This window comes from Lepus europaeus, unplaced genomic scaffold (genome assembly GCF_033115175.1).
Source record: "Lepus europaeus isolate LE1 unplaced genomic scaffold, mLepTim1.pri SCAFFOLD_180, whole genome shotgun sequence".
Lineage (NCBI taxonomy): Eukaryota > Metazoa > Chordata > Mammalia > Lagomorpha > Leporidae > Lepus > Lepus europaeus.
This window is the reverse complement of record NW_026909076.1, coordinates 83,170-154,964: the sequence shown is the minus strand read 5'-3', so window position 1 is coordinate 154,964 and position 71,795 is coordinate 83,170. Positions and strand designations below refer to the sequence as shown.

The 71,795-nt window shown below is 41.7% G+C and overlaps 5 protein-coding genes across 10 annotated transcripts; all 5 read right to left on the bottom strand.

Moving 5' to 3' along the window:
* Positions 1 to 35,931: 35,931 nt before the first annotated feature.
* On the bottom strand, positions 35,932 to 40,294 carry LOC133754552 (CCAAT/enhancer-binding protein epsilon-like). 2 transcript variants are annotated; one of them, XM_062184997.1, is made up of 2 exons: positions 40,269 to 40,294; positions 35,932 to 37,870 (listed from the first exon to the last, which is right to left on the bottom strand). In XM_062184997.1, the coding sequence occupies exon 2, from the start codon at positions 37,857 to 37,859 to the stop codon at positions 37,251 to 37,253; it is 609 nt and encodes a 202-aa protein (XP_062040981.1). In that variant the 5' UTR covers positions 37,860 to 37,870; positions 40,269 to 40,294; the 3' UTR covers positions 35,932 to 37,250. The 2 variants fall into 2 exon arrangements, with proteins under 2 accessions (XP_062040981.1, XP_062040980.1); XM_062184996.1 differs by lacking the exon at positions 40,269 to 40,294 and adding an exon at positions 38,434 to 38,517.
* Positions 40,295 to 41,602: 1,308 nt separating this feature from the next.
* Positions 41,603 to 44,659, bottom strand: LOC133754550 (CCAAT/enhancer-binding protein epsilon-like). 2 transcript variants are annotated; one of them, XM_062184995.1, is made up of 2 exons: positions 44,634 to 44,659; positions 41,603 to 42,234 (listed from the first exon to the last, which is right to left on the bottom strand). In XM_062184995.1, exon 2 carries the CDS (start codon positions 42,221 to 42,223, stop codon positions 41,615 to 41,617), a length of 609 nt encoding a protein of 202 aa, XP_062040979.1. In that variant the 5' UTR covers positions 42,224 to 42,234; positions 44,634 to 44,659; the 3' UTR covers positions 41,603 to 41,614. The 2 variants fall into 2 exon arrangements, with proteins under 2 accessions (XP_062040979.1, XP_062040978.1); XM_062184994.1 differs by lacking the exon at positions 44,634 to 44,659 and adding an exon at positions 42,800 to 42,883.
* Positions 44,660 to 45,966: 1,307 nt separating this feature from the next.
* LOC133754554 (CCAAT/enhancer-binding protein epsilon-like) lies at positions 45,967 to 49,023 on the bottom strand. 2 transcript variants are annotated; one of them, XM_062185002.1, is made up of 2 exons: positions 48,998 to 49,023; positions 45,967 to 46,598 (listed from the first exon to the last, which is right to left on the bottom strand). In XM_062185002.1, the coding sequence occupies exon 2, from the start codon at positions 46,585 to 46,587 to the stop codon at positions 45,979 to 45,981; it is 609 nt and encodes a 202-aa protein (XP_062040986.1). In that variant the 5' UTR covers positions 46,588 to 46,598; positions 48,998 to 49,023; the 3' UTR covers positions 45,967 to 45,978. The 2 variants fall into 2 exon arrangements, with proteins under 2 accessions (XP_062040986.1, XP_062040985.1); XM_062185001.1 differs by lacking the exon at positions 48,998 to 49,023 and adding an exon at positions 47,164 to 47,247.
* A 1,307-nt stretch (positions 49,024 to 50,330) lies between these two features.
* LOC133754553 (CCAAT/enhancer-binding protein epsilon-like) lies at positions 50,331 to 53,387 on the bottom strand. 2 transcript variants are annotated; one of them, XM_062185000.1, is made up of 2 exons: positions 53,362 to 53,387; positions 50,331 to 50,962 (listed from the first exon to the last, which is right to left on the bottom strand). In XM_062185000.1, the coding sequence occupies exon 2, from the start codon at positions 50,949 to 50,951 to the stop codon at positions 50,343 to 50,345; it is 609 nt and encodes a 202-aa protein (XP_062040984.1). In that variant the 5' UTR covers positions 50,952 to 50,962; positions 53,362 to 53,387; the 3' UTR covers positions 50,331 to 50,342. The 2 variants fall into 2 exon arrangements, with proteins under 2 accessions (XP_062040984.1, XP_062040982.1); XM_062184998.1 differs by lacking the exon at positions 53,362 to 53,387 and adding an exon at positions 51,528 to 51,611.
* A 1,307-nt stretch (positions 53,388 to 54,694) lies between these two features.
* LOC133754549 (CCAAT/enhancer-binding protein epsilon-like) lies at positions 54,695 to 58,312 on the bottom strand. 2 transcript variants are annotated; one of them, XM_062184993.1, is made up of 2 exons: positions 57,724 to 58,312; positions 54,695 to 55,326 (listed from the first exon to the last, which is right to left on the bottom strand). In XM_062184993.1, exon 2 carries the CDS (start codon positions 55,313 to 55,315, stop codon positions 54,707 to 54,709), a length of 609 nt encoding a protein of 202 aa, XP_062040977.1. In that variant the 5' UTR covers positions 55,316 to 55,326; positions 57,724 to 58,312; the 3' UTR covers positions 54,695 to 54,706. The 2 variants fall into 2 exon arrangements, with proteins under 2 accessions (XP_062040977.1, XP_062040976.1); XM_062184992.1 differs by lacking the exon at positions 57,724 to 58,312 and adding an exon at positions 55,890 to 55,973.
* Positions 58,313 to 71,795: the final 13,483 nt, after the last annotated feature.

The window sequence follows — 71,795 nt, the reverse complement described above, 5'->3', positions numbered from 1 at the left end:
TATTTCTGTTTGTGTAGATGACATTTTATGCACTTGCCTAACGAAAAGACTTTGCTTTTGTCCAAAACCATTTTTACTGTGATTTTCTCGGTCCATTGCATACGAATTCCACATCAGTTTGTCCGGATATGACTGGATGAAACCGGAAATATCCGGTTTTGTTTTGGCTAACTCAATCCCAGATATTGCTACAGACTCTGGGTATGTTCTTTCTGGATATTATCAACGGACTTTATTGATTTGGATATTTTTTATCGGGGAACATTGTATTTTCAGCTTGGATACAGTAATTGGTTCCACATGGGGACACCAGCTCTACGCATTCGTATTTTCTAAGGAGAAACCTAGAGGAACTGCGGCAAACAAACATGATATTTCTGTTTGTATAGATGACATTTTATGCACTTGCCTAACGAAAAGACTTTCCTTTTCTCCAAAACCATTTTATCTGTGATTTTCTTGGTCCATTGCATACGAATACCACACCAGTTTTCCGGATATGACAGGATGAAACTGGAAATATCTGGGTTTGTTCTGGCTAACTCAATCCCAGATATTGCTACAGCCTCTGTGTTTGTGTTTTCCAGACACTATCAACGGACTTTATTGTTTTGAATGTTTTTCATCAGGGAGCATTTCATTTTGTGCTTGGAAACACTAATTGGTTCCACATGGAGACACCAGCTCTACGCATTCGTATTTTCTAGGGAGAAAGCCAGAGGAACAGCTGCAAACACACATGATATTTCTGTTTGTATAGATGACATTTTATGCACTTGCTTAACGAAAAGACTATGTTTTTCTCCAAAACCATTTTTACTGTGATTTTCTCAGTCCATTGCATACGAATTCCACACCAGTTTGTCCGGATATGACTGGATGAAACCGGAAATATCCGGTTTTGTTTTGGCTAACTCAATCCCAGATATTGCTACAGACTCTGGGTTTGTTCTTTCTGGATATTATCAACTGACTTTATTGTTTTGGATGTTTTTTTATCGGGGAACATTGTATTTTCAGCTTGGATACAGTAATATGTTCCACATGGAGACACCAGCTCTACACAATCGTATTTTCTAGGGAGAAAGCCAGAGGAACTGCTGCAAACAAACATGATATTTCTGTTTGTGTAGATGACATTTTATGCACTTGCCTAACGAAAAGACTTTGCTTTTCCCCAAAACCATTTTTACTGTGATTTTCTCGGTCCATTGCATACGAATTCCACACCTCTTTGTCCGGATATGAGTGGATAAAACCGGAAATATCCGGTTTTGTTTTGGCTAACTCAATCCCAGATATTGCTACAGATTCTGGGTTTGTTCTTTCTGGATATTATCAACAGACTTTATGGTTTTGAAAGTCTTTTATCGGGGAACATTGTATTTTCAGCTTGGATACAGTAATTGGTTCCACATGGAGACACCAGCGCTACACATTCGTATTTTCTAGGGAGAAAGCCAGAGGAACTGCTGCAAACAAACATGATATTTCTGTTTGTGTAGATGACATTTTAAGCACTTGCCTAACGAAAAGACTTTGCTTTTCCCCAAAACCATTTTTACTGTGATTTTCTCGGTCCATTGCATACGAATTCCACACCTCTTTGTCCGGATATGACTGGATGAAACCGGAAATATCCGGTTTTGTTTTGGCTAACTCAATACCAGATATTGCTGCAGCCTCTGGGTTTGTTCTTTCTGGATATTAGCTACGGATTTTATTGTTTTGGATGTTTTTTTTATCGGGGAACATTGTATTTTCAGCTTGGATACAGTAATTGGTTCCACATGGAGACACAGATCTACACATTCGTATTTTCTAGGGTGAAAGCTAGAGGAACTGCGGCAAACAAACATGATATTTCTGTTTGTATAGATGACATTTTATGCACTTGCCTAACGAAAAGACTTTGCTTTTCTCCAAAACCATTTTTACTGTGATTTTCTCGGTCCATTGCATACGAATTCCACAACAGTTTTCCGGATATCACAGGATGAAACTAGAAATATCTGGGTTTGTTCTGGCTAACTCAATCCCAGATATTGCTACAGCCTCTGGGTTTGTGTTTCCAGACACTATCAACTGACCTTATTGTTTTGAATGTTTTTTATCAGGGAACATTTAATTTTGTGCTTGGAAACACTAATTGGTTCCACATGGAGACACCAGCTCTACGCATTCGTATTTTCTAGGGAGAAAGCAAGAGGAACTGCTGCAAACACACATGATATTTCTGTTTGTGTAGATGACATTTTATGCACTTGCCTAACGAAAAGACTTTGCTTTTCCCCAAAACCATTTTTACTGTGATTTTCTCGGTCCATTGCATACGAATTCCACACCTCTTTGTCTGGATATGAGTGGATAAAACCGGAAATATCCGGTTTTGTTTTGGCTAACTCAATCCCAGATATTGCTACAGCCTCTGGGTTGGTTTTTTCGGGATATTATCAACAGTCTTTATTGTTTTGAATGTTTTTATCAGGGAACATTTAATTTTGTACCATTGAAACACTAATTGGTTCATCATGGAGACACCAGCTCTATACATTCATATTTTCTAGGGAGAAAGCCAGAGGAACTGCTGCAAACAAACATGATATTTCTGTTTGTATAGATGACATTTTAAGCACTTTCCTAATGAAAAGACTTTCTTTTTCTCCAAAACCATTTTTACTGTGATTTTCTCGGTCCATTGCATACGAATTCCACATCAGTATGTCCGGATATGACTGGATGAAACCGGAAATATCCGGTTTTGTTTTGGCTAACTCAATACCAGATATTGCTACAGCCTCTGTGTTTGTGTTTTCCGGACACTATCAACGGACTTTATTGTTTTGAATGTTTTTTATCAGGGAACATTTAATTTTGTGCTTGGAAACACTAATTGGTTCCACATGGAGACACCAGCTCTACGCATTCATATTTTCTAGGGAGAAAGCCAGAGGAACAGCTGCAAACACACATGATATTTCTGTTTGTATAGATGACATTTTATGCACTTGGTTAAAGAAAAGACTTTGCTTTTCTCCAAAACCATTTTTACTGTGATTTTCTCGGTCCATTGCATACGAATTCCACACCTCTTTGTCCGGATATGAGTGGATAAAACCGGAAATATCCGGTTTTGTTTTGGCTAACTCAATCCCAGATATTGCTACAGATTCTGGGTTTGTTTTTTCTGGATATTATCAACAGACTTTATTGTTTTGAAAGTCTTTTATCGGGGAATATTGTATTTTCAGCTTGGATACAGTAATTGGTTCCACATGGAGAAACCAGCTCTACACATTCGTATTTTCTAGGGAGAAAGCCAGAGGAACTGCTGCAAACAAACATGATATTTCTGTTTGTGTAGATGACATTTTATGCACTTGCCTAACGAAAAGACTTTGCTTTTCCCCAAAACCATTTTTACTGTGATTTTCTCGGTCCATTGCATACGAATTCCACACCTCTTTGTCCGGATATGACTGGATGAAACCGGAAATATCCGGTTTTGTTTTGGCTAACTCAATACCAGATATTGCTGCAGCCTCTGGGTTTGTTCTTTCTGGATATTATCAACGGACTTTATTGTTTTGGATGTTTTTTTTTATCGGGGAACATTGTATTTTCAGCTTAGATACAGTAATTGGTTCCACATGGAGACACCAGCTCTACGCATTCGTATTTTCTAGGGAGAAAGCCAGAGGAACTGCTGCAAACACACATGATATTTCTGTTTGTATAGATGACATTTTATGCACTTGCTTAACGAAAAGACTTTGCTTTTCTCCAAAACCATTTTTACTGTGATTTTCTCGGTCCATTGCATACGAATTCCACACCTCTTTGTCCGGATATGAGTGGATAAAACCGGAAATATCCGGTTTTGTTTTGGCTAACTCAATCCCAGATATTGCTACAGACTCTGGGTTTGTTCTCTCTGGATATTATCAACGGACTTTATTGTTTTGGATGTTTTTTTATCGGGGAACATTGTATTTTCAGCTTGGATACAGTAATTGGTTCCACATGGAGACACCAGCTCTACACATTCGTATTTTCTAGGGAGAAAGCCAGAGGAACTGCTGCAAACAAACATGATATTTCTGTTTGTGTAGATGACATTTTATGCACTTGCCTAACGAAAAGACTTTGCTTTTCCCCAAAGCCATTTTTACTGTGATTTTCTCAGTCCATTGCATACGAATTCCACACCAGTTTCTTCGGATATGACTGGATGAAACTGGAAATATCTGGGTTTGTTCTGGCTAACTCAATCCCAGATATTGCTACAGCCTCTCTGTTTGTGTTTTCCGGACACTATCAACGGACTTTATTGTTTTGAAAGTTTTTTATCAGGGAACATTGTATTTTCAGCTTAGATACAGTAATTGGTTCCACATGGAGACAGCAGCTCTACACATTCGTATTTTCTAGGGAGAAAGCCAGAGGAACTGCTGCAAACACACATGATATTTCTGTTTGTGTAGATGACATTTTATGCACTTGCCTAATGAAAAGACTTTGCTTTTCCACAAAACCATTTTTACTGTGATTTTCTCGGTCCATTGCATACGAATTCCACACCTCTTTGTCCGGATATGACTGGATGAAACCGGAAATATCCGGTTTTGTTTTGGCTAACTCAATACCAGATATTGCTGCAGCCTCTGGGTTTGTTCTTTCTGGATATTAGCTACGGATTTTATTGTTTTGGATGTTTTTTTTATCGGGGAACATTGTATTTTCAGCTTGGATACAGTAATTGGTTCCACATGGAGACACAGATCTACACATTCGTATTTTCTAGGGTGAAAGCTAGAGGAACTGCGGCAAACAAACATGATATTTCTGTTTGTATAGATGACATTTTATGCACTTGCCTAACGAAAAGACTTTGCTTTTCTCCAAAACCATTTTTACTGTGATTTTCTCGGTCCATTGCATACGAATTCCACAACAGTTTTCCGGATATCACAGGATGAAACTAGAAATATCTGGGTTTGTTCTGGCTAACTCAATCCCAGATATTGCTACAGCCTCTGGGTTTGTGTTTCCAGACACTATCAACTGACCTTATTGTTTTGAATGTTTTTTATCAGGGAACATTTAATTTTGTGCTTGGAAACACTAATTGGTTCCACATGGAGACACCAGCTCTACGCATTCGTATTTTCTAGGGAGAAAGCAAGAGGAACTGCTGCAAACACACATGATATTTCTGTTTGTGTAGATGACATTTTATGCACTTGCCTAACGAAAAGACTTTGCTTTTCCCCAAAACCATTTTTACTGTGATTTTCTCGGTCCATTGCATACGAATTCCACACCTCTTTGTCTGGATATGAGTGGATAAAACCGGAAATATCCGGTTTTGTTTTGGCTAACTCAATCCCAGATATTGCTACAGCCTCTGGGTTGGTTTTTTCGGGATATTATCAACAGTCTTTATTGTTTTGAATGTTTTTATCAGGGAACATTTAATTTTGTACCATTGAAACACTAATTGGTTCATCATGGAGACACCAGCTCTATACATTCATATTTTCTAGGGAGAAAGCCAGAGGAACTGCTGCAAACAAACATGATATTTCTGTTTGTATAGATGACATTTTAAGCACTTTCCTAATGAAAAGACTTTCTTTTTCTCCAAAACCATTTTTACTGTGATTTTCTCGGTCCATTGCATACGAATTCCACATCAGTATGTCCGGATATGACTGGATGAAACCGGAAATATCCGGTTTTGTTTTGGCTAACTCAATACCAGATATTGCTACAGCCTCTGTGTTTGTGTTTTCCGGACACTATCAACGGACTTTATTGTTTTGAATGTTTTTTATCAGGGAACATTTAATTTTGTGCTTGGAAACACTAATTGGTTCCACATGGAGACACCAGCTCTACGCATTCATATTTTCTAGGGAGAAAGCCAGAGGAACAGCTGCAAACACACATGATATTTCTGTTTGTATAGATGACATTTTATGCACTTGGTTAAAGAAAAGACTTTGCTTTTCTCCAAAACCATTTTTACTGTGATTTTCTCGGTCCATTGCATACGAATTCCACACCTCTTTGTCCGGATATGAGTGGATAAAACCGGAAATATCCGGTTTTGTTTTGGCTAACTCAATCCCAGATATTGCTACAGATTCTGGGTTTGTTTTTTCTGGATATTATCAACAGACTTTATTGTTTTGAAAGTCTTTTATCGGGGAATATTGTATTTTCAGCTTGGATACAGTAATTGGTTCCACATGGAGAAACCAGCTCTACACATTCGTATTTTCTAGGGAGAAAGCCAGAGGAACTGCTGCAAACAAACATGATATTTCTGTTTGTGTAGATGACATTTTATGCACTTGCCTAACGAAAAGACTTTGCTTTTCCCCAAAACCATTTTTACTGTGATTTTCTCGGTCCATTGCATACGAATTCCACACCTCTTTGTCCGGATATGACTGGATGAAACCGGAAATATCCGGTTTTGTTTTGGCTAACTCAATACCAGATATTGCTGCAGCCTCTGGGTTTGTTCTTTCTGGATATTATCAACGGACTTTATTGTTTTGGATGTTTTTTTTTATCGGGGAACATTGTATTTTCAGCTTAGATACAGTAATTGGTTCCACATGGAGACACCAGCTCTACGCATTCGTATTTTCTAGGGAGAAAGCCAGAGGAACTGCTGCAAACACACATGATATTTCTGTTTGTATAGATGACATTTTATGCACTTGCTTAACGAAAAGACTTTGCTTTTCTCCAAAACCATTTTTACTGTGATTTTCTCGGTCCATTGCATACGAATTCCACACCTCTTTGTCCGGATATGAGTGGATAAAACCGGAAATATCCGGTTTTGTTTTGGCTAACTCAATCCCAGATATTGCTACAGACTCTGGGTTTGTTCTCTCTGGATATTATCAACGGACTTTATTGTTTTGGATGTTTTTTTATCGGGGAACATTGTATTTTCAGCTTGGATACAGTAATTGGTTCCACATGGAGACACCAGCTCTACACATTCGTATTTTCTAGGGAGAAAGCCAGAGGAACTGCTGCAAACAAACATGATATTTCTGTTTGTGTAGATGACATTTTATGCACTTGCCTAACGAAAAGACTTTGCTTTTCCCCAAAGCCATTTTTACTGTGATTTTCTCAGTCCATTGCATACGAATTCCACACCAGTTTCTTCGGATATGACTGGATGAAACTGGAAATATCTGGGTTTGTTCTGGCTAACTCAATCCCAGATATTGCTACAGCCTCTCTGTTTGTGTTTTCCGGACACTATCAACGGACTTTATTGTTTTGAAAGTTTTTTATCAGGGAACATTGTATTTTCAGCTTAGATACAGTAATTGGTTCCACATGGAGACAGCAGCTCTACACATTCGTATTTTCTAGGGAGAAAGCCAGAGGAACTGCTGCAAACACACATGATATTTCTGTTTGTGTAGATGACATTTTATGCACTTGCCTAATGAAAAGACTTTGCTTTTCCACAAAACCATTTTTACTGTGATTTTCTCGGTCCATTGCATACGAATTCCACACCTCTTTGTCCGGATATGACTGGATGAAACCGGAAATATCCGGTTTTGTTTTGGCTAACTCAATACCAGATATTGCTGCAGCCTCTGGGTTTGTTCTTTCTGGATATTAGCTACGGATTTTATTGTTTTGGATGTTTTTTTTATCGGGGAACATTGTATTTTCAGCTTGGATACAGTAATTGGTTCCACATGGAGACACAGATCTACACATTCGTATTTTCTAGGGTGAAAGCTAGAGGAACTGCGGCAAACAAACATGATATTTCTGTTTGTATAGATGACATTTTATGCACTTGCCTAACGAAAAGACTTTGCTTTTCTCCAAAACCATTTTTACTGTGATTTTCTCGGTCCATTGCATACGAATTCCACAACAGTTTTCCGGATATCACAGGATGAAACTAGAAATATCTGGGTTTGTTCTGGCTAACTCAATCCCAGATATTGCTACAGCCTCTGGGTTTGTGTTTCCAGACACTATCAACTGACCTTATTGTTTTGAATGTTTTTTATCAGGGAACATTTAATTTTGTGCTTGGAAACACTAATTGGTTCCACATGGAGACACCAGCTCTACGCATTCGTATTTTCTAGGGAGAAAGCAAGAGGAACTGCTGCAAACACACATGATATTTCTGTTTGTGTAGATGACATTTTATGCACTTGCCTAACGAAAAGACTTTGCTTTTCCCCAAAACCATTTTTACTGTGATTTTCTCGGTCCATTGCATACGAATTCCACACCTCTTTGTCTGGATATGAGTGGATAAAACCGGAAATATCCGGTTTTGTTTTGGCTAACTCAATCCCAGATATTGCTACAGCCTCTGGGTTGGTTTTTTCGGGATATTATCAACAGTCTTTATTGTTTTGAATGTTTTTATCAGGGAACATTTAATTTTGTACCATTGAAACACTAATTGGTTCATCATGGAGACACCAGCTCTATACATTCGTATTTTCTAGGGAGAAAGCCAGAGGAACTGCTGCAAACAAACATGATATTTCTGTTTGTATAGATGACATTTTAAGCACTTTCCTAATGAAAAGACTTTCTTTTTCTCCAAAACCATTTTTACTGTGATTTTCTCGGTCCATTGCATACGAATTCCACATCAGTATGTCCGGATATGACTGGATGAAACCGGAAATATCCGGTTTTGTTTTGGCTAACTCAATACCAGATATTGCTACAGCCTCTGTGTTTGTGTTTTCCGGACACTATCAACGGACTTTATTGTTTTGAATGTTTTTTATCAGGGAACATTTAATTTTGTGCTTGGAAACACTAATTGGTTCCACATGGAGACACCAGCTCTACGCATTCATATTTTCTAGGGAGAAAGCCAGAGGAACAGCTGCAAACACACATGATATTTCTGTTTGTATAGATGACATTTTATGCACTTGGTTAAAGAAAAGACTTTGCTTTTCTCCAAAACCATTTTTACTGTGATTTTCTCGGTCCATTGCATACGAATTCCACACCTCTTTGTCCGGATATGAGTGGATAAAACCGGAAATATCCGGTTTTGTTTTGGCTAACTCAATCCCAGATATTGCTACAGATTCTGGGTTTGTTTTTTCTGGATATTATCAACAGACTTTATTGTTTTGAAAGTCTTTTATCGGGGAATATTGTATTTTCAGCTTGGATACAGTAATTGGTTCCACATGGAGAAACCAGCTCTACACATTCGTATTTTCTAGGGAGAAAGCCAGAGGAACTGCTGCAAACAAACATGATATTTCTGTTTGTGTAGATGACATTTTATGCACTTGCCTAACGAAAAGACTTTGCTTTTCCCCAAAACCATTTTTACTGTGATTTTCTCGGTCCATTGCATACGAATTCCACACCTCTTTGTCCGGATATGACTGGATGAAACCGGAAATATCCGGTTTTGTTTTGGCTAACTCAATACCAGATATTGCTGCAGCCTCTGGGTTTGTTCTTTCTGGATATTATCAACGGAATTTATTGTTTTGGATGTTTTTTTTTATCGGGGAACATTGTATTTTCAGCTTGGATACAGTAATTGGTTCCACATGGAGACACCAGCTCTACGCATTCGTATTTTCTAGGGAGAAAGCCAGAGGAACTGCTGCAAACACACATGATATTTCTGTTTGTATAGATGACATTTTATGCACTTGCCTAACGAAAAGACTTTGCTTTTCTCCAAAACCATTTTTACTGTGATTTTCTCGGTCCATTGCATACGAATTCCACACCTCTTTGTCCGGATATGAGTGGATAAAACCGGAAATATCCGGTTTTGTTTTGGCTAACTCAATCCCAGATATTGCTACAGACTCTGGGTTTGTTCTCTCTGGATATTATCAACGGACTTTATTGTTTTGGATTTTTTTTTATCGGGGAACATTGTATTTTCAGCTTGGATACAGTAATTGGTTCCACATGGAGACACCAGCTCTACACATTCGTATTTTCTAGGGAGAAAGCCAGAGGAACTGCTGCAAACAAACATGATATTTCTGTTTGTGTAGATGACATTTTATGCACTTGCCTAACGAAAAGACTTTGCTTTTCCCCAAAGCCATTTTTACTGTGATTTTCTCAGTCCATTGCATACGAATTCCACACCAGTTTCTTCGGATATGACTGGATGAAACTGGAAATATCTGGGTTTGTTCTGGCTAACTCAATCCCAGATATTGCTACAGCCTCTCTGTTTGTGTTTTCCGGACACTATCAACGGACTTTATTGTTTTGAAAGTTTTTTATCAGGGAACATTGTATTTTCAGCTTGGATACAGTAATTGGTTCCACATGGAGACAGCAGCTCTACACATTCGTATTTTCTAGGGAGAAAGCCAGAGGAACTGCTGCAAACACACATGATATTTCTGTTTGTGTAGATGACATTTTATGCACTTGCCTAATGAAAAGACTTTGCTTTTCCACAAAACCATTTTTACTGTGATTTTCTCGGTCCATTGCATACGAATTCCACACCTCTTTGTCCGGATATGACTGGATGAAACCGGAAATATCCGGTTTTGTTTTGGCTAACTCAATACCAGATATTGCTGCAGCCTCTGGGTTTGTTCTTTCTGGATATTAGCTACGGATTTTATTGTTTTGGATGTTTTTTTTATCGGGGAACATTGTATTTTCAGCTTGGATACAGTAATTGGTTCCACATGGAGACACAGATCTACACATTCGTATTTTCTAGGGTGAAAGCTAGAGGAACTGCTGCAAACAAACATGATATTTCTGTTTGTGTAGATGACATTTTATGCACTTGCCTAACGAAAAGACTTTGCTTTTCCCCAAAACCATTTTTACTGTGATTTTCTCGGTCCATTGCATACGAATTCCACACCTCTTAGTCTGGATATTAGTGGATAAAACCGGAAATATCCGGTTTTGTTTTGGCTAACTCAATCCCAGATATTGCTACAGCCTCTGGGTTGGTTTTTTCGGGATATTATCAACAGTCTTTATTGTTTTGAATGTTTTTATCAGGGAACATTTAATTTTGTACCATTGAAACACTAATTGGTTCATCATGGAGACACCAGCTCTATACATTCGTATTTTCTAGGGAGAAAGCCAGAGGAACTGCTGCAAACAAACATGATATTTCTGTTTGTATAGATGACATTTTAAGCACTTTCCTAATGAAAAGACTTTCTTTTTCTCCAAAACCATTTTTACTGTGATTTTCTCAGTCCATTGCATACGAATTCCACATCAGTATGTCCGGATATGACTGGATGAAACCAGAAATATCCGGTTTTGTTTTGGCTAACTCAATACCAGATATTGCTACAGCCTCTGTGTTTGTGTTTTCCGGACACTATCAACGGACTTTATTGTTTTGAATGTTTTTTATCAGGGAACATTTAATTTTGTGCTTGGAAACACTAATTGGTTCCACATGGAGACACCAGCTCTACGCATTCGTATTTTCTAGGGAGAAAGCCAGAGGAACAGCTGCAAACACACATGATATTTCTGTTTGTATAGATGACATTTTATGCACTTGGTTAAAGAAAAGACTTTGCTTTTCTCCAAAACCATTTTTACTGTGATTTTCTCGGTCCATTGCATACGAATTCCACACCTCTTTGTCCGGATATGAGTGGATAAAACCGGAAATATCCGGTTTTGTTTTGGCTAACTCAATCCCAGATATTGCTACAGATTCTGGGTTTGTTTTTTCGGGATATTATCAACAGACTTTATTGTTTTGAAAGTCTTTTATCGGGGAATATTGTATTTTCAGCTTGGATACAGTAATTGGTTCCACATGGAGAAACCAGCTCTACACATTCGTATTTTCTAGGGAGAAAGCCAGAGGAACTGCTGCAAACAAACATGATATTTCTGTTTGTGTAGATGACATTTTATGCACTTGCCTAACGAAAAGACTTTGCTTTTCCCCAAAACCATTTTTACTGTGATTTTCTCGGTCCATTGCATACGAATTCCACAGCTCTTTGTCCGGATATGACTGGATGAAACCGGAAATATCCGGTTTTGTTTTGGCTAACTCAATACCAGATATTGCTGCAGCCTCTGGGTTTGTTCTTTCTGGATATTATCAACGGATTTTATTGTTTTGGATGTTTTTTTTATCGGGGAACATTGTATTTTCAGCTTGGATACAGTAATTGGTTCCACATGGAGACACCAGCTCTACGCATTCGTATTTTCTAGGGAGAAAGCCAGAGGAACTGCTGCAAACACACATGATATTTCTGTTTGTGTAGATGACATTTTATGCACTTGCCTAATGAAAAGACTTTGCTTTTCCACAAAACCATTTTTACTGTGATTTTCTCGGTCCATTGCATACGAATTCCACACCTCTTTGTCCGGATATGACTGGATGAAACCGGAAATATCCGGTTTTGTTTTGGCTAACTCAATACCAGATATTGCTGCAGCCTCTGGGTTTGTTCTTTCTGGATATTAGCTACGGATTTTATTGTTTTGGATGTTTTTTTTATCGGGGAACATTGTATTTTCAGCTTGGATACAGTAATTGGTTCCACATGGAGACACAGATCTACACATTCGTATTTTCTAGGGTGAAAGCTAGAGGAACTGCTGCAAACAAACATGATATTTCTGTTTGTGTAGATGACATTTTATGCACTTGCCTAACGAAAAGACTTTGCTTTTCCCCAAAACCATTTTTACTGTGATTTTCTCGGTCCATTGCATACGAATTCCACACCTCTTTGTCTGGATATGAGTGGATAAAACCGGAAATATCCGGTTTTGTTTTGGCTAACTCAATCCCAGATATTGCTACAGCCTCTGGGTTGGTTTTTTCGGGATATTATCAACAGTCTTTATTGTTTTGAATGTTTTTATCAGGGAACATTTAATTTTGTACCATTGAAACACTAATTGGTTCGTCATGGAGACACCAGCTCTATACATTCGTATTTTCTAGGGAGAAAGCCAGAGGAACTGCTGCAAACAAACATGATATTTCTGTTTGTATAGATGACATTTTAAGCACTTTCCTAATGAAAAGACTTTCTTTTTCTCCAAAACCATTTTTACTGTGATTTTCTCAGTCCATTGCATACGAATTCCACATCAGTATGTCCGGATATGACTGGATGAAACCGGAAATATCCGGTTTTGTTTTGGCTAACTCAATACCAGATATTGCTGCAGCCTCTGGGTTTGTTCTTTCTGGATATTATCAACGGACTTTATTGTTTTGGATGTTTTTTTTATCGGGGAACATTGTATTTTCAGCTTGGATACAGTAATTGGTTCCACATGGAGACACCAGCTCTACGCATTCGTATTTTCTAGGGAGAAAGCCAGAGGAACTGCTGCAAACACACATGATATTTCTGTTTGTATAGATGACATTTTATGCACTTGCTTAACGAAAAGACTTTGCTTTTCCCCAAAACCATTTTTACTGTGATTTTCTCGGTCCATTGCATACGAATTCCACACCTCTTTGTCCGGATATGAGTGGATAAAACCGGAAATATCCGGTTTTGTTTTGGCTAACTCAATCCCAGATATTGCTACAGACTCTGGGTTTGTTCTTTCTGGATATTATCAACGGACTTTATTGTTTTGGATGTTTTTTTTATCGGGGAACATTGTATTTTCAGCTTGCATACAGTAATTGGTTCCACATGGAGACACCAGCTCTACACATTCGTATTTTCTAGGGAGAAAGCCAGAGGAACTGCTGCAAACACACATGATATTTCTGTTTGTGTAGATGACATTTTATGCACTTGCCTAATGAAAAGACTTTGCTTTTCCACAAAACCATTTTTACTGTGATTTTCTCGGTCCATTGCATACGAATTCCACACCTCTTTGTCCGGATATGACTGGATGAAACCGGAAATATCCGGTTTTGTTTTGGCTAACTCAATACCAGATATTGCTGCAGCCTCTGGGTTTGTTCTTTCTGGATATTAGCTACGGATTTTATTGTTTTGGATGTTTTTTTTATCGGGGAACATTGTATTTTCAGCTTGGATACAGTAATTGGTTCCACATGGAGACACAGATCTACACATTCGTATTTTCTAGGGTGAAAGCTAGAGGAACTGCTGCAAACAAACATGATATTTCTGTTTGTGTAGATGACATTTTATGCACTTGCCTAACGAAAAGACTTTGCTTTTCCCCAAAACCATTTTTACTGTGATTTTCTCGGTCCATTGCATACGAATTCCACACCTCTTTGTCTGGATATGAGTGGATAAAACCGGAAATATCCGGTTTTGTTTTGGCTAACTCAATCCCAGATATTGCTACAGCCTCTGGGTTGGTTTTTTCGGGATATTATCAACAGTCTTTATTGTTTTGAATGTTTTTATCAGGGAACATTTAATTTTGTACCATTGAAACACTAATTGGTTCGTCATGGAGACACCAGCTCTATACATTCGTATTTTCTAGGGAGAAAGCCAGAGGAACTGCTGCAAACAAACATGATATTTCTGTTTGTATAGATGACATTTTAAGCACTTTCCTAATGAAAAGACTTTCTTTTTCTCCAAAACCATTTTTACTGTGATTTTCTCAGTCCATTGCATACGAATTCCACATCAGTATGTCCGGATATGACTGGATGAAACCGGAAATATCCGGTTTTGTTTTGGCTAACTCAATACCAGATATTGCTACAGCCTCTGTGTTTGTGTTTTCTGGACACTATCAACGGACTTTATTGTTTTGAATGTTTTTTATCAGGGAACATTTAATTTTGTGCTTGGAAACACTAATTGGTTCCACATGGAGACACCAGCTCTACGCATTCGTATTTTCTAGGGAGAAAGCCAGAGGAACAGCTGCAAACACACATGATATTTCTGTTTGTATAGATGACATTTTATGCACTTGGTTAAAGAAAAGACTTTGCTTTTCTCCAAAACCATTTTTACTGTGATTTTCTCGGTCCATTGCATACGAATTCCACACCTCTTAGTCTGGATATTAGTGGATAAAACCGGAAATATCCGGTTTTGTTTTGGCTAACTCAATCCCAGATATTGCTACAGCCTCTGGGTTGGTTTTTTCGGGATATTATCAACAGTCTTTATTGTTTTGAATGTTTTTATCAGGGAACATTTAATTTTGTACCATTGAAACACTAATTGGTTCATCATGGAGACACCAGCTCTATACATTCGTATTTTCTAGGGAGAAAGCCAGAGGAACTGCTGCAAACAAACATGATATTTCTGTTTGTATAGATGACATTTTAAGCACTTTCCTAATGAAAAGACTTTCTTTTTCTCCAAAACCATTTTTACTGTGATTTTCTCAGTCCATTGCATACGAATTCCACATCAGTATGTCCGGATATGACTGGATGAAACCAGAAATATCCGGTTTTGTTTTGGCTAACTCAATACCAGATATTGCTACAGCCTCTGTGTTTGTGTTTTCCGGACACTATCAACGGACTTTATTGTTTTGAATGTTTTTTATCAGGGAACATTTAATTTTGTGCTTGGAAACACTAATTGGTTCCACATGGAGACACCAGCTCTACGCATTCGTATTTTCTAGGGAGAAAGCCAGAGGAACAGCTGCAAACACACATGATATTTCTGTTTGTATAGATGACATTTTATGCACTTGGTTAAAGAAAAGACTTTGCTTTTCTCCAAAACCATTTTTACTGTGATTTTCTCGGTCCATTGCATACGAATTCCACACCTCTTTGTCCGGATATGAGTGGATAAAACCGGAAATATCCGGTTTTGTTTTGGCTAACTCAATCCCAGATATTGCTACAGATTCTGGGTTTGTTTTTTCGGGATATTATCAACAGACTTTATTGTTTTGAAAGTCTTTTATCGGGGAATATTGTATTTTCAGCTTGGATACAGTAATTGGTTCCACATGGAGAAACCAGCTCTACACATTCGTATTTTCTAGGGAGAAAGCCAGAGGAACTGCTGCAAACAAACATGATATTTCTGTTTGTGTAGATGACATTTTATGCACTTGCCTAACGAAAAGACTTTGCTTTTCCCCAAAACCATTTTTACTGTGATTTTCTCGGTCCATTGCATACGAATTCCACAGCTCTTTGTCCGGATATGACTGGATGAAACCGGAAATATCCGGTTTTGTTTTGGCTAACTCAATACCAGATATTGCTGCAGCCTCTGGGTTTGTTCTTTCTGGATATTATCAACGGATTTTATTGTTTTGGATGTTTTTTTTATCGGGGAACATTGTATTTTCAGCTTGGATACAGTAATTGGTTCCACATGGAGACACCAGCTCTACGCATTCGTATTTTCTAGGGAGAAAGCCAGAGGAACTGCTGCAAACACACATGATATTTCTGTTTGTATAGATGACATTTTATGCACTTGCTTAACGAAAAGACTTTGCTTTTCTCCAAAACCATTTTTACTGTGATTTTCTCGGTCCATTGCATACGAATTCCACACCTCTTTGTCGGGATATGAGTGGATAAAACCGGAAATATCCGGTTTTGTTTTGGCTAACTCAATCCCAGATATTGCTACAGACTCTGGGTTTGTTCTTTCTGGATATTATCAACGGACTTTATTGTTTTGGATGTTTTTTTTATCGGGGAACATTGTATTTTCAGCTTGGATACAGTAATTGGTTCCACATGGAGACAGCAGCTCTACACATTCGTATTTTCTAGGGAGAAAGCCAGAGGAACTGCTGCAAACACACATGATATTTCTGTTTGTGTAGATGACATTTTATGCACTTGCCTAATGAAAAGACTTTGCTTTTCCACAAAACCATTTTTACTGTGATTTTCTCGGTCCATTGCATACGAATTCCACACCTCTTTGTCCGGATATGACTGGATGAAACCGGAAATATCCGGTTTTGTTTTGGCTAACTCAATACCAGATATTGCTGCAGCCTCTGGGTTTGTTCTTTCTGGATATTAGCTACGGATTTTATTGTTTTGGATGTTTTTTTTATCGGGGAACATTGTATTTTCAGCTTGGATACAGTAATTGGTTCCACATGGAGACACAGATCTACACATTCGTATTTTCTAGGGTGAAAGCTAGAGGAACTGCTGCAAACAAACATGATATTTCTGTTTGTGTAGATGACATTTTATGCACTTGCCTAACGAAAAGACTTTGCTTTTCCCCAAAACCATTTTTACTGTGATTTTCTCGGTCCATTGCATACGAATTCCACACCTCTTTGTCTGGATATGAGTGGATAAAACCGGAAATATCCGGTTTTGTTTTGGCTAACTCAATCCCAGATATTGCTACAGCCTCTGGGTTGGTTTTTTCGGGATATTATCAACAGTCTTTATTGTTTTGAATGTTTTTATCAGGGAACATTTAATTTTGTACCATTGAAACACTAATTGGTTCGTCATGGAGACACCAGCTCTATACATTCGTATTTTCTAGGGAGAAAGCCAGAGGAACTGCTGCAAACAAACATGATATTTCTGTTTGTATAGATGACATTTTAAGCACTTTCCTAATGAAAAGACTTTCTTTTTCTCCAAAACCATTTTTACTGTGATTTTCTCAGTCCATTGCATACGAATTCCACATCAGTATGTCCGGATATGACTGGATGAAACCGGAAATATCCGGTTTTGTTTTGGCTAACTCAATACCAGATATTGCTACAGCCTCTGTGTTTGTGTTTTCTGGACACTATCAACGGACTTTATTGTTTTGAATGTTTTTTATCAGGGAACATTTAATTTTGTGCTTGGAAACACTAATTGGTTCCACATGGAGACACCAGCTCTACGCATTCGTATTTTCTAGGGAGAAAGCCAGAGGAACAGCTGCAAACACACATGATATTTCTGTTTGTATAGATGACATTTTATGCACTTGGTTAAAGAAAAGACTTTGCTTTTCTCCAAAACCATTTTTACTGTGATTTTCTCGGTCCATTGCATACGAATTCCACACCTCTTTGTCCGGATATGAGTGGATAAAACCGGAAATATCCGTTTTTGTTTTGGCTAACTCAATCCCAGATATTGCTACAGATTCTGGGTTTGTTTTTTCTGGATATTATCAACAGACTTTATTGTTTTGAAAGTCTTTTATCGGGGAATATTGTATTTTCAGCTTGGATACAGTAATTGGTTCCACATGGAGACAGCAGCTCTACACATTCGTATTTTCTAGGGAGAAAGCCAGAGGAACTGCTGCAAACAAACATGATATTTCTGTTTGTGTAGATGACATTTTATGCACTTGCCTAACGAAAAGACTTTGCTTTTCCCCAAAACCATTTTTACTGTGATTTTCTCGGTCCATTGCATACGAATTCCACACCTCTTTGTCCGGATATGACTGGATGAAACCGGAAATATCCGGTTTTGTTTTGGCTAACTCAATACCAGATATTGCTGCAGCCTCTGGGTTTGTTCTTTCTGGATATTATCAACGGACTTTATTGTTTTGGATGTTTTTTTTATCGGGGAACATTGTATTTTCAGCTTGGATACAGTAATTGGTTCCACATGGAGACACCAGCTCTACGCATTCGTATTTTCTAGGGAGAAAGCCAGAGGAACTGCTGCAAACACACATGATATTTCTGTTTGTATAGATGACATTTTATGCACTTGCTTAACGAAAAGACTTTGCTTTTCCCCAAAACCATTTTTACTGTGATTTTCTCGGTCCATTGCATACGAATTCCACACCTCTTTGTCCGGATATGAGTGGATAAAACCGGAAATATCCGGTTTTGTTTTGGCTAACTCAATCCCAGATATTGCTACAGACTCTGGGTTTGTTCTTTCTGGATATTATCAACGGACTTTATTGTTTTGGATGTTTTTTTTATCGGGGAACATTGTATTTTCAGCTTGCATACAGTAATTGGTTCCACATGGAGACACCAGCTCTACACATTCGTATTTTCTAGAGAGAAAGCCAGAGGAACTGCTGCAAACAAACATGATATTTCTGTTTGTGTAGATGACATTTTATGCACTTGCCTAACGAAAAGACTTTGCTTTTCCCCAAAACCATTTTTACTGTGATTTTCTCAGTCCATTGCATACGAATTCCACACAAGTTTCTTCGGATATGACTGGATGAAACCGGAAATATCCGGGTTTGTTCTGGCTAACTCAATCCCAGATATTGCTACAGCCTCTCTGTTTGTGTTTTCCGGACACTATCAACGGACTTTATTGTTTTGAAAGTTTTTTATCAGGGAACATTGTATTTTCAGCTTGGAAACACTAATTGGTTCCACATGGAGACAGCAGCTCTACACATTCGTATTTTCTAGGGAGAAAGCCAGAGGAACTGCTGCAAACACACATGATATTTCTGTTTGTGTAGATGACATTTTATGCACTTGCCTAATGAAAAGACTTTGCTTTTCCACAAAACCATTTTTACTGTGATTTTCTCGGTCCATTGCATACGAATTCCACACCTCTTTGTCCGGATATGACTGCATGAAACCGGAAATATCCGGTTTTGTTTTGGCTAACTCAATCCCAGATATTGCTGCAGCCTCTGGGTTTGTTCTTTCTGGATATTAGCTACGGATTTTATTGTTTTGGATGTTTTTTTTTATCGGGGAACATTGTATTTTCAGCTTGGATACAGTAATTGGTTCCACATGGAGACACAGATCTACACATTCGTATTTTCTAGGGTGAAAGCCAGAGGAACTGCTGCAAACAAACATGATATTTCTGTTTGTGTAGATGACATTTTATGCACTTGCCTAACGAAAAGACTTTGCTTTTCCCCAAAACCATTTTTACTGTGATTTTCTCAGTCCATTGCATACGAATTCCACACCAGTTTCTCCGGATATGACTGGATGAAACTGGAAATATCTGGGTTTGTTCTGGCTAACTCAATCACAGATATTGCTACAGCCTCTCTGTTTGTGTTTTCCGGACACTATCAACGGACTTTATTGTTTTGAATGTTTTTTATCAGGGAACATTGTATTTTCAGCTTGGATACAGTAATTGGTTCCACATGGAGACAGCAGCTCTACACATTCGTATTTTCTAGGGACAAAGCCAGAGGAACTGCTGCAAACACACATGATATTTCTGTTTGTGTAGATGACATTATATGCACTTGCCTAACGAAAAGACTTTGCTTTTCCACAAAACCATTTTTACTGTGATTTTCTCGGTCCATTGCATACGAATTCCACACCTCTTTGTCCGGATATGACTGGATTAAACCGGAAATATCCGGTTTTGTTTTGGCTAACTCCATCCCAGATATTGCTGCAGCCTCTGGGTTTGTTCTTTCTGGATATTATCAACGGATTTTATTGTTTTGGATGTTTTTTTTATCGGGGTACATTGTATTTTCAGCTTGGATACAGTAATTGGTTCCACATGGAGACACAGATCTACACATTCGTATTTTCTAGGGAGAAAGCTAGAGGAACTGCGGCAAACAAACATGATATTTCTGTTTGTATAGATGACATTTTATGCACTTGCCTAACGAAAAGACTTTGCTTTTCTCCAAAACCATTTTTGCTCTGATTTTCTTGGTCCATTGCATACGAATTCCACACCAGTTTTCCGTATATGACAGGATGAAACTGGAAATATCTGGTTTGTTCTGGCTAACTCAATCCCAGATATTGCTACAGCCTCTGTGTTTGAGTTTTCCGGACACTATCAACTGACCTTATTGTTTTGAATGTTTTTTATCAGGGAACATTTAATTTTGTGCTTGGAAACACTAATTGGTTCCACATGGAGACACCAGCTCTACGCATTCGTATTTTCTAGGGAGAAAGCCACAGGAACTGCTGCAAACACACATGATATTTCTGTTTGTATAGATGACATTTTATGCACTTGCCTAACGAAAAGACTTTGCTTTTCCCCAAAACCATCTTTACTGTGATTTTCTCAGTCCATTGCATACGAATTCCACACCAGTTTCTCCGGATATGACTGGATGAAACGGGAAATATCTGGGTTTGTTCTGGCTAACTCAATCCCAGATATTGGTACAGCCTCTCTGTTTGTGTTTTCCGGACACTATCAATGGACTTTATTGTTTTGAATGTTTTTTATCAGGGAACATTTAATTTTGTGCTTGGATACAGTAATTGGTTCCACATGGAGACACCAGCTCTACACATTCTTATTTTCTAGGGAGAAAGCCAGAGGAACTGCTGCAAACACACATGATATTTCTGTTTGTGTAGATGACATTTTATGCACTTGCCTAACGAAAAGACTTTACTTTTCCCCAAAACCATTTTTACTGTGATTTTCTCGGTCCATTGCATACGAATTCCACACCTCTTTGTCTGGATATGAGTGGATAAAACCGGAAATATCCGGTTTTGTTTTGGCTAACTCAATCCCAGATATTACTACAGACTCTGGGTTGGTTTTTTCGGGATATTATCAACAGACTTTATTGTTTTGAATGTTTTTATCAGGGAACATTTAATTTTGTACCGTAGAAACACTAATTGGATCCACATTGGGGACACCAGCTCTACATATTCATATTTTCTAAGGAGAAAGCTAGAGGAACTGTGGCCAAAGCTATGATATTTCTTTTAGTATCGATGACATTTTATGCACTTTCCTAACGAAAAGACTTTGCTTTTCTCCAAAACCATTTTTACTGTGATTTTCTCGGTCCATTGCATACGAATTCCCCACCAGTTTTCCGGATATGACAGGATGAAACTGGAAATATCTGGGTTTGTTCTGGCTAACTCAATCCCAGATATTGCTACAGCCTCTGTGTTTGTGTTTTCCGGACACTATCAACGGACTTTATTGTTTTGAATGTTTTTTATCAGGGAACATTTAATTTTGTGCTTGGAAACACTAATTGCTTCCACATGGAGACACCAGCTCTACACATTCGTATTTTCTAGGGAGAAAGCCAGTGGAACTGCTGGAAACAAACATGATATTTCTGTTTGTGTAGATGACATTTTATGCACTTGCCTAACGAAAAGACTTTGTTTTTCTCCAAAACCGTTTTTACTGTGATTTTCTCGGTCCATTGCATACGAATTCCACACCTCTTTGTCCGGATATGAGTGGATAAAACCGGAAATATCCGGTTTTGTTTTGGCTAACTCAATACCAGATATTGCTGCAGCCTCTGGGTTTGTTCTTTCTGGATATTATCAACGGACTTTATTGTTTTGGATGTTTTTTTTATCGAGGAACATTGTATTTTCAGCTTGGATACAGTAATTGGTTCCACATGGAGACACCAGCTCTGCGCATTCATATTTTCTAGGGAGAAAGCCAGAGGAACTGCTGCAAACACACATGATATTTCTGTTTGTATAGATGACATTTTATGCACTTGCTTAACGAAAAGACTTTGCTTTTCTCCAAAACCATTTTTACTGTGATTTTCTCGGTCCATTGCATACGAATTCCACACCTCTTTGTCCGGATATGAGTGGATAAAACCGGAAATATCCGGTTTGGTTTGGCTAACTCAATCCCAGATATTGCTGCAGCCTCTGGGTTTGTTCTTTCTGGATATTATCAACGGATTTTATTGTTTTGGATGTTTTTTTTATCGGGGAACATTGTATTTTCAGCTTGGATACAGTAATTGGTTCCACATGGAGACACAGATCTACACATTCGTATATTCTAGGGAGAAAGCTAGAGGAACTGCGGCAAACAAACATGATATTTCTGTTTGTGTAGATGACATTTTATGCACTTGCCTAACGAAAAGACTTTGCTTTTCTCCAAAACCATTTTTACTGTGATTTTCTCGGTCTATTGCATACGAATTCCACACCAGTTTTCCGGATATGACAGGATGAAACTGGAAATATCTGGCTTTGTTCTGGCTAACTCAATCCCAGATATTGTTACAGCCTCTGTGTTTGTGTTTTCCGGACACTATCAACTGACCTTATTGTTTTGAATGTTTTTTATCAGGGAACATTTAATTTTGTGCTTGGAAACACTAATTGGTTCCACATGGAGACACCAGCTCTACGCATTCGTATTTTCTAGGGAGAAAGCCAGAGGAACTGCTGCAAACACACATGATATTTCTGTTTGTATAGATGACATTTTATGCACTTGCTTAACGAAAAGACTTTGCTTTTCTCCAAAACCATTTTTACTGTGATTTTCTCGGTCCATTGCATACGAATTCCACACGTCTTTGACGGATATGAGTAGATAAAACCGGAAATATCCGGTTTTGTTTTGGCTAACTCAATCCCAGATATTGCTACAGACTCTGGGTTTGTTCTTTCTGGATATTATCAACGGACTTTATTGTTTTGGATGTTTTTTTATCGGGGAATACTGTATTTTCAGCTTGGATACAGTAATTGGTTCCACATGGAGACACCAGCTCTACACATTCGTATTTTCTAGGGAGAAAGCCAGAGGAACTGCTGCAAACAAACATGATATTTCTGTTTGTGTAGATGACATTTTATGCACTTGCCTAACGAAAAGACTTTGCTTTTCCCCAAAACCATTTTTACTGTGATTTTCTCAGTCCATTGCATACGAATTCCACACCAGTTTCTCCGGATATGACTGGATGAAACTGGAAATATCTGGGTTTGTTCTGGCTAACTCAATCACAGATATTGCTACAGCCTCTCTGTTTGTGTTTTCCGGACACTATCAACGGACTTTATTGTTTTGAATGTTTTTTATCAGGGAACATTGTATTTTCAGCTTGGATACAGTAATTGGTTCCACATGGAGACACCAGCTCTACACATTCGTATTTTCTAGGGAGAAAGCCAGATGAACTGCTGCAAACATACATGATATTTCTGTTTGTGTAGATGACATTTTATGCACTTGCCTAACGAAAAGACTTTGCTTTTCCCCAAAATCATTTTTACTGTGATTTTCTCGGTCCATTGCATACGAATTCCACACCTCTTTGTCCAGATATGACTGGATGAAACCGGAAATATCCGGTTTTGTTTTGGCTAACTCAATACCAGATATTGCTGCAGCCTCTGGGTTTGTTCTTTCTGGATATTATCAACGGACTTTATTGTTTTGGATGTTTTTTTTATCGGGGAACATTGTATTTTCAGCTTGGATACAGTAATTGGTTCCACATGGAGACACCAGCTCTACGCATTCGTATTTTCTAGGGAGAAAGCCAGAGGAACTGCTGCAAACACACATGATATTTCTGTTTGTGTAGATGACATTTTATGCACTTGCCTAATGAAAAGACTTTGCTTTTCCACAAAACCATTTTTACTGTGATTTTCTCGGTCCATTGCATACGAATTCCACACCTCTTTGTCCGGATATGACTGGATGAAACCGGAAATATCCGGTTTTGTTTTGGCTAACTCAATACCAGATATTGCTGCAGCCTCTGGGTTTGTTCTTTCTGGATATTAGCTACGGATTTTATTGTTTTGGATGTTTTTTTTATCGGGGAACATTGTATTTTCAGCTTGGATACAGTAATTGGTTCCACATGGAGACACAGATCTACACATTCGTATTTTCTAGGGTGAAAGCTAGAGGAACTGCGGCAAACAAACATGATATTTCTGTTTGTATAGATGACATTTTATGCACTTGCCTAACGAAAAGACTTTGCTTTTCTCCAAAACCATTTTTACTGTGATTTTCTCGGTCCATTGCATACGAATTCCACAACAGTTTTCCGGATATGACAGGATGAAACTGGAAATATCTGGTTTGTTTTGGCTAACTCAATCCCAGATATTGCTACAGCCTCTGTGTTTGTGTTTTCCAGACACTATCAACTGACCTTATTGTTTTGAATGTTTTTTATCAGGGAACATTTAATTTTGTGCTTGGAAACACTAATTGGTTCCACATGGAGACACCAGCTCTACGCATTCGTATTTTCTAGGGAGAAAGCCAGAGGAACTGCTGCAAACACACATGATATTTCTGTTTGTATAGATGACATTTTATGCACTTGCTTAACGAAAAGACTTTGCTTTTCTCCAAAACCATTTTTACTGTGATTTTTCTCGGTCCATTGCATACGAATTCCACACCTCTTTGACGGATATGAGTGGATAAAACCGGAAATATCCGGTTTTGTTTTGCCTACTCAATCCCAGATATTGCTACAGACTCTGGGTTTGTTCTTTCTGGATATTATCAACGGACTTTATTGTTTTGGATGTTTTTTTATCGGGGAACATTGTATTTTCAGCTTGGATACAGTAATTGGTTCCACATGGGGACACCAGGTCTACGCATTCATATTTTCTAAGGAGAAACCTAGAGGAACTGCGGCAAACAAACATGATATTTCTGTTTGTATAGATGACATTTTATGCACTTGCCTAACGAAAAGACTTTGCTTTTCTCCAAAACCATTTTATCTGTGATTTTCTCGGTCCATTGCATACGAATACCACACCAGTTTTCCGGATATGACAGGATGAAACTGGAAATATCTGGGTTTGTTCTGGCTAACTCAATCCAAGATATTGCTACAGCCGCTGTGTTTGTGTTTTCCGGACACTATCAACGGACTTTATTGTTTTGAATGTTTTTCATCAGGGAACATTTAATTTTGTGCTTGGAAACACTAATTGGTTCCACATGGAGACACCAGCTCTACGCATTCGTATTTTCTAGGGAGAAAGCCAGAGGAACTGCTGCAAACACACATGATATTTCTGTTTTTATAGATGACATTTTATGCACTTGCTTAACGAAAAGACTTTGTTTTTCTCCAAAACCATTTTTACTGTGATTTTCTCGGTCCATTGCATACGAATTCCACACGTCTTTGACGGATATGAGTGGATAAAACCGGAAATATCCGGTTTTGTTTTGGCTAACTCAATCCCAGATATTGCTACAGACTCTGGGTTTGTTCTTTCTGGATATTATCAACTGACTTTATTGTTTTGGATGTTTTTTTATCGGGGAACATTGTATTTTCAGCTTGGATACAGTAATTGGTTCCACATGGAGACACCAGCTCTACACATTCGTATTTTCTAGGGAGAAAGCCAGAGGAACTGCTGCAAACAAACATGATATTTCTGTTTGTGTAGATGACATTTTATGCACTTGCCTAACGAAAAGACTTTGCTTTACCCCAAAACCATTTTTACTGTGATTTTCTCAGTCCATTGCATACGAATTCCACACCAGTTTCTCCGGATATGACAGGATGAAACTGGAAATATCTGGGTTTGTTCTGGCTAACTCAATCCCAGAGATTGCTACAGCCTCTCTGTTTGTGTTTTCCGGACACTATCAACGGACTTTATTGTTTTGAATGTTTTTTATCAGGGAACATTGTATTTTCAGCTTGGATACAGTAATTGGTTCCACATGGAGACAGCAGCTCTACACATTCGTATTTTCTAGGGACAAAGCCAGAGGAACTGCTGCAAACACACATGATATTTCTGTTTGTGTAGATGACATTTTATGCACTTGCCTAACGAAAAGACTTTGCTTTTCCACAAAACCATTTTTACTGTGATTTTCTCGGTCCATTGCATACGAATTCCACACCTCTTTGTCCGGATATGACTGGATTAAACCGGAAATATCCGGTTTTGTTTTGGCTAACTCCATCCCAGATATTGCTGCAGCCTCTGGGTTTGTTCTTTCTGGATATTATCAACGGATTTTATTGTTTTGGATGTTTTTTTTATCGGGGTACATTGTATTTTCAGCTTGGATACAGTAATTGGTTCCACATGGAGACACAGATCTACACATTCGTATTTTCTAGGGAGAAAGCTAGAGGAACTGCGGCAAACAAACATGATATTTCTGTTTGTATAGATGACATTTTATGCACTTGCCTAACGAAAAGACTTTGCTTTTCTCCAAAACCATTTTTACTGTGATTTTCTTGGTCCATTGCATACGAATTCCACACCAGTTTTCCGTATATGACAGGATGAAACTGGAAATATCTGGTTTGTTCTGGCTAACTCAATCCCAGATATTGCTACAGCCTCTGTGTTTGAGTTTTCCGGACACTATCAACTGACCTTATTGTTTTGAATGTTTTTTATCAGGGAACATTTAATTTTGTGCTTGGAAACACTAATTGGTTCCACATGGAGACACCAGCTCTACGCATTCGTATTTTCTAGGGAGAAAGCCACAGGAACTGCTGCAAACACACATGCTATTTCTGTTTGTATAGTTGACATTTTATGCACTTGCCTAACGAAAAGACTTTGCTTTTCCCCAAAACCATTTTTACTGTGATTTTCTCAGTCCATTGCATACGAATTCCACACCAGTTTCTCCGGATATGACTGGATGAAATGGGAAATATCTGGGTTTGTTCTGGCTAACTCAATCCCAGATATTGGTACAGCCTCTCTGTTTGTGTTTTCCGGACACTATCAATGGACTTTATTGTTTTGAATGTTTTTTATCAGGGAACATTTAATTTTGTGCTTGGATACAGTAATTGGTTCCACATGGAGACACCAGCTCTACACATTTGTATTTTCTAGGGAGAAAGCCAGAGGAACTGCTGCAAACACACATGATATTTCTGTTTGTGTAGATGACATTTTATGCACTTGCCTAACGAAAAGACTTTACTTTTCCCCAAAACCATTTTTACTGTGATTTTCTCGGTCCATTGCATACGAATTCCACACCTCTTTGTCGGTATATGAGTGGATAAAACCGGAAATATCCGGTTTTGTTATGGCTAACTCAATCCCAGATATTACTACAGACTCTGGTTTGGTTTTTTCGGGATATTATCAACAGACTTTATTGTTTTGAATGTTTTTATCAGGGAACATTTAATTTTGTACCGTAGAAACACTAATTGGATCCACATTGGGGACACCAGCTCTACATATTCATATTTTCTAAGGAGAAAGCTAGAGGAACTGTGGCCAAAGCTATGATATTTCTTTTAGTATCGATGACATTTTATGCACTTTCCTAACGAAAAGACTTTGTTTTTCTCCAAAACCATTTTATCTGTGATTTTCTCGGTCCATTGCATACGAATTCCCCACCAGTTTTCCGGATATGACAGGATGAAACTGGAAATATCTGGGTTTGTTCTGGCTAACTCAATCCCAGATATTGCTACAGCCTCTGTGTTTGTGTTTTCCGGACACTATCAACGGACTTTATTGTTTTGAATGTTTTTTATCAGGGAACATTTAATTTTGTGCTTGGAAACACTAATTGGTTCCACATGGAGACAGCAGCTCTACACATTCGTATTTTCTAGGGAGAAAGCCAGTGGAACTGCTGGAAACAAACATGATATTTCTGTTTGTGTAGATGACATTTTATGCACTTGCCTAACGAAAAGACTTTGTTTTTCTCCAAAACCGTTTTTACTGTGATTTTCTCGGTACATTGCATACGAATTCCACACCTCTTTGTCCGGATATGAGTGGATAAAACCGGAAATATCCGGTTTTGTTTTGGCTAACTCAATCCCAGATATTGCTGCAGCCTCTGGGTTTGTTCTTTCTGGATATTATCAACGGACTTTATTGTTTTGGATGTTTTTTTTATCGAGGAACATTGTATTTTCAGCTTGGATACAGTAATTGGTTCCACATGGAGACACCAGCTCTACGCATTCGTATTTTCTAGGGAGAAAGCCAGAGGAACTGCTGCAAACACACATGATATTTCTGTTTGTATAGATGACATTTTATGCACTTGCTTAACGAAAAGACTTTGCTTTTCTCCAAAACCATTTTTACTGTGATTTTCTCGGTCTATTGCATACGAATTCCACACAAGTTTTCCGGATATGACAGGATGAAACTGGAAATATCTGGGTTTGTTCTGGCTAACTCAATCCCAGATATTGCTACAGCCTCTGTGTTTGTGTTTTCCGGACACTATCAACTGACCTTATTGTTTTGAATGTTTTTTATCAGGGAACATTTAATTTTGTGCTTGGAAACACTAATTGGTTCCACATGGAGACACCAGCTCTACGCATTCGTATTTTCTAGGGAGAAAGCCAGAGGAACTGCTGCAAACACACATGATATTTCTGTTTGTATAGATGACATTTTATGCACTTGCTTAACGAAAAGACTTTGCTTTTCTCCAAAACCATTTTTACTGTGATTTTCTCGGTCCATTGCATACGAATTCCACATGTCTTTGACGGATATGAGTGGATAAAACCGGAAATATCCGGTTTTGTTTTGGCTAACTCAATCCCAGATATTGCTACAGACTCTGGGTTTGTTCTCTCTGGATATTATCAACAGACTTTATTGTTTTGGATGTTTTTTATCGGAGAACATTGTATTTTCAGCTTGGATACAGTAATTGGTTCCACATGGAGACACCAGCTCTACACATTCGTATTTTCTAGGGAGAAAGCCAGAGGAACTGCTGCAAACACACATGATATTTCTGTTTGTGTAGATGACATTTTATGCACTTGCCTAATGAAAAGACTTTGCTTTTCCCCAAAACCATTTTTACTGTGATTTTCTCGGTCCATTGCATACGAATTCCACACCTCTTTTTCCGGATATGAGTGGATAAAACCGGAAATATCTGGTTTTGTTTTGGCTAACTCAATCCCAGATATTGCTACAGAGTCTGGGTTTGTTCTTTCTGGATATTATCAACAGACTTTATGGTTTTGAATGTTTTTTATCAGGGAACATTTAATTTTGTGCTTGGAAACACTAATTGGTTCCACATGGAGACACCAGCTCTACGCATTCGTATTTTCTAGGGAGAAAGCCAGAGGAACTGCTGCAAACACACATGATATTTCTGTTTGTATAGATGACATTTTATGCACTTGCTTAACGAAAAGACTTTGCTTTTCTCCAAAACCATTTTTACTGTGATTTTCTCGGTCCATTGCATACGAATTCCACACCTCTTTGTTCGGATATGAGTGGATAAAACCGGAAATATCCGGTTTTGTTTTGGCCAGCTCAATCCCAGATATTGCTACAGACTCTGGGTTTGTTCTTTCTGGATATTATCAACAGACTTTATTGTTTTGACAGTCTTTTATCGGGGAACATTGTATTTTTAGCTTGGATACAGTAATTGGTTCCACATGGAGACACCAGCTCTACACATTCGTATTTTCTAGGGAGAAAGCCAGAGGAACTGCTGCAAACAAACATGATATTTCTGTTTGTGTAGATGACATTTTATGCACTTGCCTAACGAAAAGACTTTGCTTTTCCCCAAAACCATTTTTACTGTGATTTTCTCAGTCCATTGCATACGAATTCCACACCAGTTTCTCCGGATATGACTGGATGAAACGGGAAATATCTGGGTTTGTTCTGGCTAACTCAATCCCAGATATTGCTACAACCTCTCTGTTTGTGTTTTCCGGACACTATCAACGGACTTTATTGTTTTGAATGTTTTTTATCAGGGAACATTTAATTTTGTGCTTGGAAACACTAATTGGTTCCACATGGAGACACCAGCTCTACACATTCGTATTTTCTAGGGAGAAAGCCAGAGGAACTGCTGCAAACACACATGATATTTCTGTTTGTGTAGATGACATTTTATGCACTTGCCTAACGAAAAGACTTTACTTTTCCCCAAAACCATTTTTACTGTGATTTTCTCGGTCCATTGCATACGAATTCCACACCTCTTTTTCCGGATATGAGTGGATAAAACCGGAAATATCCGGTTTTGTTTTGGCTAACTCAATCCCAGATATTGCTACAGACTCTGGGTTGGTTTTTTCGGGATATTATCAACAGACTTTATTGTTTTGAATGTTTTTATCAGGGAACATTTAATTTTGTACCGTAGAAACACTGATTGGATACACATGGGGACACCAGCTCTACATATTCATATTTTCTAAGGAGAAAGCTAGAGGAACTGTGGCCAAAGATATGATATTTCTGTTTGTATAGATGACATTTTATGCACTTGCCTAACGAAAAGACTTTGCTTTTCTCCAAAACCATTTTACTGTGATTTTCTCGGTCCATTGCATACGAATTCCACTCCAGTTTGACTGCATATGACTGGATGAAACCGGAAATATACGGTTTTGTTTTTGCTAACTCAATACCAGATATTGCTACAGCCTCTGGGTTTGTTCTTTCTGGATATTATCAACGGACTTTATTGTTTTGAATGTTTTTTATCAGGGAACATTTAATTTTGTGCTTGGAAACTCTAATTGGTTCCACATGGAGACACCAGCTCTACACATTCGTATTTTCTAGGGAGAAAGCCAGAGGAACTGCTGCAAACATACATGATATTTCTGTTTGTGTAGATGACATTTTATGCACTTGCCTGACGAAAAGACTTTGCTTTTCCCCAAAACCATTTTTACTGTGATTTTCTCGGTCCATTGCATACGAATTCCACACCTCTTTGTCCGGATATGAGTGGATAAAACCGGAAATATCCGGTTTTGTTTTGGCTAACTCAATCCCAGATATTGCTACAGAGTCTGGGTTTGTTCTTTCTGGATATTATCAACAGACTTTATGGTTTTGAATGTTTTTTATCAGGGAACATTTAATTTTGTGCTTGGAAACACTAATTGGTTCCACATGGAGACACCAGCTCTACGCATTCGTATTTTCTAGGGAGAAAGCCAGAGGAACTGCTGCAAACACACATGATATTTCTGTTTGTATAGATGACATTTTATGCACTTGCTTAACGAAAAGACTTTGCTTTTCTCCAAAACCATTTTTACTGTGATTTTCTCGATCCATTGCATACGAATTCCACACCTCTTTGTCCGGATATGAGGGGATAAAACCGGGAATATCCGGTTTTGTTTTGGCTAACTCAATCCCAGATATTGCTGCAGCCTCTGGGTTTGTTCTTTCTGGATATTATCAACGGATTTTATTGTTTTGGATTTTTTTTTATCGGGGAACATTGTATTTTCAGCTTGGATACAGTAATTGGTTCCACATGGAGACACAGATCTACACATTCGTATTTTCTAGGGAGAAAGCTAGAGGAACTGCGGCAAACAAACATGATATTTCTGTTTGTCTAGATGACATTTTATGCACTTGCCTAACGAAAAGACTTTGCTTTTCTCCAAAACCATTTTTACTGTGATTTTCTCGGTCTATTGCATACGAATTCCACACCAGTTTTCCGGATATGACAGGATGAAACTGGAAATATCTGGGTTTGTTCTGGCTAACTCAATCCCAGATATTGTTACAGCCTCTGTGTTTGTGTTTTCCGGACACTATCAACTGACCTTATTGTTTTGAATGTTTTTTATCAGGGAACATTTAATTTTCAGCTTGGAAACACTAATTGGTTCCACATGGAGACACCAGCTCTACGCATTCGTATTTTCTAGGGAGAAAGCCAGAGGAACTGCTGCAAACACACATGATATTTCTGTTTGTATAGATGACATTTTATGCACTTGCTTAACGAAAAGACTTTGCTTTTCCCCAAAACCATTTTTACTGTGATTTTCTCGGTCCATTGCATACGAATTCCACACGTCTTTGACGGATATGAGTGGATAAAACCGGAAATATCCGGTTTTGTTTTGGCTAACTCAATCCCAGATATTGCTACAGACTCTGGGTTTGTTCTCTCTGGATATTATCAACAGACTTTATTGTTTTGGATGTTTTTTTATCGGAGAACATTGTATTTTCAGCTTGGATACAGTAATTGGTTCCACATGGAGACACCAGCTCTACACATTCGTATTTTCTAGGGAGAAAGCCAGAGGAACTGCTGCAAACACACATGATATTTCTGTTTGTGTAGATGACATTTTATGCACTTGCCTAACGAAAAGACTTTACTTTTCCCCAAAACCATTTTTACTGTGATTTTCTCGGTCCATTGCATACGAATTCCACACCTCTTTTTCCGGATATGAGTGGATAAAACCGGAAATATCCGGTTTTGTTTTGGCTAACTCAATCCCAGAGATTGCTACAGACTCTGGGTTGGTTTTTTCGGGATATTATCAACAGACTTTATTGTTTTGAATGTTTTTATCAGGGAACATTTAATTTTGTACCGTAGAAACACTAATTGGATCCACATGGGGACACCAGCTCTACATATTCATATTTTCTAAGGAGAAAGCTAGAGGAACTGTGGCCAAAGATATGATATTTCTGTTTGTATAGATGACATTTTATGCACTTGCCTAACGAAAAGACTTTGCTTTTCTCCAAAACCATTTTTACTGTGATTTTCTCGGTCCATTGCATACGAATTCCACTCCAGTTTGACTGCATATAACTGGATGAAACCGGAAATATACGGTTTTGTTTTTGCTAACTGAATCCCAGTTATTGCTACAGCCTCTGGGTTTGTTCTTTCTGGATATTATCAACGGACTTTATTGTTTTGAATGTTTTTTATCAGGGAACATTTAATTTTGTGCTTGGAAACTCTAATTGGTTCCACATGGAGACACCAGCTCTACACATTCGTATTTTCTAGGGAGAAAGCCAGAGGAACTGCTGCAAACAAACATGATATTTCTGTTTGTATAGATGACATTTTATGCACTTGCCTAACGAAAAGACTTTGCTTTTCTCCAAAACCATTTTTACTGTGATTTTCTCAGTCCATTGCATACGAATTCCACTCCAGTTTGTCTGCATATGACTGGATGAAACCCGTAATATACGGTTTTGTTTTGGCTAACTCAATCCCAGATATTGCTACAGCCTCTGGGTTTGTTCTTTCTGGATATTATCATTGGACTTTATTGTTTTGAATGTTTTTTATCAGGGAACATTTAATTTTGTGCTTGGAAACACTAATTGCTTCCACATGGAGACACCAGCTCTACACATTCGTATTTTCTAGGGAGAAAGCCAGAGGAACTGCTGCAAACAAACATGATATTTCTGTTTGTGTAGATGACATTTTATGCACTTGCCTGACGAAAAGACTTTGCTTTTCCCCAAAACCATTTTTACTGTGATTTTCTCGGTCCATTGCATACGAATTCCACACCTCTTTGTCCGGATATGAGTGGATAAAACCGGAAATATCCGGTTTTGTTTTGGCTAACTCAATCCCAGATATTGCTACAGAGTCTGGGTTTGTTCTTTCTGGATATTATCAACAGACTTTATGGTTTTGAATGTTTTTTATTAGGGAACATTTAATTTTGTGCTTGGAAACACTAATTGGTTCCACATGGAGACACCAGCTCTACGCATTCGTATTTTCTAGGGAGAAAGCCAGAGGAACTGCTGCAAACACACATGATATTTCTGTTTGTATAGATGACATTTTATGCACTTGCTTAACGAAAAGACTTTGCTTTTCTCCAAAACCATTTTTACTGTGATTTTCTCGATCCATTGCATACGAATTCCACACCTCTTTGTCCGGATATGAGTGGATAAAACCGGAAATATCCGGTTTTGTTTTGGCTAACTCAATCCCAGATATTGCTACAGACTCTGGGTTTGTTCTTTCTGGATATTATCAACAGACTTTATTGTTTTGAAAGTCTTTTATCGGGGAACATTGTATTTTCAGCTAGGATACAGTAATTGCTTCCACATGGAGACATCAGCTCTACACATTCGTATTTTCTAGGGAGAAAGCCAGAGGAACTGCTGCAAACAAACATGATATTTCTGTTTGTGTAGATGACATTTTATGCACTTGCCTGACGAAAAGACTTTGCTTTTCCCCAAAACCATTTTTACTGTGATTTTCTCGGTCCATTGCATACGAATTCCACACCAGTCTCCGGATATGACTGAATGAAACTGGAAATATCTGGGTTTGTTCTGGCTAACTCAATCCCAGATATTGCTACAGCCTCTGTGTTTGTGTTTTCCGGACACTATCAACGGACTTTATGGTTTTGAATGTTTTTTATCAGGGAACATTTAATTTTGTGCTTGGAAACACTAATTGGTTCCACATGGAGACACCAGCTCTACGCATTCGTATTTTCTAGGGAGAAAGCCAGAGGAACTGCTGCAAACACACATGATATTTCTGTTTGTATAAATGACATTTTATGCACTTGCCTAACGAAAAGACTTTGCTTTTCTCCAAAACCATTTTTACTGTGATTTTCTCGGTCCATTGCATACGAATTCCGCACCTCTTTGTCCGGATATGAGTGGATAAAACCGGAAATATCCGGTTTTGTTTTGGCTAACTCAATCCCAGATATTGCTACAGACTCTGGGTTTGTTCTTTCTGGATATTATCAACAGACTTTATTGTTTTGAAAGTCTTTTATTGGGGAACATTGTATTTTCAGCTTGGATACAGTAATTGGTTCCACATGGAGACACCAGCTCTACGCATTCGTATTTGCTAGGGAGAAAGCCAGAGGAACTGCTGCAAACAAACATGATATTTCTGTTTGTGTAGATGACATTTTATGCACTTGCCTAACGAAAAGACTTTGCTTTTCCCCAAAACCATTTTTACTGTGATTTTCTCGGTCCATTGCATATGAATTCCACACCTCTTTGTCTGGATATGAGTGGATAAAACCGGAAATATCCGGTTTTGTTTTGGCTAACTCAATCCCTGATATTGCTACAGACTCTGGGTTGGTTTTTTTCGGGATATTATCAACAGACCTTATTGTTTTGAATGTTTTTATCAGGGAACATTTAATTTTGTACCGTAGAAACACTAATTGGATCCACATGGGGACACCAGCTCTACATATTCATATTTTCTAAGGAGAAAGCTAGAGGAACTGTGGCCAAAAATATGATATTTCTTTTAGTATCGATGACATTTTATGCACTTGCCTAACGAAAAGACTTTGCTTTTCTCCAAAACCATTTTATCTGTGATTTTCTCGGTCCATTGCATACGAATTCCACACCAGTTTTCCGGATATGACTGGATGAAACCGGAAATATCTGGGTTTGTTCTGGCTAACTCAATCCCAGATATTGCTACAGCCTCTGTGTTTGTGTTTTCCGGACACTATCAACGGACTGTAAGACCCCCAAAAGGTGTCCCACACTTCTACCGACCCCAGAAACACGAATTCCATTCCAATCGCTGCAAAGGGCATGAGGAAGTTTATTACATCTGCGCAGATGGGCCAACTCTAAGCACAACAGCACCCTCTGGTGCAGTGCGAGAAGAGAGGCCCCGATCATCAACCGCACAGAGTATTTAAGGATTAAAACCACAACATTAGCATATCTCCACATCATTACAAAAGATCACATGATAAACCACAGCATGACAAATTATCACAAGGTAAAGGGTTTTTCCAGGGTACAGATCACAAGGTACTTGAGTAAGCACAAATATGGGGTCATCATGACATAGGTTGGGTACATTTCCGATCAACTTCTGTTTTTGTGGTTTTTAAAACTTAAAACAATTATCACATGTCACAAGGTCAGCTATAGTTCAATTATCTCATAACAGCATTTTGCAAGCCAAAGCATTTTGCACAAAAGCAAAACAATATGCAGTTAGCTCAGCAACTCCATTTTAACCCCATCCTGCCTTATCTTCTCATTCCCCCCCTTTTTTTTTGTCAAATTTGAATCTTAAAATTTAAGGGATTACTTTTTAAATTTTGTCCCACGTTGGTAACAATTAGAATTAAGAGGTGATTAAATATACGCTTCCGCCCGGTCCTTTGTTTCATAGGGGAGTCTGATCAGAAAACAGGCCGGAGATGTCCCAGGTGTCTTTTTTACAACCAATTAACAAACACTGGGGTGCAAGGAGGGCCACCATATCCCAGAAGGGGCCACGCGGGTAACGGGCCACACAACCTCAGCGGTACCAGATATTACCTCCCACGTGATCTTCATTGGGATATGTGGGCTACCCATCACCGGGGTAAAACAAAATAAAAGTATTGCAAGCACATCTCTGTGTCTTACAGCCAATCTTATAAGCACAGAAGCAAGTCTGCGGGGTAGGGGAAGTAGGCCCCGCAGAATACAAAGTTACAAAAAGGCATCAAAATTCAAAAACAGAAAATACAACAGAGACAAAAACAGAAAACACATCCCTGAAGAAGTCATACAAATTTGGATTAATACCTGGTGCCTGTTCAGCTGAATTGACCCAAATACTTTCTGTGACTTTCACACACCCTCTTCGACTTACTTTAAACATTTTACCATTTCCATTTCAGTCTAGAGTAAACTAGCCATCCGGATAAAGTCATTCTTACAAACCATGTCCTTTCCTTATATAAAAAGCTCTTCTTTCCTCAGCCCTTCTTACCAACAATACTCTCTTTTTTTTTATGACCTTAATTTTTAATTTCTGTGCTGACCAATGACAACAAATTTATAATAGCTCTCAAACACCTGCGCAGGATATCCAGCTCCTGCGTGAGCTGCCTTACGCGGCTGCGCAGCTGCTCATTTTCTGCCATGTACTGCTGTATCTCCAGGATGCGCCGCTTGGCCTTGTCCCTGCTCTTGCGCACGGCGATATTGTTGCGCTCCCGCCACAGCCGGTATTCCAGGCAGTCCTTGTTCACTGCCTCCTTGTCCTCCTGCGAGGGGTCAGCCGGGGAGGGCGCCTTGAGGGGGCTGTTGGGGGGCACGATGGTGGCCAAGGGGGCCTCGGGGACGCACAGGGGCTGGCCTGGTGCCGTCAAGGTCGGAGGCAGGTGGACAGCCGTCTGCCCGCAGTGTGCCACCTGGTACTGCAGGGGATTGTAGCTGCCCCGGCTGCCACTTCGGCTGCCCTCTGGCCCCCGGAGCTTCTCCCGGAGCTTCTCCTTCACAGCCACAGTCCCAGGGTCGTAGCTCCCTGGGCTGCTGTCAGGTGCTGACTCCATGGCAGAGAGGTCGGAGAGCAAAGCCGGGGACTGCTCCTCTTGGAAGCCTTCGAAGCCCCGGGAGGTGAACATTTAAGCAAAGCCTGGCGGGGTAGGGGAGTTACAAAAGAATTAATACTTGGCCCCAACCGATCTACCGCGAGTGTGGGTTTCCATACGCAGTTTATATACAGAAGCTTGAACGCAGCGCAAGCCAGCACTGCCCAGTTTGTTATAGTGCTGTGCCTGTCGCTGCATCCACGCCTCCGCATCCAGCCCAGACCAGATCAATTGGGAAAACAAATATAGTCTAACACCCATGGTATTATGAACCCCCAAATAAAAGCCGTCGGCGACATCTCGACCCAGTCCCCAGTGCCAGTTCTCCGTTATTTACTTGGTTAAAGCCTCCCCTAGCTAAACAAAGTTTTTTTTTTTTAGCTAAACCCCCTGCACCCTGGCCACCTCTGGCTTGCCCTATAAACACAATGTAACTTTCTATCTTCAACACCTGTGCCACCATCTGACTTACCCTGGAGACGAAAGCCAGCCCGGTGTCTGACCCCAGTACCTTTGGTAGTCCAAATCAGGGAAACATTGGCGCAATTTTTTTTTCTTGGTCGATATGTCCATTTTGAGTTCCCCGTGGGTGGTGGCGAGAGCGTACCTGCTGTTTTTGTGCATTTCCACCCGCTCCTTTTTCTTAGCTGCACGGAGTGCATGGTCCATAGCGATCAGCCCTGCCTGCCGAGCAGAGTCCTCGTTCGGCCGTCTCCCACTGTTATCTCCGTTGACCTCCAGACGCTAGGGGGATATCGCGTGGGCCCATCCCAGACACCGCAGGGGGTGATGGAGCATTATCCGCGGGAACCTGGGCAGAGCCCGCATCCCCAACACTATCCCCAACCGTGTCGGACCACACGTGTCCCAACGAGGGAGGGGCCGAGGGGCCGCTGTCGCCCAGTCTCACCACTCCGCTGCTGTCGTCTTCTCTCTTGTCGTCTTGCAGGGGCCGTTTCGGTCAGTGCAGTCTCGTGTGGCAGTCGTACACTGTTAGCCGGACCTTAGGCAGACTTGTCCTTTTGGGCACTTCTCTGTGCTTTTGTCAGTCTCCGGGGTCTCTGTCTTATCCTGATTTTCCCTTACTTTTGCTTTCTTTTAACTGTGGTGGCCAGGATCCTAGTTAGTTCCTCTTTTTTAGCCCATTTTAAACTTCCCTTTTTTAACTAAATAACTTTAACCCCTTCAGCTAAACTCCTCAGGAGAGCCTGGCAGTAGAGTCTGAGTCTCCCTTTTCCCTTTACTGAGTTTCATTTAAGTTAGTAAAATAGGCCCTGCAGTCCTGTCAGGGCTTGTGATCCCAGTTATATGGAGGAGGAGGACGGCCAGTTAGAACGGGCCGGGGGTCCTTCCTTCTCTATTTCTTCTTACGCAGTCTCCAAAAGGCAAAAGATCTTCCTGTTCGCCTGAGAGAGCTAAGGGCTTTTTAGGTTTGAGGGTGTCCAATTCCTGCAATGGGTAGAGGGTTGAAGTAGGGTATTTGCCCTGGTCTGCAAGTTCCGATACCAGGGGTGTTGCGGGTAAAATCGGAGGGGGTTTGGGGCTCGACGCCACCCCCAGGGCAACTGCTGACAACTCAGAACTGGGTTTCATCTTCAGGGCGGTGGTGGGTATAGCAGGATCGAGCTCTGCCACCGCCCTGTTGGAAAGGAGGAAAGGTTTTACCCAGTCTGGGGGGTTTTTCGCCAGGTCCTCCCACACAAAGATGTAGGGCACTTGATTTGGGCGCCCTTCTTTACCTCCCCTGCAGACCTGGCTCTTCACCTGTAAAATAATTCGAGAGTCAAAAGTCCCATCCCGTGGCCACCCAATGTTTAAGGCTGGCCGCTCGGACGTACAAAAACTTGTCCAGTTCTTCTTCTGCACTCTTATAGACAAGTTTTGGGCCCGCTCCCGGACCTCTCTCCAATGACCTAGAGTAAGACTCAAAGGTGTAGTTAATTCCTGTCCCATGTTGGAGGGGAAAGGCAAATAAGGAAGATATATTAAAACGCAGAAACAATCACAAGATTCACAAATCACAAGACTCACAAAGACACTGCGCGCAAAACCAAAATAAAACTGAAACCAAAAACTTCCGACGGGAGTGGCTGCTGCCACCAGCCTTTCTCCCGGGGAAGAAAACCTTTCCCTAACCAGAACTTCCGATGGGAGCGAAGCAACTGCCACCCGCCAGGCTCCCCCAGAATACCGCCACTGGAGCGTCCTCCAAGGCCTGAGCCAGGGGTCTTGACACGTCTGTCTTGCCTACTACTGGCTCTTTTCAGATACAGGTCCCGTACAGGCACAATTTCAGTAAAACATGAACCTCCGGTACGTCAAGCGCCCCGGGAAAACAGCTAAAACATAAACCTCCGGTACGTCAAGCGCCCCGGGAAAAAAATAAAATAATAAAAAAATTCAACAAAACACACAAAAATACTTAAAACAGCAAAGACTTACCTCCGATTGGAAAATGGAGCGTGGGTCTGGGGTCTCAAATCCCGGATGAGCCCCCAAGAATGTAAGACCCCAAAAGGTGTCCCACACTTCTACCGACCCCAGAAACACGAATTCCATTCCAATCGCTGCAAAGGGCATGAGGAAGTTTATTACATCTGCGCAGATGGGCCAACTCTAAGCACAACAGCACCCTCTGGTGCAGTGCGAGAAGAGAGGCCCCGATCATCAACCGCACAGAGTATTTAAGGATTAAAACCACAACATTAGCATATCTCCACATCATTACAAAAGATCACATGATAAACCACAGCATGACAAATTATCACAAGGTAAAGGGTTTTTCCAGGGTACAGATCACAAGGTACTTGAGTAAGCACAAATATGGGGTCATCATGACATAGGTTGGGTACATTTCCGATCAACTTCTGTTTTTGTGGTTTTTAAAACTTAAAACAATTATCACATGTCACAAGGTCAGCTATAGTTCAATTATCTCATAACAGCATTTTGCAAGCCAAAGCATTTTGCACAAAAGCAAAACAATATGCAGTTAGCTCAGCAACTCCATTTTAACCCCATCCTGCCTTATCTTCTCATTCCCCCCCCTTTTTTTTGTCAAATTTTAATCTTAAAATTTAAGGGATTACTTTTTAAATTTTGTCCCACGTTGGTAACAATTAGAATTAAGAGGTGATTAAATATACGCTTCCGCCCGGTCCTTTGTTTCATAGGGGAGTCTGATCAGAAAACAGGCCGGAGATGTCCCAGGTGTCTTTTTTACAACCAATTAACAAACACTGGGGTGCAAGGAGGGCCACCATATCCCAGAAGGGGCCACGCGGGTAACGGGCCACACAACCTCAGCGGTACCAGATATTACCTCCCACGTGATCTTCATTGGGATATGTGGGCTACCCATCACCGGGGTAAAACAAAATAAAAGTATTGCAAGCACATCTCTGTGTCTTACAGCCAATCTTATAAGCACAGAAGCAAGTCTGCGGGGTAGGGGAAGTAGGCCCCGCAGAATACAAAGTTACAAAAAGGCATCAAAATTCAAAAACAGAAAATACAACAGAGACAAAAACAGAAAACACATCCCTGAAGAAGTCATACAAATTTGGATTAATACCTGGTGCCTGTTCAGCTGAATTGACCCAAATACTTTCTGTGACTTTCACACACCCTCTTCGACTTACTTTAAACATTTTACCATTTCCATTTCAGTCTAGAGTAAACTAGCCATCCGGATAAAGTCATTCTTACAAACCATGTCCTTTCCTTATATAAAAAGCTCTTCTTTCCTCAGCCCTTCTTACCAACAATACTCTCTTTTTTTTATGACCTTAATTTTTAATTTCTGTGCTGACCAATGACAACAAATTTATAATAGCTCTCAAACACCTGCGCAGGATATCCAGCTCCTGCGTGAGCTGCCTTACGCGGCTGCGCAGCTGCTCATTTTCTGCCATGTACTGCTGTATCTCCAGGATGCACCGCTTGGCCTTGTCCCTGCTCTTGCGCACGGCGATATTGTTGCGCTCCCGCCACAGCCGGTATTCCAGGCAGTCCTTGTTCACTGCCTCCTTGTCCTCCTGCGAGGGGTCAGCCGGGGAGGGCGCCTTGAGGGGGCTGTTGGGGGGCACGATGGTGGCCAAGGGGGCCTCGGGGACGCACAGGGGCTGGCCTGGTGCCGTCAAGGTCGGAGGCAGGTGGACAGCCGTCTGCCCGCAGTGTGCCACCTGGTACTGCAGGGGATTGTAGCTGCCCCGGCTGCCACTTCGGCTGCCCTCTGGCCCCCGGAGCTTCTCCCGGAGCTTCTCCTTCACAGCCACAGTCCCAGGGTCGTAGCTCCCTGGGCTGCTGTCAGGTGCTGACTCCATGGCAGAGAGGTCGGAGAGCAAAGCCGGGGACTGCTCCTCTTGGAAGCCTTCGAAGCCCCGGGAGGTGAACATTTAAGCAAAGCCTGGCGGGGTAGGGGAGTTACAAAAGAATTAATACTTGGCCCCAACCGATCTACCGCGAGTGTGGGTTTCCATACGCAGTTTATATACAGAAGCTTGAACGCAGCGCAAGCCAGCACTGCCCAGTTTGTTATAGTGCTGTGCCTGTCGCTGCATCCACGCCTCCGCATCCAGCCCAGACCAGATCAATTGGGAAAACAAATATAGTCTAACACCCATGGTATTATGAACCCCCAAATAAAAGCCGTTGGCGACATCTCGACCCAGTCCCCAGTGCCAGTTCTCCGTTATTTACTTGGTTAAAGCCTCCCCTAGCTAAACAAAGTTTTTTTTTTTTTTAGCTAAACCCCCTGCACCCTGGCCACCTCTGGCTTGCCCTATAAACACAATGTAACTTTCTATCTTCAACACCTGTGCCACCATCTGACTTACCCTGGAGACGAAAGCCAGCCCGGTGTCTGACCCCAGTACCTTTGGTAGTCCAAATCAGGGAAACATTGGCGCAATTTTTTTTTCTTGGTCGATATGTCCATTTTGAGTTCCCCGTGGGTGGTGGCGAGAGCGTACCTGCTGTTTTTGTGCATTTCCACCCGCTCCTTTTTCTTAGCTGCACGGAGTGCATGGTCCATAGCGATCAGCCCTGCCTGCCGAGCAGAGTCCTCGTTCGGCCGTCTCCCACTGTTATCTCCGTTGACCTCCAGACGCTAGGGGGATATCGCGTGGGCCCATCCCAGACACCGCAGGGGGTGATGGAGCATTATCCGCGGGAACCTGGGCAGAGCCCGCATCCCCAACACTATCCCCAACCGTGTCGGACCACACGTGTCCCAACGAGGGAGGGGCCGAGGGGCCGCTGTCGCCAGTCTCACCACTCCGCTGCTGTCGTCTTCTCTCTTGTCGTCTTGCAGGGGCCGTTTCGGTCAGTGCAGTCTCGTGTGGCAGTCGTACACTGTTAGCCGGACCTTAGGCAGACTTGTCCTTTTGGGCACTTCTCTGTGCTTTTGTCAGTCTCCGGGGTCTCTGTCTTATCCTGATTTTCCCTTACTTTTGCTTTCTTTTAACTGTGGTGGCCAGGATCCTAGTTAGTTCCTCTTTTTTAGCCCATTTTAAACTTCCCTTTTTTAACTAAATAACTTTAACCCCTTCAGCTAAACTCCTCAGGAGAGCCTGGCAGTAGAGTCTGAGTCTCCCTTTTCCCTTTACTGAGTTTCATTTAAGTTAGTAAAATAGGCCCTGCAGTCCTGTCAGGGCTTGTGATCCCAGTTATATGGAGGAGGAGGACGGCCAGTTAGAACGGGCCGGGGGTCCTTCCTCCTCTATTTCTTCTTACGCAGTCTCCAAAAGGCAAAAGATCTTCCTGCTCGCCTGAGAGAGCTAAGGGCTTTTTAGGTTTGAGGGTGTCCAATTCCTGCAATGGGTAGAGGGTTGAAGTAGGGTATTTGCCCTGGTCTGCAAGTTCCGATACTAGGGGTGTTGCGGGTAAAATCGGAGGGGGTTTGGGGCTCGACGCCACCCCCAGGGCAACTGCTGACAACTCAGAACTGGGTTTCATCTTCAGGGCGGTGGTGGGTATAGCAGGATCGAGCTCTGCCACCGCCCTGTTGGAAAGGAGGAAAGGTTTTACCCAGTCTGGGGGGTTTTTCGCCAGGTCCTCCCACACAAAGATGTAGGGCACTTGATTTGGGCGCCCTTCTTTACCTCCCCTGCAGACCTGGCTCTTCACCTGTAAAATAATTCGAGAGTCAAAAGTCCCATCCCGTGGCCACCCAAAGTTTAAGGCTGGCCGCTCGGACGTACAAAAACTTGTCCAGTTCTTCTTCTGCACTCTTATAGACAAGTTTTGGGCCCGCTCCCGGACCTCTCTCCAATGACCTAGAGTAAGACTCAAAGGTGTAGTTAATTCCTGTCCCATGTTGGAGGGGAAAGGCAAATAAGGAAGATATATTAAAACACAGAAACAATCACAAGATTCACAAATCACAAGACTCACAAAGACACTGCGCGCAAAACCAAAATAAAACTGAAACCAAAAACTTCCGACGGGAGTGGCTGCTGCCACCAGCCTTTCTCCCGGGGAAGAAAACCTTTCCCTAACCAGAACTTCCGATGGGAGCGAAGCAACTGCCACCCGCCAGGCTCCCCCAGAATACCGCCACTGGAGCGTCCTCCAAGGCCTGAGCCAGGGGTCTTGACACGTCTGTCTTGCCTACTACTGGCTCTTTTCAGATACAGGTCCCGTACAGGCACAATTTCAGTAAAACATGAACCTCCGGTACGTCAAGCGCCCCGGGAAAACAGCTAAAACATAAACCTCCGGTACGTCAAGCGCCCCGGGAAAAAAATAAAATAATAAAAAAATCCAACAAAACACACAAAAATACTTAAAACAGCAAAGACTTACCTCCGATTGGAAAATGGAGCGTGGGTCTGGGGTCTCAAATCCCGGATGAGCCCCCAAGAATGTAAGACCCCAAAAGGTGTCCCACACTTCTACCGACCCCAGAAACACGAATTCCATTCCAATCGCTGCAAAGGGCATGAGGAAGTTTATTACATCTGCGCAGATGGGCCAACTCTAAGCACAACAGCACCCTCTGGTGCAGTGCGAGAAGAGAGGCCCCGATCATCAACCGCACAGAGTATTTAAGGATTAAAACCACAACATTAGCATATCTCCACATCATTACAAAAGATCACATGATAAACCACAGCATGACAAATTATCACAAGGTAAAGGGTTTTTCCAGGGTACAGATCACAAGGTACTTGAGTAAGCACAAATATGGGGTCATCATGACATAGGTTGGGTACATTTCCGATCAACTTCTGTTTTTGTGGTTTTTAAAACTTAAAACAATTATCACATGTCACAAGGTCAGCTATAGTTCAATTATCTCATAACAGCATTTTGCAAGCCAAAGCATTTTGCACAAAAGCAAAACAATATGCAGTTAGCTCAGCAACTCCATTTTAACCCCATCCTGCCTTATCTTCTCATTCCCCCCCTTTTTTTTGTCAAATTTGAATCTTAAAATTTAAGGGATTACTTTTTAAATTTTGTCCCACGTTGGTAACAATTAGAATTAAGAGGTGATTAAATATACGCTTCCGCCCGGTCCTTTGTTTCATAGGGGAGTCTGATCAGAAAACAGGCCGGAGATGTCCCAGGTGTCTTTTTTACAACCAATTAACAAACACTGGGGTGCAAGGAGGGCCACCATATCCCAGAAGGGGCCACGCGGGTAACGGGCCACACAACCTCAGCGGTACCAGATATTACCTCCCACGTGATCTTCATTGGGATATGTGGGCTACCCATCACCGGGGTAAAACAAAATAAAAGTATTGCAAGCACATCTCTGTGTCTTACAGCCAATCTTATAAGCACAGAAGCAAGTCTGCGGGGTAGGGGAAGTAGGCCCCGCAGAATACAAAGTTACAAAAAGGCATCAAAATTCAAAAACAGAAAATACAACAGAGACAAAAACAGAAAACACATCCCTGAAGAAGTCATACAAATTTGGATTAATACCTGGTGCCTGTTCAGCTGAATTGACCCAAATACTTTCTGTGACTTTCACACACCCTCTTCGACTTACTTTAAACATTTTACCATTTCCATTTCAGTCTAGAGTAGACTAGCCATCCGGATAAAGTCATTCTTACAAACCATGTCCTTTCCTTATATAAAAAGCTCTTCTTTCCTCAGCCCTTCTTACCAACAATACTCTCTTTTTTTTATGACCTTAATTTTTAATTTCTGTGCTGACCAATGACAACAAATTTATAATAGCTCTCAAACACCTGCGCAGGATATCCAGCTCCTGCGTGAGCTGCCTTACGCGGCTGCGCAGCTGCTCATTTTCTGCCATGTACTGCTGTATCTCCAGGATGCACCGCTTGGCCTTGTCCCTGCTCTTGCGCACGGCGATATTGTTGCGCTCCCGCCACAGCCGGTATTCCAGGCAGTCCTTGTTCACTGCCTCCTTGTCCTCCTGCGAGGGGTCAGCCGGGGAGGGCGCCTTGAGGGGGCTGTTGGGGGGCACGATGGTGGCCAAGGGGGCCTCGGGGACGCACAGGGGCTGGCCTGGTGCCGTCAAGGTCGGAGGCAGGTGGACAGCCGTCTGCCCGCAGTGTGCCACCTGGTACTGCAGGGGATTGTAGCTGCCCCGGCTGCCACTTCGGCTGCCCTCTGGCCCCCGGAGCTTCTCCCGGAGCTTCTCCTTCACAGCCACAGTCCCAGGGTCGTAGCTCCCTGGGCTGCTGTCAGGTGCTGACTCCATGGCAGAGAGGTCGGAGAGCAAAGCCGGGGACTGCTCCTCTTGGAAGCCTTCGAAGCCCCGGGAGGTGAACATTTAAGCAAAGCCTGGCGGGGTAGGGGAGTTACAAAAGAATTAATACTTGGCCCCAACCGATCTACCGCGAGTGTGGGTTTCCATACGCAGTTTATATACAGAAGCTTGAACGCAGCGCAAGCCAGCACTGCCCAGTTTGTTATAGTGCTGTGCCTGTCGCTGCATCCACGCCTCCGCATCCAGCCCAGACCAGATCAATTGGGAAAACAAATATAGTCTAACACCCATGGTATTATGAACCCCCAAATAAAAGCCGTCGGCGACATCTCGACCCAGTCCCCAGTGCCAGTTCTCCGTTATTTACTTGGTTAAAGCCTCCCCTAGCTAAACAAAGTTTTTTTTTTTTTTAGCTAAACCCCCTGCACCCTGGCCACCTCTGGCTTGCCCTATAAACACAATGTAACTTTCTATCTTCAACACCTGTGCCACCATCTGACTTACCCTGGAGACGAAAGCCAGCCCGGTGTCTGACCCCAGTACCTTTGGTAGTCCAAATCAGGGAAACATTGGCGCAATTTTTTTTTCTTGGTCGATATGTCCATTTTGAGTTCCCCGTGGGTGGTGGCGAGAGCGTACCTGCTGTTTTTGTGCATTTCCACCCGCTCCTTTTTCTTAGCTGCACGGAGTGCATGGTCCATAGCGATCAGCCCTGCCTGCCGAGCAGAGTCCTCGTTCGGCCGTCTCCCACTGTTATCTCCGTTGACCTCCAGACGCTAGGGGGATATCGCGTGGGCCCATCCCAGACACCGCAGGGGGTGATGGAGCATTATCCGCGGGAACCTGGGCAGAGCCCGCATCCCCAACACTATCCCCAACCGTGTCGGACCACACGTGTCCCAACGAGGGAGGGGCCGAGGGGCCGCTGTCGCCAGTCTCACCACTCCGCTGCTGTCGTCTTCTCTCTTGTCGTCTTGCAGGGGCCGTTTCGGTCAGTGCAGTCTCGTGTGGCAGTCGTACACTGTTAGCCGGACCTTAGGCAGACTTGTCCTTTTGGGCACTTCTCTGTGCTTTTGTCAGTCTCCGGGGTCTCTGTCTTATCCTGATTTTCCCTTACTTTTGCTTTCTTTTAACTGTGGTGGCCAGGATCCTAGTTAGTTCCTCTTTTTTAGCCCATTTTAAACTTCCCTTTTTTAACTAAATAACTTTAACCCCTTCAGCTAAACTCCTCAGGAGAGCCTGGCAGTAGAGTCTGAGTCTCCCTTTTCCCTTTACTGAGTTTCATTTAAGTTAGTAAAATAGGCCCTGCAGTCCTGTCAGGGCTTGTGATCCCAGTTATATGGAGGAGGAGGACGGCCAGTTAGAACGGGCCGGGGGTCCTTCCTCCTCTATTTCTTCTTACGCAGTCTCCAAAAGGCAAAAGATCTTCCTGCTCGCCTGAGAGAGCTAAGGGCTTTTTAGGTTTGAGGGTGTCCAATTCCTGCAATGGGTAGAGGGTTGAAGTAGGGTATTTGCCCTGGTCTGCAAGTTCCGATACTAGGGGTGTTGCGGGTAAAATCGGAGGGGGTTTGGGGCTCGACGCCACCCCCAGGGCAACTGCTGACAACTCAGAACTGGGTTTCATCTTCAGGGCGGTGGTGGGTATAGCAGGATCGAGCTCTGCCACCGCCCTGTTGGAAAGGAGGAAAGGTTTTACCCAGTCTGGGGGGTTTTTCGCCAGGTCCTCCCACACAAAGATGTAGGGCACTTGATTTGGGCGCCCTTCTTTACCTCCCCTGCAGACCTGGCTCTTCACCTGTAAAATAATTCGAGAGTCAAAAGTCCCATCCCGTGGCCACCCAAAGTTTAAGGCTGGCCGCTCGGACGTACAAAAACTTGTCCAGTTCTTCTTCTGCACTCTTATAGACAAGTTTTGGGCCCGCTCCCGGACCTCTCTCCAATGACCTAGAGTAAGACTCAAAGGTGTAGTTAATTCCTGTCCCATGTTGGAGGGGAAAGGCAAATAAGGAAGATATATTAAAACACAGAAACAATCACAAGATTCACAAATCACAAGACTCACAAAGACACTGCGCGCAAAACCAAAATAAAACTGAAACCAAAAACTTCCGACGGGAGTGGCTGCTGCCACCAGCCTTTCTCCCGGGGAAGAAAACCTTTCCCTAACCAGAACTTCCGATGGGAGCGAAGCAACTGCCACCCGCCAGGCTCCCCCAGAATACCGCCACTGGAGCGTCCTCCAAGGCCTGAGCCAGGGGTCTTGACACGTCTGTCTTGCCTACTACTGGCTCTTTTCAGATACAGGTCCCGTACAGGCACAATTTCAGTAAAACATGAACCTCCGGTACGTCAAGCGCCCCGGGAAAACAGCTAAAACATAAACCTCCGGTACGTCAAGCGCCCCGGGAAAAAAATAAAATAATAAAAAAATCCAACAAAACACACAAAAATACTTAAAACAGCAAAGACTTACCTCCGATTGGAAAATGGAGCGTGGGTCTGGGGTCTCAAATCCCGGATGAGCCCCCAAGAATGTAAGACCCCAAAAGGTGTCCCACACTTCTACCGACCCCAGAAACACGAATTCCATTCCAATCGCTGCAAAGGGCATGAGGAAGTTTATTACATCTGCGCAGATGGGCCAACTCTAAGCACAACAGCACCCTCTGGTGCAGTGCGAGAAGAGAGGCCCCGATCATCAACCGCACAGAGTATTTAAGGATTAAAACCACAACATTAGCATATCTCCACATCATTACAAAAGATCACATGATAAACCACAGCATGACAAATTATCACAAGGTAAAGGGTTTTTCCAGGGTACAGATCACAAGGTACTTGAGTAAGCACAAATATGGGGTCATCATGACATAGGTTGGGTACATTTCCGATCAACTTCTGTTTTTGTGGTTTTTAAAACTTAAAACAATTATCACATGTCACAAGGTCAGCTATAGTTCAATTATCTCATAACAGCATTTTGCAAGCCAAAGCATTTTGCACAAAAGCAAAACAATATGCAGTTAGCTCAGCAACTCCATTTTAACCCCATCCTGCCTTATCTTCTCATTCCCCCCCTTTTTTTTGTCAAATTTGAATCTTAAAATTTAAGGGATTACTTTTTAAATTTTGTCCCACGTTGGTAACAATTAGAATTAAGAGGTGATTAAATATACGCTTCCGCCCGGTCCTTTGTTTCATAGGGGAGTCTGATCAGAAAACAGGCCGGAGATGTCCCAGGTGTCTTTTTTACAACCAATTAACAAACACTGGGGTGCAAGGAGGGCCACCATATCCCAGAAGGGGCCACGCGGGTAACGGGCCACACAACCTCAGCGGTACCAGATATTACCTCCCACGTGATCTTCATTGGGATATGTGGGCTACCCATCACCGGGGTAAAACAAAATAAAAGTATTGCAAGCACATCTCTGTGTCTTACAGCCAATCTTATAAGCACAGAAGCAAGTCTGCGGGGTAGGGGAAGTAGGCCCCGCAGAATACAAAGTTACAAAAAGGCATCAAAATTCAAAAACAGAAAATACAACAGAGACAAAAACAGAAAACACATCCCTGAAGAAGTCATACAAATTTGGATTAATACCTGGTGCCTGTTCAGCTGAATTGACCCAAATACTTTCTGTGACTTTCACACACCCTCTTCGACTTACTTTAAACATTTTACCATTTCCATTTCAGTCTAGAGTAGACTAGCCATCCGGATAAAGTCATTCTTACAAACCATGTCCTTTCCTTATATAAAAAGCTCTTCTTTCCTCAGCCCTTCTTACCAACAATACTCTCTTTTTTTTATGACCTTAATTTTTAATTTCTGTGCTGACCAATGACAACAAATTTATAATAGCTCTCAAACACCTGCGCAGGATATCCAGCTCCTGCGTGAGCTGCCTTACGCGGCTGCGCAGCTGCTCATTTTCTGCCATGTACTGCTGTATCTCCAGGATGCACCGCTTGGCCTTGTCCCTGCTCTTGCGCACGGCGATATTGTTGCGCTCCCGCCACAGCCGGTATTCCAGGCAGTCCTTGTTCACTGCCTCCTTGTCCTCCTGCGAGGGGTCAGCCGGGGAGGGCGCCTTGAGGGGGCTGTTGGGGGGCACGATGGTGGCCAAGGGGGCCTCGGGGACGCACAGGGGCTGGCCTGGTGCCGTCAAGGTCGGAGGCAGGTGGACAGCCGTCTGCCCGCAGTGTGCCACCTGGTACTGCAGGGGATTGTAGCTGCCCCGGCTGCCACTTCGGCTGCCCTCTGGCCCCCGGAGCTTCTCCCGGAGCTTCTCCTTCACAGCCACAGTCCCAGGGTCGTAGCTCCCTGGGCTGCTGTCAGGTGCTGACTCCATGGCAGAGAGGTCGGAGAGCAAAGCCGGGGACTGCTCCTCTTGGAAGCCTTCGAAGCCCCGGGAGGTGAACATTTAAGCAAAGCCTGGCGGGGTAGGGGAGTTACAAAAGAATTAATACTTGGCCCCAACCGATCTACCGCGAGTGTGGGTTTCCATACGCAGTTTATATACAGAAGCTTGAACGCAGCGCAAGCCAGCACTGCCCAGTTTGTTATAGTGCTGTGCCTGTCGCTGCATCCACGCCTCCGCATCCAGCCCAGACCAGATCAATTGGGAAAACAAATATAGTCTAACACCCATGGTATTATGAACCCCCAAATAAAAGCCGTCGGCGACATCTCGACCCAGTCCCCAGTGCCAGTTCTCCGTTATTTACTTGGTTAAAGCCTCCCCTAGCTAAACAAAGTTTTTTTTTTTTTTAGCTAAACCCCCTGCACCCTGGCCACCTCTGGCTTGCCCTATAAACACAATGTAACTTTCTATCTTCAACACCTGTGCCACCATCTGACTTACCCTGGAGACGAAAGCCAGCCCGGTGTCTGACCCCAGTACCTTTGGTAGTCCAAATCAGGGAAACATTGGCGCAATTTTTTTTTCTTGGTCGATATGTCCATTTTGAGTTCCCCGTGGGTGGTGGCGAGAGCGTACCTGCTGTTTTTGTGCATTTCCACCCGCTCCTTTTTCTTAGCTGCACGGAGTGCATGGTCCATAGCGATCAGCCCTGCCTGCCGAGCAGAGTCCTCGTTCGGCCGTCTCCCACTGTTATCTCCGTTGACCTCCAGACGCTAGGGGGATATCGCGTGGGCCCATCCCAGACACCGCAGGGGGTGATGGAGCATTATCCGCGGGAACCTGGGCAGAGCCCGCATCCCCAACACTATCCCCAACCGTGTCGGACCACACGTGTCCCAACGAGGGAGGGGCCGAGGGGCCGCTGTCGCCAGTCTCACCACTCCGCTGCTGTCGTCTTCTCTCTTGTCGTCTTGCAGGGGCCGTTTCGGTCAGTGCAGTCTCGTGTGGCAGTCGTACACTGTTAGCCGGACCTTAGGCAGACTTGTCCTTTTGGGCACTTCTCTGTGCTTTTGTCAGTCTCCGGGGTCTCTGTCTTATCCTGATTTTCCCTTACTTTTGCTTTCTTTTAACTGTGGTGGCCAGGATCCTAGTTAGTTCCTCTTTTTTAGCCCATTTTAAACTTCCCTTTTTTAACTAAATAACTTTAACCCCTTCAGCTAAACTCCTCAGGAGAGCCTGGCAGTAGAGTCTGAGTCTCCCTTTTCCCTTTACTGAGTTTCATTTAAGTTAGTAAAATAGGCCCTGCAGTCCTGTCAGGGCTTGTGATCCCAGTTATATGGAGGAGGAGGACGGCCAGTTAGAACGGGCCGGGGGTCCTTCCTCCTCTATTTCTTCTTACGCAGTCTCCAAAAGGCAAAAGATCTTCCTGCTCGCCTGAGAGAGCTAAGGGCTTTTTAGGTTTGAGGGTGTCCAATTCCTGCAATGGGTAGAGGGTTGAAGTAGGGTATTTGCCCTGGTCTGCAAGTTCCGATACTAGGGGTGTTGCGGGTAAAATCGGAGGGGGTTTGGGGCTCGACGCCACCCCCAGGGCAACTGCTGACAACTCAGAACTGGGTTTCATCTTCAGGGCGGTGGTGGGTATAGCAGGATCGAGCTCTGCCACCGCCCTGTTGGAAAGGAGGAAAGGTTTTACCCAGTCTGGGGGGTTTTTCGCCAGGTCCTCCCACACAAAGATGTAGGGCACTTGATTTGGGCGCCCTTCTTTACCTCCCCTGCAGACCTGGCTCTTCACCTGTAAAATAATTCGAGAGTCAAAAGTCCCATCCCGTGGCCACCCAAAGTTTAAGGCTGGCCGCTCGGACGTACAAAAACTTGTCCAGTTCTTCTTCTGCACTCTTATAGACAAGTTTTGGGCCCGCTCCCGGACCTCTCTCCAATGACCTAGAGTAAGACTCAAAGGTGTAGTTAATTCCTGTCCCATGTTGGAGGGGAAAGGCAAATAAGGAAGATATATTAAAACACAGAAACAATCACAAGATTCACAAATCACAAGACTCACAAAGACACTGCGCGCAAAACCAAAATAAAACTGAAACCAAAAACTTCCGATGGGAGTGGCTGCTGCCACCAGCCTTTCTCCCGGGGAAGAAAACCTTTCCCTAACCAGAACTTCCGATGGGAGCGAAGCAACTGCCACCCGCCAGGCTCCCCCAGAATACCGCCACTGGAGCGTCCTCCAAGGCCTGAGCCAGGGGTCTTGACACGTCTGTCTTGCCTACTACTGGCTCTTTTCAGATACAGGTCCCGTACAGGCACAATTTCAGTAAAACATGAACCTCCGGTACGTCAAGCGCCCCGGGAAAACAGCTAAAACATAAACCTCCGGTACGTCAAGCGCCCCGGGAAAAAAATAAAATAATAAAAAAATTCAACAAAACACACAAAAATACTTAAAACAGCAAAGACTTACCTCCGATTGGAAAATGGAGCGTGGGTCTGGGGTCTCAAATCCCGGATGAGCCCCCAAGAATGTAAGACCCCAAAAGGTGTCCCACACTTCTACCGACCCCAGAAACACGAATTCCATTCCAATCGCTGCAAAGGGCATGAGGAAGTTTATTACATCTGCGCAGATGGGCCAACTCTAAGCACAACAGCACCCTCTGGTGCAGTGCGAGAAGAGAGGCCCCGATCATCAACCGCACAGAGTATTTAAGGATTAAAACCACAACATTAGCATATCTCCACATCATTACAAAAGATCACATGATAAACCACAGCATGACAAATTATCACAAGGTAAAGGGTTTTTCCAGGGTACAGATCACAAGGTACTTGAGTAAGCACAAATATGGGGTCATCATGACATAGGTTGGGTACATTTCCGATCAACTTCTGTTTTTGTGGTTTTTAAAACTTAAAACAATTATCACATGTCACAAGGTCAGCTATAGTTCAATTATCTCATAACAGCATTTTGCAAGCCAAAGCATTTTGCACAAAAGCAAAACAATATGCAGTTAGCTCAGCAACTCCATTTTAACCCCATCCTGCCTTATCTTCTCATTCCCCCCCTTTTTTTTGTCAAATTTGAATCTTAAAATTTAAGGGATTACTTTTTAAATTTTGTCCCACGTTGGTAACAATTAGAATTAAGAGGTGATTAAATATACGCTTCCGCCCGGTCCTTTGTTTCATAGGGGAGTCTGATCAGAAAACAGGCCGGAGATGTCCCAGGTGTCTTTTTTACAACCAATTAACAAACACTGGGGTGCAAGGAGGGCCACCATATCCCAGAAGGGGCCACGCGGGTAACGGGCCACACAACCTCAGCGGTACCAGATATTACCTCCCACGTGATCTTCATTGGGATATGTGGGCTACCCATCACCGGGGTAAAACAAAATAAAAGTATTGCAAGCACATCTCTGTGTCTTACAGCCAATCTTATAAGCACAGAAGCAAGTCTGCGGGGTAGGGGAAGTAGGCCCCGCAGAATACAAAGTTACAAAAAGGCATCAAAATTCAAAAACAGAAAATACAACAGAGACAAAAACAGAAAACACATCCCTGAAGAAGTCATACAAATTTGGATTAATACCTGGTGCCTGTTCAGCTGAATTGACCCAAATACTTTCTGTGACTTTCACACACCCTCTTCGACTTACTTTAAACATTTTACCATTTCCATTTCAGTCTAGAGTAAACTAGCCATCCGGATAAAGTCATTCTTACAAACCATGTCCTTTCCTTATATAAAAAGCTCTTCTTTCCTCAGCCCTTCTTACCAACAATACTCTCTTTTTTTTATGACCTTAATTTTTAATTTCTGTGCTGACCAATGACAACAAATTTATAATAGCTCTCAAACACCTGCGCAGGATATCCAGCTCCTGCGTGAGCTGCCTTACGCGGCTGCGCAGCTGCTCATTTTCTGCCATGTACTGCTGTATCTCCAGGATGCACCGCTTGGCCTTGTCCCTGCTCTTGCGCACGGCGATATTGTTGCGCTCCCGCCACAGCCGGTATTCCAGGCAGTCCTTGTTCACTGCCTCCTTGTCCTCCTGCGAGGGGTCAGCCGGGGAGGGCGCCTTGAGGGGGCTGTTGGGGGGCACGATGGTGGCCAAGGGGGCCTCGGGGACGCACAGGGGCTGGCCTGGTGCCGTCAAGGTCGGAGGCAGGTGGACAGCCGTCTGCCCGCAGTGTGCCACCTGGTACTGCAGGGGATTGTAGCTGCCCCGGCTGCCACTTCGGCTGCCCTCTGGCCCCCGGAGCTTCTCCCGGAGCTTCTCCTTCACAGCCACAGTCCCAGGGTCGTAGCTCCCTGGGCTGCTGTCAGGTGCTGACTCCATGGCAGAGAGGTCGGAGAGCAAAGCCGGGGACTGCTCCTCTTGGAAGCCTTCGAAGCCCCGGGAGGTGAACATTTAAGCAAAGCCTGGCGGGGTAGGGGAGTTACAAAAGAATTAATACTTGGCCCCAACCGATCTACCGCGAGTGTGGGTTTCCATACGCAGTTTATATACAGAAGCTTGAACGCAGCGCAAGCCAGCACTGCCCAGTTTGTTATAGTGCTGTGCCTGTCGCTGCATCCACGCCTCCGCATCCAGCCCAGACCAGATCAATTGGGAAAACAAATATAGTCTAACACCCATGGTATTATGATCCCCCAAATAAAAGCCGTCGGCGACATCTCGACCCAGTCCCCAGTGCCAGTTCTCCGTTATTTACTTGGTTAAAGCCTCCCCTAGCTAAACAAAGTTTTTTTTTTTTAGCTAAACCCCCTGCACCCTGGCCACCTCTGGCTTGCCCTATAAACACAATGTAACTTTCTATCTTCAACACCTGTGCCACCATCTGACTTACCCTGGAGACGAAAGCCAGCCCGGTGTCTGACCCCAGTACCTTTGGTAGTCCAAATCAGGGAAACATTGGCGCAATTTTTTTTTCTTGGTCGATATGTCCATTTTGAGTTCCCCGTGGGTGGTGGCGAGAGCGTACCTGCTGTTTTTGTGCATTTCCACCCGCTCCTTTTTCTTAGCTGCACGGAGTGCATGGTCCATAGCGATCAGCCCTGCCTGCCGAGCAGAGTCCTCGTTCGGCCGTCTCCCACTGTTATCTCCGTTGACCTCCAGACGCTAGGGGGATATCGCGTGGGCCCATCCCAGACACCGCAGGGGGTGATGGAGCATTATCCGCGGGAACCTGGGCAGAGCCCGCATCCCCAACACTATCCCCAACCGTGTCGGACCACACGTGTCCCAACGAGGGAGGGGCCGAGGGGCCGCTGTCGCCAGTCTCACCACTCCGCTGCTGTCGTCTTCTCTCTTGTCGTCTTGCAGGGGCCGTTTCGGTCAGTGCAGTCTCGTGTGGCAGTCGTACACTGTTAGCCGGACCTTAGGCAGACTTGTCCTTTTGGGCACTTCTCTGTGCTTTTGTCAGTCTCCGGGGTCTCTGTCTTATCCTGATTTTCCCTTACTTTTGCTTTCTTTTAACTGTGGTGGCCAGGATCCTAGTTAGTTCCTCTTTTTTAGCCCATTTTAAACTTCCCTTTTTTAACTAAATAACTTTAACCCCTTCAGCTAAACTCCTCAGGAGAGCCTGGCAGTAGAGTCTGAGTCTCCCTTTTCCCTTTACTGAGTTTCATTTAAGTTAGTAAAATAGGCCCTGCAGTCCTGTCAGGGCTTGTGATCCCAGTTATATGGAGGAGGAGGACGGCCAGTTAGAACGGGCCGGGGGTCCTTCCTCCTCTATTTCTTCTTACGCAGTCTCCAAAAGGCAAAAGATCTTCCTGCTCGCCTGAGAGAGCTAAGGGCTTTTTAGGTTTGAGGGTGTCCAATTCCTGCAATGGGTAGAGGGTTGAAGTAGGGTATTTGCCCTGGTCTGCAAGTTCCGATACTAGGGGTGTTGCGGGTAAAATCGGAGGGGGTTTGGGGCTCGACGCCACCCCCAGGGCAACTGCTGACAACTCAGAACTGGGTTTCATCTTCAGGGCGGTGGTGGGTATAGCAGGATCGAGCTCTGCCACCGCCCTGTTGGAAAGGAGGAAAGGTTTTACCCAGTCTGGGGGGTTTTTCGCCAGGTCCTCCCACACAAAGATGTAGGGCACTTGATTTGGGCGCCCTTCTTTACCTCCCCTGCAGACCTGGCTCTTCACCTGTAAAATAATTCGAGAGTCAAAAGTCCCATCCCGTGGCCACCCAAAGTTTAAGGCTGGCCGCTCGGACGTACAAAAACTTGTCCAGTTCTTCTTCTGCACTCTTATAGACAAGTTTTGGGCCCGCTCCCGGACCTCTCTCCAATGACCTAGAGTAAGACTCAAAGGTGTAGTTAATTCCTGTCCCATGTTGGAGGGGAAAGGCAAATAAGGAAGATATATTAAAACGCAGAAACAATCACAAGATTCACAAATCACAAGACTCACAAAGACACTGCGCGCAAAACCAAAATAAAACTGAAACCAAAAACTTCCGACGGGAGTGGCTGCTGCCACCAGCCTTTCTCCCGGGGAAGAAAACCTTTCCCTAACCAGAACTTCCGATGGGAGCGAAGCAACTGCCACCCGCCAGGCTCCCCCAGAATACCGCCACTGGAGCGTCCTCCAAGGCCTGAGCCAGGGGTCTTGACACGTCTGTCTTGCCTACTACTGGCTCTTTTCAGATACAGGTCCCGTACAGGCACAATTTCAGTAAAACATGAACCTCCGGTACGTCAAGCGCCCCGGGAAAACAGCTAAAACATAAACCTCCGGTACGTCAAGCGCCCCGGGAAAAAAATAAAATAATAAAAAAATTCAACAAAACACACAAAAATACTTAAAACAGCAAAGACTTACCTCCGATTGGAAAATGGAGCGTGGGTCTGGGGTCTCAAATCCCGGATGAGCCCCCAAGAATGTAAGACCCCAAAAGGTGTCCCACACTTCTACCGACCCCAGAAACACGAATTCCATTCCAATCGCTGCAAAGGGCATGAGGAAGTTTATTACATCTGCGCAGATGGGCCAACTCTAAGCACAACAGCACCCTCTGGTGCAGTGCGAGAAGAGAGGCCCCGATCATCAACCGCACAGAGTATTTAAGGATTAAAACCACAACATTAGCATATCTCCACATCATTACAAAAGATCACAAGATAAACCACAGCATGACAAATTATCACAAGGTAAAGGGTTTTTCCAGGGTACAGATCACAAGGTACTTGAGTAAGCACAAATATGGGGTCATCATGACATAGGTTGGGTACATTTCCGATCAACTTCTGTTTTTGTGGTTTTTAAAACTTAAAACAATTATCACATGTCACAAGGTCAGCTATAGTTCAATTATCTCATAACAGCATTTTGCAAGCCAAAGCATTTTGCACAAAAGCAAAACAATATGCAGTTAGCTCAGCAACTCCATTTTAACCCCATCCTGCCTTATCTTCTCAGGACTTTATTGTTTTGAATGTTTTTTATCAGGGAACATTTCATTTTGTGCTTGGAAACACTAATTGGTTCCACATGGAGACACCAGCTCTACACATTCATATTTTCTAGGGAGAAAGCCAGTGGAACTGCTGCAAACATACATGATATTTCTGTTTGTGTAGATGACATTTTATGCACTTGCCTAACGAAAAGACTTTGCTTTTCCCCAAACCATTTTTGCTCTGATTTTCTCGTTCCATTGCATACGAATTCCACACCACCTTTTCCAGAAATACTGGATAAAACCAGAAATATCCGGTTGTGTATTGGCTAACTCAATCCAAAATATTGTGAAAGCTTCTGTGTTTGTGTTTTCTGGATATTATCGATAGACTTTATTGTTTTGAATGTTTTTATCAGGGAACATTTAATTTTGTACCATTGAAACACTAATTGGTTCATCATGGGGACACCAGCTCTACGCATTCGTATTTTCTAGGGAGAAAGCCAGAGGAACTGCTGCAAACAAACATGATATTTCTGTTTGTATAGATGACATTTTAAGCACTTGCCTAATGAAAAGACTTTGTTTTTCTCCAAAACCATTTTTACTGTGATTTTCTCGGTCCATTGATACGAATTCCACACCAGTTTGTCCGGATATGACTGGATGAAACCGGAAATATCCGGTTTTGTTTTGGCTAACTCAATCCCAGATATTGCTACAGCCTCTGGGTTTGTTCTTTCTGGATATTATCAACTGACTTTATTGTTTTGGATGTTTTTTTATCGGGGAACATTGTATTTTCAGCTTGGATACAGTAATTGGTTCCACATGGAGACACCAGCTCTACACATTCGTATTTTCTAGGGAGAAAGCCAGAGGAACTGCTGCAAACAAACATGATATTTCTGTTTGTGTAGATGACATTTTATGCACTTGCCTAACGAAAAGACTTTGCTTTTCCCCAAACCATTTTTGCTCTGATTTTCTCGATCCATTGCATACGAATTCCACACCACCTTTTCCAGAAATACTGGATAAAACCAGAAATATCCGGTTGTGTATTGGCTAACTCAATCCAAAATATTGTGAAAGCTTCTGTGTTTGTGTTTTCTGGATATTAAAGATGGACTTTATTGTTTTGAATGTTTTTATCAGGGAACATTTAATTTTGTACCATTGAAACACTAATTGGTTCATCATGGGGACACCAGCTCTACGCATTCGTATTTTCTAGGGAGAAAGCCAGAGGAACTGCGGCAAACAAACATGATATTTCTGTTTGTATCGATGACATTTTAAGCACTTGCCTAATGAAAAGACTTTGTTTTTCTCCAAAACCATTTTTACTGTGATTTTCTCGGTCCATTGCATACGAATTCCACACCAGTTTGTCCGGATATGACTGGATGAAACCGGAAATATCCGTTTTTGTTTTGACTAACTCAATCCCAGATATTGCTACAGACTCTGTGTTTGTGTTTTCCGGACACTATCAACGGACTTTATTGTTTTGAATGTTTTTTAGCAGGGAACATTTAATTTTGTGCTTGGAAACATTAATTGGTTCCACATGGAGACACCAGCTCTACGCATTCGTATTTTCTAGGGAGAAAGCCAGAGGAACTGCTGCAAACACACATGATATTTCTGTTTGTATAGATGACATTTTATGCACTTGCCTAACGAAAAGACTTTGCTTTTCTCCAAAACCATTTTTACTGTGATTTTCTCGGTCCATTGCATACGAATTCCGCACCTCTTTGTCCGGATATGAGTGGATAAAACCGGAAATATCCGGTTTTGTTTTGGCTAACTCAATCCCAGATATTGCTACAGACTCTGGGTTTGTTCTTTCTGAATATTATCAACAGACTTTATTGTTTTGAAAGTCTTTTATCGGGGAACATTGTATTTTCAGCTTGGATACAGTAATTGGTTCCACATGGAGACACCAGCTCTACACATTCGTATTTTCTAGGGAGAAAGCCAGAGGAACTGCTGCAAACACACATGATATTTCTGTTTGTGTAGATGACATTTTATGCACTTTCCTAACGAAAAGACTTTGCTTTTCCCCAAAACCATTTTTACTGTGATTTTCTCGGTCCATTGCATATGAATTCCACACCTCTTTGTCTGGATATGAGTGGATGAAACCGGAAATATCTGGTTTTGTTTTGGCTAACTCAATCCCAGATATTGCTACAGACTCTGGGTTGGTTTTTTCGGGATATTATCAACAGACTTTATTGTTTTGAATGTTTTTATCAGGGAACATTTAATTTTGTACCGTAGAAACACTAATTGGATCCACATGGGGACACCAGCTCTACATATTCATATTTTCTAAGGAGAAAGCTAGAGGAACTGTGGCCAAAGATATGATATTTCTTTTAGTATCGATGACATTTTATGCACTTGCCTAACGAAAAGACTTTGCTTTTCTCCAAAACCATTTTATCTGTGATTTTCTCGGTCCATTGCATACGAATTCCACACCAGTTTTCCGGATATGACTGGATGAAACCGGAAATATCTGGGTTTGTTCTGGCTAACTCAATCCCAGATATTGCTACAGCCTCTGTGTTTGTGTTTTCCGGACACTATCAACGGACTGTAAGACCCCTAAAAGGTGTCCCACACTTCTACCGACCCCAGAAACACGAATTCCATTCCAATCGCTGCAAAGGTCATGAGGAAGTTTATTACATCTGCGCAGATGGGCCAACTCTAAGCACAACAGCACCCTCTGGTGCAGTGCGAGAAGAGAGGCCCCGATCATCAACCGCACAGAGTATTTAAGGATTAAAACCACAACATTAGCATATCTCCACATCATTACAAAAGATCACATGATAAACCACAGCATGACAAATTATCACAAGGTAAAGGGTTTTTCCAGGGTACAGATCACAAGGTACTTGAGTAAGCACAAATATGGGGTCATCATGACATAGGTTGGGTACATTTCCGATCAACTTCTGTTTTTGTGGTTTTTAAAACTTAAAACAATTATCACATGTCACAAGGTCAGCTATAGTTCAATTATCTCATAACAGCATTTTGCAAGCCAAAGCATTTTGCACAAAAGCAAAACAATATGCAGTTAGCTCAGCAACTCCATTTTAACCCCATCCTGCCTTATCTTCTCATTCCCCCCCTTTTTTTTGTCAAATTTTAATCTTAAAATTTAAGGGATTACTTTTTAAATTTTGTCCCACGTTGGTAACAATTAGAATTAAGAGGTGATTAAATATACGCTTCCGCCCGGTCCTTTGTTTCATAGGGGAGTCTGATCAGAAAACAGGCCGGAGATGTCCCAGGTGTCTTTTTTACAACCAATTAACAAACACTGGGGTGCAAGGAGGGCCACCATATCCCAGAAGGGGCCACGCGGGTAACGGGCCACACAACCTCAGCGGTACCAGATATTACCTCCCACGTGATCTTCATTGGGATATGTGGGCTACCCATCACCGGGGTAAAACAAAATAAAAGTATTGCAAGCACATCTCTGTGTCTTACAGCCAATCTTATAAGCACAGAAGCAAGTCTGCGGGGTAGGGGAAGTAGGCCCCGCAGAATACAAAGTTACAAAAAGGCATCAAAATTCAAAAACAGAAAATACAACAGAGACAAAAACAGAAAACACATCCCTGAAGAAGTCATACAAATTTGGATTAATACCTGGTGCCTGTTCAGCTGAATTGACCCAAATACTTTCTGTGACTTTCACACACCCTCTTCGACTTACTTTAAACATTTTACCATTTCCATTTCAGTCTAGAGTAAACTAGCCATCCGGATAAAGTCATTCTTACAAACCATGTCCTTTCCTTATATAAAAAGCTCTTCTTTCCTCAGCCCTTCTTACCAACAATACTCTCTTTTTTTTATGACCTTAATTTTTAATTTCTGTGCTGACCAATGACAACAAATTTATAATAGCTCTCAAACACCTGCACAGGATATCCAGCTCCTGCGTGAGCTGCCTTACGCGGCTGCGCAGCTGCTCATTTTCTGCCATGTACTGCTGTATCTCCAGGATGCTGCAAAGAAACATGATATTTCTGTTTGTATAGATGACATTTTATGCACTTGCCTAACGAAAAGACTTTGCTTTTCTCCAAAACCATTTTTACTGTGATTTTCTCGGTCCATTGCATACGAATTCCACACCTCTATTTCCGGATATGAGTGGATAAAACCGGAAATATCCGGTTTTGTTTTGGCTAACTCAATCCCAGATATAGCTACAGACTCTGCGTTGCTTTTTCGAGATATTATCAACAGACTTTATTGTTTTGAAAGTCTTTTATCGGGGAACATTGTATTTTCAGCTTGGATACAGTAATTGGTTCCACATGGAGACACCAGCTCTACACATTCGTATTTTCTAGGGAGAAAGCCAGAGGAACTGCTGCAAACAAACATGATATTTCTGTTTGTGTAGATGACATTTTATGCACTTGCCTAACGAAAAGAATTTACTTTTCCCCAAAACCATTATTACTGTGATTTTCTCGGTCCATTGCATACGAATTCCACACTAGTTTCTCCGGATATCACTGAATGAAACTGGAAATATCTGGTTTTGTTCTGGCTAACTCAATCCCAGATATTACTACAGCCTCTGTGTTTGTGTTTTCCGGACACTATCAACGGACTTTATTGTTTTCAATGTTTTTTATCAGGGAACATTTAATTTTGTGCTTGGAAACACTAACTGGTTCCACATGGAGACACCAGCTCTACGCATTCGTATTTTCTAGGGAGAAAGCCAGAGGAACTGCTGCAAAGAAACATGATATTTCTGTTTGTATAGATGACATTTTATGCACTTGCTTAACGAAAAGACTTTGCTTTTCTCCAAAACCATTTTCACTGTGATTTTCTCGGTCCATTGCATACGAATTCCATACCTCTATTTCCGGATATGAGTGGATAAAACCGGAAATATCCGGTTTTGTTTTGGCTAACTCAATCCCAGATATTGCTACAGACTCTGGGTTGGTTTTTTCGGGATATTATCAACAGACTTTATTGTTTTGAAAGTCTTTTATCGGGGAACATTGTATTTTCAGCTTGGATACAGTAATTGGTTCCACATGGAGACACCAGCTCTACACATTCGTATTTTCTAGGGAGAAAGCGAGAGGAACTGCTGCAAACAAACATGATATTTCTGTTTGTGTAGATGACATTTTATGCACTTGCCTAACGAAAAGACTTTGCTTTTCCCCAAAACCATTTTTACTGTGATTTTCTCGGTCCATTGCATACGAATTCCACTCCAGTTTGTCTGCATATGACGGATGAAACTGGAAATATCCGGTTTTGTTTTGGCTAACTCAATACCAGATATTGCTGCAGACTCTGGGTTTGTTCTTTCTGCATATTATCAACGGACTTTATTGTTTTGGATGTTTTTTTATCGGGGAACATTGTATTTTCAGCTTGGATACAGTAATTGGTTCCACATGGAGACACCAGCTCTACACATTCGTATTTTCTAGGGAGAAAGCCAGAGGAACTGCTGCAAACACACATGATATTTCTGTTTGTGTAGATGACATTTTATGCACTTGCCTAACGAAAAGACTTTGCTTTTCTCCAAAACCATTTTATCTGTGATTTTCTCGGTCCATTGCATACGAATTCCACACCAGTTTTCCGGATATGACAGGATGAAACTAGAAATATCTGGGTTTGTTCTGGCTAACTCAATCCCAGATATTGCTACAGACTCTGTGTTTGTGTTTTCCGGACACTATCAACGGACTTTATTGTTTTGAATGTTTTTTATCAGGGAACATTTAATTTTGTGCTTGGAAACACTAATTGGTTCCACATGGAGACACCAGCTCTACGCATTCGTATTTTCTAGAGAGAAAGCCAGAGGAAGTGCAACAAACAAACATGATATTTCTGTTTGTATAGATGACATTTTATGCACTTGCCTAACGAAAAGACTTTACTTTTCCCCAAAACCATTTTTACTGTGATTTTCTCGGTCCATTGCATACGAATTCCACACCTCTTTGTCCGGATATGACTGGATGAAACCGGAAATATCTGGTTTTGTTTTGGCTAACTCAATCCCAGATATTGCTACAGACTCTGGGTTTGTTCTTTCTGGATATTATCAACGGACTTTATTGTTTTGGATGTTTTTTTATCGGGGAAGATTGTATTTTCAGCTTGGATACAGTAATTGGTTCCACATGGAGACACCAGCTCTACACATTCGTATTTTCTAGGGAGAAAGCCAGAGGAACTGCTGCAAACAAACATGATATTTCTGTTTGTGTAGATGACATTTTATGCACTTGCCTAACGAAAAGACTTTGCTTTTCCCCAAAACCATTTTTACTGTGATTTTCTCGGTCCATTGCATACGAATTCCACACCAGTTTCTCCGGATATGACTGGATGAAACTGGAAATATCTGGGTTTGTTCTGGCTAACTCAATCCCAGATATTGCTACAGCCTCTGTGTTTGTGTTTTCCGGACACTATCAACGGACTTTATTGTTTTGAATGTTTTTTATCAGGGAACATTTAATTTTGTGCTTGGAAACACTAATTGGTTCCACATGGAGACACCAGCTCTACGCATTCGTATTTTCTAGGGAGAAAGCCAGAGGAACTGCTGCAAACAAACATGATATTTCTGTTTGTATAGATGACATTTTATGCACTTGCCGAACGAAAAGACGTTACTTTTCCCCAAAACCATTTTTACTGTGATTTTCTCGGTCCATTGCATATGAATTCCACACCTCTTTGTCCGGATATGACTGGATGAAACCGGAAATATCTGGTTTTGTTTTGGCTAACTCAATCCCAGATATTGCTACAGACTCTGGGTTTGTTCTTTCTGGATATTATCAACGGACTTTATTGTTTTGGATGTTTTTTTATCGGGGAACATTGTATTTTCAGCTTGGATACAGTAATTGGTTCCACATGGAGACACCAGCTCTACGCATTCGTATTTTCTAGGGAGAAAGGCAGAGAAACTGCTGCAAAGAAACATGATATTTCTGTTTGTATAGATGACATTTTATGCACTTGCTTAACGAAAAGACTTTGCTTTTCTCCAAAACCATTTTATCTGTGATTTTCTCGGTCCATTGCATACGAATTCCACACCTCTATTTCCGGATATGAGTGGATAAAACCGGAAATATCCGGTTTTGTTTTGGCTAACTCAATCCCAGATATTGCTACAGACTCTGGGTGGGTTTTTTCGGGATATTATCAACTGACTTTATTGTTTTGAAAGTCTTTTATCGGGGAACATTGTATTTTCAGCTTGGATACAGTAATTGGTTCCACATGGAGACACCAGCTGTACATATTCATATTTTCTAGGGAGAAAGCCAGAGGAACTGCTACAAACAAACATGATATTTCTGTTTGTGTAGATGACATTTTATGCACTTGCCTAACGAAAAGACTTTGCTTTTCCCAAAAACCATTTTTAATGTGATTTTCTCGGTCCATTGCCTACGAATTCCTCACCAGTTTGTCCGGATATGACTGAATGAAACTGGAAATATCTGGTTTTGTTTTGGCTAACTCCATCCCAGATATTCCTATAGCCTCTGGGTTTGTTCTTTCTGGATATTATCAACGGACTTTATTGTTTTGGATGTTTTTTTATCGGGGAACATTGTATTTTCAGCTTGGATACAGTAATTGGTTCCACATGGAGACACCAGCTCTACACATTCGTATTTTCTAGGGAGAAAGCTAGAGGAACTGCGGCAAACAAACATGATATTTCTGTTTGTATAGATGACATTTTATGCACTTGCCTAACGAAAAGACTTTGCTTTTCTCCAAAACCATTTTACTGTGATTTTCTCGGTCCATTGCATAGGAATTCCACACCTCTTTGTCCGGATATGAGTGAATAAAACCGGAAATATCCGGTTTTGTTTTGGATAACTAAATCCCAGATATTGCTACAGACTCTGGGTTAGTTTTTTCGGGATATTATCAACAGACTTTATTGTTTTCAATGTTTTTATCAGGGAACATTTAATTTTCTACCGTAGAAACACTAATGGATCCACATGGGGACACCAGCTCTACATATTCATATTTTCTAGGGAGAAAGCCAGAGGAACTGCTGCAAACAAACATGATATTTCTGTTTGTGTAGATGACATTTTATGCACTTGCCTAACGAAAAGACTTTGCTTTTCTCCAAAACCATTTTTACTGTGATTTTCTCGGTCCATTGCATACGAATTCCTCACCAGTTTGTCCGGATATGACTGGATGATACCGGAAATATCCGGTTTTGTTTTGGCTAACTCAATCCCAGATATTGCTACAGACTCTGGGTTGGTTTTTTCGGGATATTATCAACAGACTTTATTGTTTTGAAAGTCTTTTATCTGGGAACATTTTATTTTGAGCTTGGATACAGTAATTGGTTCCACATGGAGACACCAGCTCTACACATTCATATTTTCTAGGGAGAAAGCTAGTGGAAATGCTGAAAACATACATGATATTTCTGTTTGTGTAGATGACATTTTATGCACTTGCCTAATGAAAAGACTTTGCTTTTCCCCACACCATTTTTGCTCTGATTTTCTCGGTCCATTGCATACGAATTCCACACCACCTTTTCCAGAAATGACTGGATAAAACCAGAAATATCCGGTTGTGTTTTGGCTAACTCAATCCAAAATATTGTGAAAGCTTCTGTGTTTGTGTTTTCTGGATATTATCGATGGACTTTATTGTTTTGAATGTTTTTATCAGGGAACATTTAATTTTGCACCATTGAAACACTAATTGGTTCATCATGGGGACACCAGCTCTATACATTCGTATTTTATAGGGAGAAAGCTAGAGGAAATGAGGAAGACAAACATGATATTTCTGTTGTATGGATGACATTTTATGCACTTGCCTAACGAAAAGACTTTGCTTTTCCCCAAAACCATTTTTACTGTGATTTTCTCGGTCCATTGCATACGAATTCCACACCAGTACTCCGGATATGACTGGATGAAACCGGAAATATCTGGTTTTGTTTTGGCTAACTCAATCCCAGATATTGCTGCAACCTCTGGGTCTGTCCTTTCTGGATATTATCAACGGACTTTATTGTTTTGGATGTTTTTTTATCGGGGAACATTGTATTTTCAGCTTGGATACAGTAATTGGTTCCACATGGAGACACCAGATCTACACATTCGTATTTTCTAGGGAGAAAGCTAGAGGAACTGCGGCAAACAAACATGATATTTCTGTTTGTATAGATGACATTTTATGCACTTGCCTAACGAAAAGACTTTGCTTTTCTCCAAAACCATTTTTATTGTGATTTTCTCGGTCCATTGGATACGAATTCCAAACCTCTTTGCCTGGATATGAGTGGATAAAACCGGAAATATCCGGTTTTGTTTTGGCTAACTCAATCCCAGATATTGCTACAGACTCTGGGTTGGTTTTTTCGGGATATTATCAACAGACTTTATTGTTTTCAATGTTTTTATCAGGGAACATTTAATTTTGTACCGTAGAAACACTAATTGGATCCACATGGGGACACCAGCTCTACATATTCATATTTTCTAGGGAGAAAGCCAGAGGAACTGCTGCAAACAAACATGATATTTCTGTTTGTGTAGATGACATTTTATGCACTTGCCTAACGAAAAGACTTTGCTTTTCTCCAAATCCATTTTTACTGTGATTTTCTCGGTCCATTGCATACGAATTCCTCACCAGTTTGTCCGGATATGACTGGATGAAACCGGAAATATCCGGTTTTGTTTTGGCTAACTCAATCCCAGATATTGCTACAGACTCTGGGTTGGTTTTTTCGGGATATTATTAACAGACTTTATTGTTTTGAAAGTCTTTTATCGGGGAACATTTTATTTTGAGCTTGGATACAGTAATTGGTTCCACATGGAGACACCAGCTCTACACATTCATATTTTCTAGGGAGAAAGCTAGTGGAAATGCTGAAAACATACATGATATTTCTGTTTGTGTAGATGACATTTTATGCACTTGCCTAATGAAAAGACTTTGCTTTTCCCCATACCATTTTTGCTCTGATTTCCTCGGTCCATTGCATACGAATTCCACACGACCTTTTCCAGAAATGACTGGATAAAACCAGAAATATGCGGTTGTGTTTTGGCTAACTCAATCCAAAATATTGTGAAAGCTTCTGTGTTTGTGTTTTCTGGATATTATCGATGGACTTTATTGTTTTGAATGGTTTTATCAGGGAACATTTAATTTTGCACCATTGAAACACTAATTGGTTCATCACGGGGACACCAGCTCTATACATTCGTATTTTATAGGGAGAAAGCGAGAGGAACTGCTGCAAACAAACATGATATTTCTGTTTGTGTAGATGACATTTTATGCACTTGCCTAACGAAAAGACTTTGCTTTTCCCCAAAACCATTATTACTGTGATTTTCTCGGTCCATTGCATACGAATTCCACACCAGTTTCTCCGGATATGACTGGATGAAACTGGAAATATCTGGGTTTGTTCTGGCTAACTCAATCCCAGATATTGCTACAGCCTCTGTGTTTGTGTTTTCCGGACACTATCAACGGACTTTATTGTTTTGAATGTTTTTTATCAGGGAACATTTAATTTTGTGCTTGGAAACACTAACTGGTTCCACATGGAGACACCAGCTCTACGCATTCGTATTTTCTAGGGAGAAAGCCAGAGGAACTGCTGCAAAGAAACATGATATTTCTGTTTGTATAGATGACATTTTATGCACTTGCTTAACGAAAAGACTTTGCTTTTCTCCAAAACCATTTTTACTGTGATTTTCTCGGTCCATTGCATACGAATTCCACACCAGTTTGTCCGGATATGACTGGATGAAACTGGAAATATCTGGGTTTGTTTTGGCTAACTCAATCCCAGATATTGCTACAGCCTCTGGGTTTGTTCTTTCTGGATATTATCAACGGACTTTATTGTTTTGGATGTTTTTTTATCGGGGAACATTGTATTTTGAGCTTGGATACAGTAATTGGTTCCACATGGAGACACCAGCTCCACACATTCGTATTTTCTAGGGAGAAAGCTAGAGGAAATGTGGAAGACAAACATGATATTTCTGTTTGTATAGATGACATTTTATGCACTTGCCTAACAAAAAGACTTTGCTTTTCTCCAAAACCATTTTTACTGTGATTTTCTTGGTCCATTGCCTACGAATTCCTCACCAGTTTGTCCGGATATGACTGAATGAAACTGGAAATATCTGGTTTTGTTTTGGCTAACTCCATCCCAGATATTGCTACAGCCTCTGGGTTTGTTCTTTCTGGATATTATCAACGGACTTTATTGTTTTGGATGTTTTTTTATCGGGGAACATTGTATTTTCAGCTTGGATACAGTAATTGGTTCCACATGGAGACACCAGCTCTACACATTCGTATTTTCTAGGGAGAAAGCTAGAGGAACTGCGGCAAACAAACATGATATTTCTGTTTGTATAGATGACATTTTATGCACTTGCCTAACGAAAAGACTTTGCTTTTCTCCAAAACCATTTTACTGTGATTTTCTCGGTCCATTGCATAGGAATTCCACACCTCTTTGTCCGGATATGAGTGAATAAAACCGGAAATATCCGGTTTTGTTTTGGATAACTCAATCCCAGATATTGCTACAGACTCTGGGTTAGTTTTTTCGGCATATTATCAACAAACTTTATTGTTTTCAATGTTTTTATCAGGGAACATTTAATTTTCTACCGTAGAAACACTAATGGATCCACATGGGGACACCAGCTCTACATATTCATATTTTCTAGGGAGAAAGCCAGAGGAACTGCTGCAAACAAACATGATATTTCTGTTTGTGTAGATGACATTTTATGCACTTGCCTAACGAAAAGACTTTGCTTTTCTCCAAAACCATTTTTACTGTGATTTTCTCGGTCCATTGCATACGAATTCCTCACCAGTTTGTCCGGATATGACTGGATGAAACCGGAAATATCCGGTTTTGTTTTGGCTAACTCAATCCCAGATATTGCTACAGACTCTGGGTTGGTTTTTTCGGGATATTATCAACAGACTTTATTGTTTTGAAAGTCTTTTATCTGGGAACATTTTATTTTGAGCTTGGATACAGTAATTGGTTCCACATGGAGACACCAGCTCTACACATTCATATTTTAGGGAGAAAGCTAGTGGAAATGCTGAAAACATACATGATATTTCTGTTTGTGTAGATGACATTTTATGCACTTGCCTAATGAAAAGACTTTGCTTTTCCCCAAACCATTTTTGCTCTGATTTTCTCGGTCCATTGCATACGAATTCCACACCACCTTTTCCAGAAATGACTGGATAAAACCAGAAATATCCGGTTGTGTTTTGGCTAACTCAATCCAAAATATTGTGAAAGCTTCTGTGTTTGTGTTTTCTGGATATTATCGATGGACTTTATTGTTTTGAATGTTTTTATCAGGGAACATTTAATTTTGCACCATTGAAACACTAATTGGTTCATCATGGGGACACCAGCTCTATACATTCGTATTTTATAGGGAGAAAGCTAGAGGAAATGAGGAAGACAAACATGATATTTCTGTTGTATGGATGACATTTTATGCACTTGCCTAACGAAAAGACTTTGCTTTTCCCCAAAACCATTTTTACTGTGATTTTCTCGGTCCATTGCATACGAATTCCACACCAGTTTGTCCGGATATGACTGGATGAAACCGGAAATAATTGGTTTTGTTTTGGCTAACTCAATCCCAGATATTGCTGCAACCTCTGGGTCTGTCCTTTCTGGATATTATCAACGGACTTTATTGTTTTGGATGTTTTTATATCGGGGAACATTGTATTTTCAGCTTGGATACAGTAATTGTTTCCACATGGAGACACCAGATCTACACATTCGTATTTTCTAGGGAGAAAGCTAGAGGAACTGCGGCAAACAAACATGATATTTCTGTTTGTATAGATGACATTTTATGCACTTGCCTAACGAAAAGACTTTGCTTTTCTCCAAAACCATTTTTACTGTGATTTTCTCGGTCCATTGCATACGAATTCCACACCTCTTTGTCTGGATATGAGTGGATAAAACCGGAAATATCCGGTTTTGTTTTGGCTAACTCAATCCCAGATATTGCTACAGACTCTGGGTTGGTTTTTTCGGGATATTATCAACAGACTTTATTGTTTTGAATGTTTTTATCAGGGAACATTTAATTTTGTAAGGTAGAAACACTAATTGGATCCACATGGGGACACCAGCTCTACATATTCATATTTTCTAGGGAGAAAGCCAGAGGAACTGCTGCAAACAAACCTGATATTTCTGTTTGTGTAGATGACATTTTATGCACTTGCCTAACGAAAAGACTTTGCTTTTCTCCAAAACCATTTTTACTGTGATTTTCTCGGTCCATTGCATACGAATTCCTCACCAGTTTGTCCGGATATG

What these genes read in the sequence shown, in the direction of transcription:
- LOC133754552 (XM_062184997.1), bottom strand. Translation starts at nt 37,859, where the DNA reads ATGTTCACCTCCCGGGGCTTCGAAGGCTTCCAAGAGGAGCAGTCCCCG.
- LOC133754554 (XM_062185002.1), bottom strand. Translation starts at nt 46,587, where the DNA reads ATGTTCACCTCCCGGGGCTTCGAAGGCTTCCAAGAGGAGCAGTCCCCG.
- LOC133754550 (XM_062184995.1), bottom strand. Translation starts at nt 42,223, where the DNA reads ATGTTCACCTCCCGGGGCTTCGAAGGCTTCCAAGAGGAGCAGTCCCCG.
- LOC133754549 (XM_062184993.1), bottom strand. Translation starts at nt 55,315, where the DNA reads ATGTTCACCTCCCGGGGCTTCGAAGGCTTCCAAGAGGAGCAGTCCCCG.
- LOC133754553 (XM_062185000.1), bottom strand. Translation starts at nt 50,951, where the DNA reads ATGTTCACCTCCCGGGGCTTCGAAGGCTTCCAAGAGGAGCAGTCCCCG.